General features: G+C 44.2%; 2 protein-coding genes and 1 pseudogene across 2 annotated transcripts; all 3 read left to right on the forward strand.

Annotated features, from left to right (window-relative positions):
* The first annotated feature begins 18857 nt into the window (after positions 1–18857).
* Positions 18858–42858, forward strand: LOC105466477 (class I histocompatibility antigen, Gogo-B*0103 alpha chain). The gene is given in 13 exon segments (XM_071097291.1): positions 18858–19319; positions 20223–20340; positions 21189–21402; positions 29582–29677; positions 37340–37478; positions 37481–37546; positions 37675–37944; positions 38190–38465; positions 39038–39313; positions 39418–39534; positions 39975–40007; positions 40114–40161; positions 41776–42858. Coding segments are annotated over 10 exon segments (1326 nt in total). The 5' UTR covers positions 18858–19319; positions 20223–20340; positions 21189–21393; the 3' UTR covers positions 40158–40161; positions 41776–42858.
* An 8043-nt stretch (positions 42859–50901) lies between these two features.
* Positions 50902–51463, forward strand: LOC139363185 (dihydrofolate reductase-like; annotated as a pseudogene).
* Positions 51464–56542: 5079 nt separating this feature from the next.
* Positions 56543–59854, forward strand: LOC105466239 (patr class I histocompatibility antigen, B-2 alpha chain). The gene is made up of 8 exons (XM_071097292.1): positions 56543–56666; positions 56796–57065; positions 57311–57586; positions 58163–58438; positions 58532–58648; positions 59084–59116; positions 59223–59270; positions 59436–59854. The coding sequence occupies exons 1-7, from the start codon at positions 56594–56596 to the stop codon at positions 59264–59266; spliced, it is 1089 nt and encodes a 362-aa protein (XP_070953393.1). The 5' UTR covers positions 56543–56593; the 3' UTR covers positions 59267–59270; positions 59436–59854.
* Positions 59855–72089: the final 12235 nt, after the last annotated feature.

Consider the following 72089-nt stretch of genomic DNA (forward strand, 5'->3'; position numbering starts at 1 on the left):
TGTTTTATAGGTAAACTTGTGTTGTGGGAGTTTGTTGCACAGATTATTTAATCACCCAGGTTTTAAGCGTAGTAACCATTAGTTATTTTTCCTGATCCTCTCCCTCCTTCCACCTTCAACCTTCTGTAAGGCGCTGGTGTGTGTTGTTCCCCTCTCTGTCTCTATGCGTTCTCATCATTTAGCTCCCACTTATAAGTAAGAACATGCAGTATTTGCTTCTCTGTCCCTGCATTAGTTTGCTAAGGATAATGACTTCCAGCTCCATCCATGTCCCTGCAAAGGACATGATCTTGTTACTTTTTCTGGCTGCATAGTAATCCATGGTGTATATGTACCACATTGTCTTTATCCAGTCTATCATTGATGGGCATTTAAGTTGAGTCCACGTCTTTGCTATTGTGAATGTTGCTGCAATGAGCATATGTGTGCCTATGTCTTTATAAGAGAATGATTTGTATTCCTTTGGGTATAATGGTATTCTGTCTTTAGGTCTTTCAGAAATCACCACACAGTCTTCCACAATGGCTGACCTAATTTGCACTCCAACCAACAATGTATAAATATTCCCTTTTTCTCCACAAACTCACGAGCATCTGTTATTTTTTGGCTTTTTAATAATCGCCGTTCTGCCTGGTGTGAGATAGTGTCTCATTGTGGTTTTGATTTGCATTTCTCTAATGATGAGTGATGTTGAGCTTTTTTTCATATGTTTGTTGGCTGCATGTATGTCTTCTTTTGAGAAGTGTCTGTTCATATGCTTTGCCCACTTTTTAAAGGGGTTGTTTTGTTTTTTCTTGTACATTTGTTTAAGTTCCTTATAGATGCTAGATATTAGACCTTTGTCTGATGCATAGTTCACAAAAAATTTTCCCCATTCTCTACGTTGTCTGTTCACTCTGTTGATAATTTCTTTTGCTGTGCAGTAGCTCTTTAGTTTAATTAGATCCCATTTGTCAATTTTTGATTCTGTTATGCTTGCTTTTGGCATCTTTGTCATAAAATCATTGCCCATGCCTGTGTCCTGAATGGTACTGCCTAGGTTATCTTCCAGGGTTTTTATAGTTTTGGGTTTTACATTTAAGTCTTTAATCCATCTCGAGGTGATTTTTGTATATGTTGTAAGGAAGGGGTTCAGTTTCAATCTTCTGTGTATGGTTAGCCAGTTATCCCAGCACCATTTATAAACAGGGAATCATTCCCCATTGCTTGTTTCTGTCAGATTTGTCAAAGATCGTAGTTGTAGGTGTGTGGTCTTTTTTCTGGGTTCTCTATGCCGTTCCATTTGTCTATGTGTCTGTTTTTGTACCAGTACCATGCCGTTTTGGTTACTGCAGCCCTGAAGTATAGTTGAAATCCGGTACCTTGATATCTTCAGCTTTGTTCCTTTTACCTAGGATTGCCTTGGCTATTTGGGCTCTTTTTTGGTCTCATGTGTATTATAAAATAATTTTTTCTAGTTCTGTGAAGAATGTCCATAGTAGTTTGATAGGAATAGCATTGAATCTGTACATTGCATGAGGAAGTATGGCCATTTTCACTATATTGATTTTTCCTATCCATAAGCATAGGAAATTTTTTCATTTGTTTGCATCATCTCTGATTTCTTTGAACAGTGGTTTGTAGTTCTCCTTGTAGAGATCTTTTACCTCCCAAGTTAGCTGTATTCCTAGGTATTTTATTCTTTTTGTGGCAGTTGTAAATGGGAGTTCATTCGTGATTTGGCTCTCAGCTTACCTGTTGTTGGTGTGTAGGAATGCTAGTAATTTTTGCACATTGATTTTGTATCCTGAGACTTTGCTGAAGTTGTTTATCAGCTTAAGAAGCTTTTGGGCTGAGCCTGTTCACCTGTCAATCATCTGGTCCTGGGCTTTTTTGTGGTTTGTAGGCTGTTTATTACTGCCTCAAGTTCAGAACTCGTTATTTGTTCAGGGATTGAATTTATTCCTGATTCAGTCTTGGGGGCGGTGTATGTGTCCAGGAATTTATCCATTTCTTCTAGATTTTCTAGTTTACATGCGTAGAGGTATTCATAATATTTTCTGGTAGTTTCTTGTATTTCTGTGGGGTCAGTGGTAATGTTCTTCTTGTTTCTAATTGTGTTTATTTGAATTTTCTTTCTTCTTTATTAGTCTAGCTAGTGGTCTATATATTTTTGTAATTTTTTTTTCAGAAACCTCCTGACTTCACTGATCTTTTGAATGCTTTTGTGTGTCTCTGTCTCCTTCAGGAGACAATACCTTTGTTAATTTTTTTTGTTGTTATTTCTTGTCCTCTGCTAGCTTAGGGATGTGATTACTCTTTGTTCTCAAGTTCTTTTAGTTGTGATTTTAGGTTGTTAACTTGAGATCTTTCTAACTTTTTTATGTGGGCATTTACAGCTATAAATTTCCCTCTTAACACTGCCTTAGCCCTTTCCCAGAGATTCTGGTACATTGTATCTTTGTTCTTATTTGTTTCAAAGAACTTCTTGATTTTTGCCCTAATTTCATTATTTACCCAAAACTCATTCAAGAACAGATTATTCAATTTCTCTTTAATTGTATGGTTTGAGTGAATTTCTTATTCTTGATTTTGAATTTGATTGCACTATGGTCCAAGAGACTGTTATTATTTCAGTTCTTTTGCATTTGCTGAGGAGTGTTTTACTTCCAATTGTGTGATTGATTTTAGAATAAGTGCCATGTGGCAATGAGAAAAATGTATATTCTGTTGTTTTGGGGTGGAGAGTTCTATAGATGTCTATCAGGTCCATTTGATCCAGGACTGAGTTCAGGTCCTGAATACCTCTGTTAATTTTCTGTATTGCTGATCTGTCTAATATTGTCAGTGGGGAATTAAAGTCTACCACTATTATTGTGTGAGATTCTAAGTCTCTTTGAAGGTCTCTAAGAACCTGCTTATGAATCTGGGTGTGCCTGTATTGGGTGCATATATATTTAGGATAGTTAGATCTCCTGTTGAATTAAACCCTTTACCCATACGTAATGCCCCTTTTTTTAAAAAAATCTTTTTTCATCTTTGTTGGTTTAAAGTCTGTTTTGTCAGAAACTAAGATTGCACCCCTGACTTTTTTCCTGCTTTCTATTTGCATGGTAAAGTTTCCTTCATCCCTTTATTTTGAGCCTATGTGTGTCACTGCATTGCATGAGATGAGTGTATTGAAGACAGCATACTGATGGGTCTTGGTTCTTTATCCAGCTTGCCCATCTGCATCTTTTAAATGGGGCATTTAGCTTATTTACATTAAAATTAGTCTTGATATGTATGGATTTGATCTTGTTATCATGATGTTAGTTGGCTACTTTGCAGACTTGCTTATGTGGTTGCTTTATTGTATATTTCACAATCTGTGTATTTCAGTGTGTTTTTGTAGTGGCTGGTAACTGTCTTTCCTTTCCACGTTTAGTGCTTGTTTTAGGAGTTCTTGTAATGCAAGTCTGGTGGTAATGAATTCCAGTGGCATTTGTTTGTCTGAAAATAATCTTATTTCTCCTTTGTTGATGAAGCTTAGTTTGACCGGATATGAAATTTTGGGTTGGACATTCTTTTCTTTAAGAATGTTGAATATTGGCCCTCAATCTCTTCAGGCTTGTAGGGTTTCCACTGAGAGGTCCACTGTTAGTCTAATCGGCTTCCCTTTGTAGATAACCTGGCCCTTCTCTCTTGCTGCCCTTAACATTTTTTCTTTCATATCAATCTTGGAGAATCTGATGATTATGTGTCTTGGGGATGATCTTCTCATGGAGTAACTTACTGGGGTCCTCTGCATTTCTGAATTGGAATATTGGCCTGTCTAGCTAGGTTGGGGAAGTTCTCATAGATGATATCCTGAAATGTTTTGCAAATTGATTCCATTCTCCCCATCTCTTTCAGGTACACCAATCATTCCTAGATTCAGTTTCTTTACATAATCCCATGTTTCTGGGAGGTTTTGTTCATTCCTTTTCATTCTTTTTATTCTATTCTTGTCTTCCTGTCTTATGTCAGAAAACCAGTCTTCAAGCACTGGGATTCTTTCCTCCACTTGTTGTATTCTGCTGTTAATACTTGTGACTACACTATGAAATTCCTGTAGTGTGCTTTTCAGCTCTATCTGATTGGTTATGTTCTCCTTTATACTGGCTATTTTGTCATTCACTCTGGCAATGTTTTATCAGGATTTTTAGCTTTCTTGCATTGGATTACACCATACTCCTTTAGCACAGTGAAATTTATTCCTATCCACATTCTGAATTCTACGTCTATTGTTTCAGCCATCTCAGCCTTAGCCTGGATCCAAACCGGAGCTGCCTTTTTGAGTTTTCAGCATTCTTGCACTGATTCTTTCTCATCTTTGTGGGCTTATCTACCTTCAGTGTTTGAAGTTGCTGACCTTTGAGTGGGTTTTGTTTTTCTCCTCCTTTATTTTCTCCTTTAACAGTCTGGTCACTTTTCTGTAGGGCTGCTGCAGTTTATTGGGGGTCTGCTGCAGTCCCCAGTTGCCTCTGATTTTCCAGTACCTGGAGGTATCACCAGTGAAGGCTATGTAGCAGTAAAGATGGGAGTCTGCCCCTTCCCCTGGGAACTCTCTCTCAGGGAGGTACAGACCTGTTGCAGGCCAAACCCACCTGTAGGAGGTGCTAGAGACCCTGATTGGGAGATCTTGCCCAGTCAGGAGGAACAGAATCAGGATCTAGAGGTTTACTAAAGGGAGGAATATTCCCTCAGGAGACACAGAAATGATTCCATTGAACTGGAAGCTAAGACAGCCACTTGGCCCCTTCAGCTCCTTATGCTTCTGAATCAACAGAAAAGGAAGGAGTGACTGCACCGTCTGGGGTGATTGGTCCTGGTCATCACGGGGAATTGGTCTGCTACTACACAATGGCAGCAAATAAGACTATGTCTGGAATACAGAAGATCTTTTAGAACATCTCTTAGTAATACTCTGCCCTATAATTAAAGTCAATAAAAACTGCAACAACCCGCATCAGGTAGGACTAGTAATGACACAAACCCTTCAAGAACGAAGGTTTGAGTCATCCAAGCAGGAAAAGAAACCTAATCACCTGAGGGACTTGTTGAAGGCAATGGGAATATGGGATGGTTAGTAAAAAAAGAAAAAAGTATTTAAACATTAGTTTTGGCTGGCACAGTGACTCATGCCTGTAATCCCAGCACTTCAGAGGCTGAGGCAGGTGGGTTGCTTAAGTCTGGGAGTGTGAGACCAACCTGGGCAACATTCTGAAACTCCATCTCTACTGAAAACAAATACAAAAAATTAGTCAGACTTGGTGGTGTGCTTGTAGTCCCAGCTACTTAGGAGATTGAGGTAGGAGGATCACTTGTGCCCAGGAGAGGTGAAAGTTGCAGTGAGCCGAGGCAATGCCACTCCAGCCTGGGCAACAGAACAAGATCCTGTACCAAATAAATCAGTAAATAAATAAATAAATAAATAACCAGCTGTAACCATGTGACCAGTTATAGAACTAAAGATGGCAAACGTTATGAGTATTACTTTCCTGTATTTTATAAAGATATTTATATCTGTGTGTATGTATCCATACACATATTAAGCAAATAGCTTTGTTTTCATCTTTTCCTAATCACCTTAAAACATAAGACATGCTACTAATAGTTCCGTTTTATTAATGATGGTTTAACTTTTTTTAAACATGGTATTTAGGTTACAGTACATCAAAGAGAAGAAGTCATATCATGCATTCCGTTTGAATCTTTTTCTGCAGAAAGGGTTAGTGTGTTTTTAGTGGATGCAAACTAGTTGTATCATCTTTGGCAAATGCATGACTTTATAGTTGTTTTTATGTGGAGACTAAGTATGACTTAAAAAAACATTAATGGGTGCCAAGTTCACAAGCATGGACTGGGATGATGGGTCTTATGTGTCAATTTTACTAATCCACAGCACCTACTTATATAATAAAACACTAATTTATATGTTGCTATGATGGTGTTTTGCAGTTGTGATTAAAATCTGATGTCAGTTGATTTTACGAGAAGGAAATTACCCTCAAAAATCTGGGTGGGACTTTTTGAGTCAGTTGAAGTCCTTTGGGCAAATATGAGATTTCCCAGAGGAGAAAAAATTCTGCCTGAAGATGACAGTAGCAACTACAGTTTAGGCTTCCAGTCTGCCAGCCTGGTCTACAAATTTCAGACTGAAGCCTGCAACATTGTGACTTTCCAGCCTGCCAGCCTGCCAGGGTGTAATTTGTGACATCAATAAGGTAAAATGAGGGGTGGAAAAAGATGTAAAGAAGCAGGCTAGGTGTGGTGGCTTATGCCTGAAATCCCAGCACTTTGGGAGGCCAAGGCAGGCAGATTGCCTGAGCTTGGGAGTTCAAACCCAGCCTGGCCAACTTGGCGTCTCTACTAAAAATACAAAAAATTAGCATGGCTTGATGGCAGGCACCTGTAATCCCAGCTACTCGGGAGGCTGAGGCAGGAGAAGTGCTTGAACCCAGGAGGTGGAGGTTGCAGTGAGCCAAGATCATGCCACTACACTCCAGCCTGGGTGACAGAGTGCGATTCTCTCTCAAAAAACAAAACAAAACAAAACAAAAAAAACAGAACTCTCATATACGATTGAAGTTGGTTTCAATTCAAGATTGTTATAACTGTATTGTTATATGTAATACCATAGTAATCACAAAGAAAACATACATAAAATATACATGAAAGAAAATGAGAAGGCGTTTAAAATATATTGCTTGAAAAAATTGACTAAACACAAAGGAAGGTTGGAATGAAGGACATGAGGGATGAAACAGCTTTAAGACATGCATAAAACCAACATTAAAATTACAGAAGTCCTTCCTTATCAGTAATGACTTTTAAAGGTAAATGGATTAAACTGCCCAATCAGAACTCAGAGATTATCACAATGGATAGAATAAAAAGAATCTAACCATATACTGGCTACAATATACTCACTTTGCACACAAGGACACACACTAGTTGAAACTGGAAGGATAGAAAGGGACATTCATGAAAATAGTAACAAAGAATTTTTTATGATCTCTCAAAGGGTTCTGTGTTGGCTGGGTTCAGATGATGGCCTGGGAATTTCACATGGTTCAGGGATTGAAGTGGAAGGAACCAGATGCAGGCAGGATGGTTAATGGCAGTGCCCAGAACGGACACAACCACACTTCTGCCATATTTTATTTGCTAATGCAGATATCAGATCTGCTCATGTTTAAGGGGATGGAGAGACCTTATCTCTTGATGAGGGAGTGGTGGGTCAAACTAAAGAAAAGCAGGTGTGATGGAAGATATTTTTTCAGCCTTCTTAGGAAAATACATGCAATCCAAAACATCCTGACTGCCAGAAAGGAAGAACACCATCACGCCTGACCCCTCCAGTGTAAGTCCTGTGATTCTACAGTCTCCTGGGGAAGGATCATGTCTTAGGAAGCAGGTGGGCAGTCGAAGCTCTAAATAAAGCCACAATTTCACTTTATTTTGATGAAATTTTGTGTCATTTTCAATAAAGCAGGGGCTCATGAACTCTCTTCAGGGATCTCTCCAGTGGCGGGGACGATATGCTTCCTCCTCCACCGTTCTACTTTACAGATAAGTGGATCTAGGTCTCAATTTCAGTTATTTAAAACACCAGAGACTTGGATGCATGCAAGTCACAAAGGGGTGAAAGAATACTCTCTGTCACTCTCCCTTCTCTCACTCACTGCACCCTGAACAAGAACCTGCTCTACCTTGACCTTTTGAATGGGGAGGAGATTCATTCCAGTTTCCAGAGACAAACCTGCTGCCCAAACAGCATGGTTCATTATAAAGACTAAACCCTACACCAAGAGCTCTCCCCTTATCCATCATGGCAGAAAGTGAATCCCATGGAAAGGCCCAGAAAATGCTGGCTCAAAAGGACCAGTGTCATGTTCCTTCCACCAAAATGAAGCCAGCATATTCATCACAATATGGAGTAGTGATAAGGATATCAAAAAGATTACCAAAAAAATTTGACAAATATGTTCTTTTTATTACATCAACTTTTTTTGTCCTCCACATATAATGAAAATAAGCCTGCCCAGCAGGAGAAGTTGTTCCCCTGGGAGATCATCTTCTTTCCAGTTGAAAATCTGAAACCGGAATCACTAGAATGGAGCAAGGCTTTCTGGTATGACACAGCACTGGGTCTTGGGGCAGCCAGAGTTATGGAGGGCTCACCTTCTGGGTGACATCAATCTTTGACTCTCCATTTTTTTGTTCTCATTGTAGAACAAAATTTCAGAGTATCAAGAGCCAAAGAGATTTACTCTATTTTATTGTTTAGAAAATGCAATCTCAAGGATAATCCAGACTGTTATGGGCTAAATTGTATCCCCCCAAAATTGGCATGTTGATGTCCTAACCCCCAGTACCTGAGAAAGTGACTGCACTTGGAGAGGTCCTTAAGGAGGTCATTAAGGTAAAATGAGGTCATATGAGTGTGCCCTGATTCAATGTGACTAGTGTCCTTATAAAAAGAGAAGATTAGACACAGACGGATACAGAGGAGTGACCATGTGAAGACATAGACAGAATACATCCACAAACCAAGGAAAGAAGCCTTAGAAGAAACCAGCACTGCCAACACCATGACCTTGAACGTCCAGCCTCCAGAACTGTGAGACAATGAATTTCTGTTGTTTAAGTCACCCAGCGTGTGGTACTTTGTTATGGCAGCCCCAGCAAATTAAAACAAACATATTATACTGCCCAATGGAGAGTTTTACCTGACTGCACTCTGACTCCATTCGATCAAGGTCCATATGCTCTGGGACTTCTCCAGCTCCTCATGAGAAATGACAAAGAATGGTATGTCCAGCTCCTGGGGTCCCTGATGGCAGTGAGAGGTAGCTCCTAATGGGGGGAGCTTTGGGGTGACTTAAGACCTCATAGACTTCATCACTGTTGGGCCAGTTGGCTGCAGTCCCCTGATCACAATGGATCCATGGGCCTGGATTCACCTCTGATATTTGTGTCTTTTTTTTCTTGGACTTCCACAAGTGGTCTCTGGTAGAGATGGAGGGAAAGGACATAGGGATTCAAAATCCTGACTACCCCATGGCCTCCCCTCACCTCCACTCAGAGACAACACGGCCATTTCTCTAAACTCCTTAGGACGTGGCCAAACTAAGTAATAGAGCACTGGGAGGTGCCTTGAATAGAGTTCCAAGGAAGGGCGGCTGGTGCCCTCTAGACCCTTTCACTATACGCGCTGGGCTTCTTTAGCATGAAGTGTCCCAGAGACAGCCACATTCTATGCTTGGATCCTCAAACCAAAGTGTGTGAGGGTCTTAGCCCTAACCAAATGAGCACTGAATTCAAGAGAGACCAGGAAACATTCTGAATATTGGGACACTTTACTCCTGAATCCTGAATCCTGGAAGTTGGCTTCTGGCCAGGGAGGCAGGTGTCATTATATCTGGGCTGCCTCTGTGAGGCCTCTTTTCCCTCTGCCTTTCACATCTTTCTGCCCCGTTAATCCCAGAACAGACAGAAACATTCTGCCTTCTTAGATGCCTCTTGCTATAAGTTTCAATGCCATTTGATTGAATTAATAAATGAAAGCAACTTTAATACAAGATGAGGTTTAAAGAATGGTATTTGACATGGGTTTAGAATGAATAAATGGATCAAGTAATGGATGTTGAGAAAATTCATGTAAAATTTATTTTTAACCATTTTCTTAATCTGACTCTGGAATTAATAAATGATTCAAAATTAATACAAAAAAGTGCAATCACAAATGTGTGAATGCACAGAAGTGTGAATGAGGGGCAATGCACACAAGATAAAAAGGTGTGCACAGGAAGAAATTCTTCATTCCAGGTTTTCACTGATCCCTCTGGGTCAAGATGGGCTAAAAGTCCAAAAATCTGCTTTCCTCACATGGTCAAAAGATTCAGCATAAACTACAACTGATTGAACACAATTATCTATGCTTTAAATACATTAGAAAAAACCAATAAGGAAAAATAATCCTACCATCACTAAGATTTTAAATTATAATAAAATAAAGCCTAAAAATATATCTTTTGTTCCCAATTCCAATGATTATAGGATTGCAGCGTTTGGCTTTCAAAAGACCATTTAAAATGACTCAGAGAAGTTTTTTTAACAAACTCTATAGCATGACCACAGCTAAACCTATGAGCAGTAGTAGAAGTAAACAATGACACCACTGCCTTTAAAATTTCATTTTGAAAAGCATGTTTGAAAGTGGCTGACTAGCTCCTAATTTAATCACTACCATTTGAAGTCATATGTTAGATTGGCAAAATCGTCATAATTTTATGTATTTTATTTCTGTAATGCAAGTGCTTCACTCTGCTATCTGATAAAAGAAAATGTCAAGCCAGGCATGGTGATGCGTGCCTTGTAGTCCCAGCTACTCAAGCATCTGAGGCAGGAGGAGTCATTAAGTTCAGGAGTTCAAGACTACAGCAAACTATGATGGTGCCACTGCACTCCAGCCTGTGCAACAGAGAGAGAATACAATGTTAATGTAAAATCTTAGTGTTAGGAGTTCAACCCTGAACTGATTCTGTGAGATTCTATTTGAGAGAAGCTGTTGTGTACAATGAGGTTTGGGGAATATCAACAAGAAGTAAATGCCAACATTGTTTCTAATTTACAAACTAAAAGGAAATTCCATGAACTTTTAATGCTAAGCTAAATCATTGTAGAATGAATGACAAAAAATTATCCTACGAAACACAACCAGTTGCTAGATATATCTGAATATTAATTAGAAAAAAAGATGAATGAAAGACATGTTTTAGGAATAAAAACTATAAAAGAACTGTAAAAGCCTATCACCCCCTTGGCTGGAGTTACATAAAGCTACTACTCATCTCTAAATTGGGATTCCCATAGTGACTACTTCTTAAAGTTGATACAATGATTAAATGTGTGTGTGTGTGTTTTTAATTATGATACTTTAAGTTCTAGGGTACATGTGCACAATGTGCAGGTTTGTTACATATGTATACACGTGCCATGTTGGTGTGCTGCACCCATTAACTCCTCATTTACATTAGGTGTATCTCCTAATGCTATCGCTCCCTCCTCCCCCAACCCCATGACAGGCCCCAGTGTGTGATGTTCCCCTTCCTGTGTCCAAGTGTTCTCATTGTTCAATGCCCACCTATGAGTGAGAACGTGCGGTGTTTGGTTTTTTGTCCTTGCGATACTTTGCTGAGAATGATGGTTTCCAGCTTCATCCATGTCCCTACAAAGGACATGAACTCATCCGTTTTTATGGCTGCATAGTATTCCATGGTGTACATGTGCCACATTTTCTTAGGGGATTAAATGTGTTTTGATGCATCAACAGCACCTAGAAAAGTGTCTGAGACATAGTGAGTGCTAAAGTCTCCCTAAGTAAATAAAAAATATATAAAAGCGATGCTAAATTCAAGGTCCTGATCCTCTGCACACACCCAATGTGTTTAAAATTCTGTTCATTCTCTCTTCCACATTCACAGTGAAACGTTTCTGATTAACTTAATGGGCTGTGTGAGGTGTTCGTCATCTTTTACATTAAACTTGGTACATTGTACAACACTCTTATATTGTAATAATTTACCAAGCTAACACAGGCTTACCTTGTTTTTAATCCTTTTCACACACAGCATAGAACTGTATTGCTATGTTTTTAAATTTCAGATTGTTTGAAAAATATTTACACTATAGTAGCCAAACAGTAATAATTATAAGCAACTTGTATAAAACATTTGAAATTAGAGAACTATATTTAGAATAAATTTCTCACCTTACAGAAAAATTTCTTATTGAAAACTCCTTTATTTCACATACAAATAAGAATTCAGCATATTTTTCTACACTCAGAGAGAACAGAGATAAACAGAGTCCTTTCGTGTGGTTTGGGTATTTTATTAGATGCTGAGTTCAAGAAAGTCTCACCCCGAAGAACCTGAAATTCCACTTTTCTTTGAAATGGAGTCTTTTCAAAGTTAGTAACAATGAAGCTGTCGTTCACATGATGGCTGGCTGAACAGAAAGACAGAGACAGCGGATGCTGCATTTTGTTTTTGTAATGTTGCCTTGTCCACAAGGCACTATTTACACTTAAATCAATTCAAATTACATTAATTTTAAAAGTCGGTTTTCCCAGGTTCTCTCTTGTACTAGCCACATTTCAAGTACTCAGAATTCATGGGTGGCCGGTGACTGACGTAATGAACAGCACAGATATAGTCATTCTATCACCACAGAAGGGAGCTGGACAGCAGTGTTCCCATGTTTTAAGGACAGAATTCTGAGTATAATTATAGGATGATGACGATTCCGAGTTCCCATTCCAATTCTCGGTCTCTTCTCTGATGAGTGGTGTAGGGGGAAACCCATCTCTTTTGTGAATAAAGGTTAATTTTTCCAACTACAGATAAGTAGTTAACATTACTTTTTTTAAAACCAGTTTTACACTGTTAAGTTACAACCAAAAGTGCGGGGTATGAATTATATTTACATTTTAACATATGGTTTTAAAGGGAAGATCCGTGTGAAAAAGAAACAAAACTCAGAAAAAAACCCCAGAAGTTTTCATACCAATTCCCATAGTAATAACAATCCCTTTTCTGTCATTAGAGTTCACCCTCATTCTGATTTCATAGTAATCCTGTTCATGTCTTTCTTTAAAGCTTTATCCCTTGCATACATTTCTAAAACAACATAGGCTACCTCAAACTTTATATAAATTTTGAATTTTTCATACAAATGGAATCATGCTGTGTATATTCTTACAATACCTCATTTTAGATCAAATGCATGTTTGCTAAGTTGTTATCGGTGTCTGCAGAGTGTTCATGTTTATTATTTGTAACATTTCTTTGAATAAATACATCATATATTAAATTAACCCTTCTCTCTTTTATGGTCACTTCGTTTGTTGTCAGATTTTTTAAATTGCAAGCAACGCTGTTACAAGCCTTCTGGCACTAGTATGTTGGCACAATGAGCACATATCTGTCAAAATTACACACCTAGGAGTGGGCTTACTGGTATACGTGTATGATAGCCCACCCAAAGAGATGACGCCATGCTGCTAGATAAAGTGGCTGTGGCAAGCGGTGTGTGGTAGATCTCGATGGTCTGTATTCTCACCAATATTTGGAACATTCATTGATTTTAATATAGAAATTCTAGTGGATTTTTCAAAATATCTCATTATGTTTTCTTCATTAAACTTTATTGAGATATAAATCACATACTATTCACCCATCTAAAGTATACAATTCAATGACTTTTCACATATTCAGTTTTAAATCTGCACATTTAATTTTAGAACATTTTCATCATCCTGAGATAATCCATGGCTTTATAATATGTCTCTCTATACATTGAAGTAAATCCATAAATTTTGAGTTTTCACTTCAAGAGTGATTTTTCTATCATTGGCAACTTTCCTAGCTTGACAAGCACCTTTCCAAGTACCTTTAAAAATTCTATTTTTAATAGAGATTTCATTCAGTAACCAGATTTGGAGAGTACTGACAAGTTTTGCCACATTGAGACTTATAATTCGTGAACATGGAATGTTTATTTATTAAATACTCTTAAATAAAGTATTGCTGTTTTTGCTTGTGTATCTTTTAGTAGATTTATTCCAAAGATCTTGAAATACTGTGCTAATTCACAGTATCTCTTTCTTTGTTGAATTTCAGTGTCGGTTGTGGTATGTATAAATATAAATAATTTTTTATAGTTTTAATTCAATGACTTTGCTTAAAGCTTTTATTAATTCATGTAGTTTATACATTCTCTTGCCTGATTGCACTAGCTAGGAAATCCATTGTATTTTGAGTTCAATGGAGAGGGCAGGTCTGCTGGCATCTTCTCTGTGCCCTCCTGATCCACGCTCCATATACTGTCCCTGCTCTGTGTCCTGGACACTGTGCTGCATGGCCTGCTGGACGACAAAAGGCAACCTTGCTGTCTGGCTTTTATTTGGGATCGGCTAAATGGGAGCATCATCATGGAGAGAGTGAAGAGGAGCACTGGTTGGAGGGATTTCTCCCCAGGGCTTTCAGTATTGACACAGGGAGAAATGAGACATGATTGACCTGGATTCATTAATATGGGATCTTCACCCAGTATCTTAGATTAAATGTGTTATTTTGAAAACCTCAGAGTGATGCTAATAGTCAGCCGGGTTAGCTAATTAAAACCCGAACTCAACTGTGGCCTAGCACAGTGTTTCTCAAATTTGACTACACTTTTAATCACATGGGAGATTTTAAATAGCCCCAGGTCTAGATCAGCACATAAAACCAATTGAATCTAATTCATCAAAAGTAGGATCCTGGAAACAGTATTGTTTCGAAAACTCTCCAGGTTTGACTCCAATCAGCAGACAAGTTAAAAACTAGTGGCTCAAAGCAGTGGTTCTCAATATTTCGTATGTATCTAAATCATCTGGGAATTATAGCAAAACGACACAGGCCCAGATATTATTCTAATATAACAGGCTAAAGCCTTGAGTTTATTAAAAGAAATCATCTCTCCAGATTTTGCTATATGCAACAATTGGTGAAAAAGACTAGCCTATGTCAACAGAATCCCTATCACAGGCATACTGCAGAGGAAAGTGTCTGAACACCACTCAGAGAGACGGAAAAGTGGGAATGTATCCATTATGTGCAACCTACTTAACATCTCCTAACCACATCTCCCTGAAGGGCTGAGAGGATGCCCCCTCACCAAGGCAGTAAGATGCCACATGACACATACAGGTATAAAAACTGCTAGGTCTCCTGAACAGTCACCAACCTCGAGTCCTGGATATTCAGAAATTCTTATCCAGTAGCTACACCAAAGCCAGTTGATATGTCAGAGCCCCTCAAATAAGCAGAAGGCTGGTGCCTTTGAGAAAAGACCCTATAATTCACTCCGAGATACATTCTTTTTACAGGCCTTTCCCAGGGGAACATTTAGTCATTTATCGCTGTCCCCTGGGGAATGGAAAACCCCAAATAATCTGGGAGCTCAACTTTAATGTCTTTAATCCTGTCAAAGTTTACCCTGGGGTTAAGACTTTGTTGTAACCTGTATAAAAATCTTTCCCTACACTAAATGTAGTGAAGATACTCTACTATATTAAAGAGATGAGTACAATAGCACTTTTTTTTTTTTATAAGAGATGAGTACAATTGCATTTTTCCATATAGATAACCCATTGTTCTTAAATTATTTTCTAAATTGTTTTCCTTTACCCACCGATCTGTAATGTTGCCTCTGCCGTACATACGTTCAGGGCTTTCTATTCTGTTCCAAAGTTGTAGTTTACTACCCCTGTCTCAACATCCCGATTCTCTCAACATCCCGACTCTCTCAATTAAAAACTCTAATATAAGTCTTAATATCTGCTAAGGAAATTCTCTCTGCATATTATTCTTATTTAGAGTGTCACAGTTACTTTTTGTCTTTCATATTTTGATATAAGGCTTAAAATTGGCAATGTGTCACAAAAATGCTTGATAAATATTTGATTAAGATGTATTTGAATTCTTAGAGCACCGTAGGAAACTAATGTCCTTTTTTTTTTTTTTTTTTTTTTTTTTGTGATAGAGTCTCGCTCTGTCGCCCAGGCTGGAGTGCAGTAGCATAATCTCATCTCACTGCAACCTCTGCCTCCTGGGTTCACGCCATTCTCCTACCTCAGCCTCCAGAGCGCTGGGACTACAGGCGCCCACCACAACGCCCGGCTAATTTTTTGTATTTTTAGTAGAGACGGGGTTTTACCATGTTAGCCAGGATGGTCTCGATCTCCTGACCTCGTGATCCACCTGCCTCAGCCTCCCAAAGTGCTGGGATTACAGGCGTGAGCTACAGCGCCCGGCCATTAATGTCATTATTATATTGAATCATCCAAACCAGGATCTTGGTAAATTGATTCAGTTAATTCATTGTCTTCTTTAATTACTGTCTTCTATTATTACTCAGTAGAGTTTTTTAAATATCCCAGTTGATATCTTGTATAGAATTTGTTAGGTTTAGTTTTAGAAGTTTATATGTATGCACTTTTGCTGTATCAATTTTTAAAAAATTTTCATTTTCTATCTGTGCAAAACAGCTCTATAATTTCTTCTACCTACCATGCAAAAATATCTTATTAGCTTCAAGCGTGTTCTAATCATTTGTATTTTCTGCATTCAGCATATTACCATTTGCAAATTATAAGAGTTCTGTGCCTTTTTTTCAAACCTTTTTATGTGTATTTCTTTTCTTCTTTACAACACTGGGAAGATCCTCAATTACAATTTTCAGTAACAGCAGTGAAAACTGCTGGCTCACCCAAACAAAAGTTGAGCTTCAACTCCTGAGAACTGACTGTGTTGCTCTTATGCGTCAGTCCTTTGGGACCCATCCTAAACCCAGGGATTTACAGTGCCACAAATACACCCTGCAGCCTTTAGATGTAGCCTTTATCCACCTAGCCCTCGAAAGTCTCAGACACTGCCCAGAGCAGCCAACATCACCCAAGACAAAAGCGGCCCCGCAGCTCAACTTGCTCTTCTAGATTTCTGCCTTCTGCTGGTTCCCAGCCTGGCACATCTTTACTGCTTGGTTAGCCCCTCCATACTTTCCATCAGATTTTTCAAATATGTACTCTTTTCCCACTTGCCCAGTAGTACTCAATGGGAGGGATGATCCAAACTACATAATTAATAATTGCTGAAAACTAAAGTAGAATGTACAATTTTTATGTCATTGTCACGTGCCAAGAGAGATAATGCATAGGTATCAGTAGTGACTACTTAAACATGTGTAACTTAGAGATAGTAAAAACAAAAATGATAGATAATATCTATCTATTCCAGATTAAAATATATATCAATAAACTCAAACTTCTAGGAAAAATATCTGCATATGTAATATATGACTGTGACTCTGATAGACAAACGTGGGAATATAGTATGAAGACACTTCTCATGATCTTCACTCTATGAGGCAGATAGTGTGAAATGAGACCCAGGGATTTGAAATGTGTTGCAAGACTCTGTGAAAGGCACTAGAGTAAGTTCTACACAAATAAATCAAAGCAATCTCCTCATAAATTACATTGGGCCTATCTGTGAGATGCATGTCCTTATCAAAATGGAGTTAATTCTAGGTAGGTGATCTTGATTAAATAAAATGGACTCTGACTCACTAGCTACTGGTCCACCATCAGTTTTTCCCTTTACTAAAAGGGAGGCCCTACCCTGAGCCAGCATTTCCCAAGAGGAGGTCTCTTGCTGACATCAGCTTCCAACAGGGTAAATTTTCATGGGAACCCAAAGAGAAGAGGAAGAGCTCAAGAAAAAGTGCCTAAAGAAATGACAAGAATGATAACATTTTACACTTTTATTGTGCTATGTGTCAAATAGTGGTCTTAGCACTTTAAAAAATGCCAATTCATTTTATTGTGACTACACATCTATGGCTTGTGCCTGTTATTTTTCCCTTTTATAGTTAATGCCACAGGAATGAAGATCACACACAAGTAGGGATGGAGCTGGGTTTGCACCCAGACAATCCTGCCCCAGGGCCCTGCTCACACCACTGCACTTTTCCAGAATGTGAGGGTGGGCGGAGAGTCCAGCTCAGGGAGAGAGACGGGAGTGAGAGAAGAAGGAGAGTGGGCCGACTGGATCACTGTGGTGGTCTGGACCCACGATTCCAGGAGAGAAAGACAAGGATTATGTCACTCAGGAAAAATATCCAAAGTCTCTGGTTTAAACTTAAGCATCTCCAGCTCTAGGACAGGTGGCTGGCGGGGAAGACAAACTAAGCCAAAGCCGCAGCTCTGAAGATTTCCCTCTCCTGAGAATTCTGCAGGAGTTTCCCTGACCCCATGGCCACCTCTCACCCTTTGCTCTTGATTTTCCCCCAGGACTGAGGACGGCGTCCTATCTGGTTTCCATTGGGTCCCGGGTTCTAGAGAAGCCATCAGAGTGAGTGGAGGATGAGCTTCATAAAGTGGGAGATCTCCAGGATCCTCCCTGGATCCAAGATACCCAGAGAAGCCGGGTCCTGTGTCCCGGAACTCCCTTCCTGCTCCTCTGCGGACCCTGACTTGGGGAGACCTGGGCTGGTGAGGAGAGGATCAGGATGAACTGGGCTGGGGAGGCAAGAGGGAAAAGGCGACTTGGAGGGCTCAGCAGCTCCTCTCGCGACGCCTCCGCCCCGGGCTGGGGTCTGCAGACTCCTCAGGTCGTTTGTCCCAGAGCCGCCGCCCCACGCCACCCTCCCCTGGTTCCCGTCCCTCTGTCCCCTTCCCACCTTCCCCGACACAGTAAGAAGCTCCCAAGTGAGCGGCTCCGGTGCCGGGCGGGGACGTGGGAGGGAGCTCGGAAGGCTGGGTCCCCGCGGGGAGGCGGAGCGAGGGCGTCCCAGAGACAGGGGGCGGGTGGGGACCCGAGGGGAGCGGGGCGGCGTCCCAGGCTCCCTGCGCCTCTCCCGCCCGCAACGTGTCGGTTCCCGGAGCCCAGGCCCGCACCCCGGGTACCTGAAGGCGGTCGGGCTGCGCCTTCACCATGTGGGCCCTGAGCTCCCAAGCGGTGCCTTCGTGAGCGACACGCGGTTCCTGAGCTTCTACTGTCGCGACGAGAATCAAAGCGTGAAGCCGCGGACGCCGCGGGTGGAGAAGATGGGACAGGGCTGTGGGCGCCCTGAGGAAAGTTCTCGAAGACCACAGGGAATGTGTTACTGAGGGGCCTGAGGTTCCTGGGCCGGCACCACCACCAGGGTCAGCGGGTGAGTGACCTCAGACTCCGGGCACAGGTGTTGGTCCCCGCACCCCCGACCCCAGAGGTACGAGCCCGGATCTCCCGGGGATGGGGGGCGGGACCTCAGCTGATCCCTCTAAGGTGGGGAAGCGTTGGGGACATTTTGCTCCAGGTTTCTCTTTCCTTGCGGATCATGACTGATTTGTGCTGTGACCAATCACAGAGGGAGGAAGGAGCTGGGGTGGGTGGGGAGACCTCTCTCCTCTCCCCGGCCCCGCCTCCGGCTCTCCCTGGGGCAGGTCCGGGGCACCGCACCTGCAGATGCTACTGCCTGGCTAGGTGGCGACTCCGGACAGGAGCTTCCTCGGGGGACACTTTCAGTCCACCTACGACAGGGAGATTTCATGTCCCTGAACGAGGACCTGCAGAACTCGACAGCGGCTCAAAGAGCGGCTTGGAGGATCCAGCACACTTGGGAGAGATTCTGGACCGCGGAGGCCACAAGGGAAGCCCTGATAGGTCACTGCATTAGGTGGTTGTTCAGACACCTGGAGCACGGCAAGGAGACGCTACTACCGGCAGGTACTGGGGTCCTCCGGGCCGCACGTCAGGACCTCTCGGAGCTGAAATTATGTTCCTTGGAGGCATCCATATTTGAGGAACGAGGGGACCGAACACAGTCTCCTCCTCCTCCTCTCCCTCCTCCTCCTCCTCAGCGTTTCTACTGCGGGGTTGGGGATTCTGGCCAAGGCTCCTGAGGCTGTCCCGAGGGTGGGTAGGGAGGGAGGACAGAGAGAAGGAGTGCAGGGAGGTAAACAGGAAAGCACAGTAGTTACTCCTGTCAACAGTGACGTACATGGGTCCAGCTTCACCGGGAATCTTTTTCTTTCCTGGTCCTCTGTGCCCAACAATTACATATAGTCTTTAACTCAACCGGAAGATAAAACACCAGGAAATGGAATCAGCAGAGACACAGTGGATGAAAGTACTACGCAGGACTGCTAGGTTGTAATAGAACGTAGCAGATGTATCAAAAGTTATAAACCTTTTTGCAAATCAGAAAAGAAACAGACATTTTAAGACTGAAAAGTGATATCACCAATGTTAGAACCAAAAAACTGGACCTGAGGGTGTCTCACCCGAGGGGCTTGAGTTAAACTCTGTTCTTGTTCCTTCTGGAGCCCCGTGGAGACTCCTGCTGTGCAGCAAAGCCTGGGAGGGGCCCCTGGCTGTGGAAGACAGGCTGAGACGTTGTCGGTGAGATAGGAGGAAGGGGACCTGCTGGACTCCCGGAGGCGCGGTACCCAGGGAAGGCCAGTTCCTGGGGCTGCCTTTGGGCTCCAGAACCTTGATCTAAAGTCAGGTTTTCCTGCTTCTCCATGAGCTTCCAGGAGCAGGGCCACATGGGTCTCAGAAAGTCCCACAGTGCCTGGGAAGTGGGTCTGTCTCTTGTGGGACAAATGTTCTCAGGTCTTTCTCTTTCAGATTCTTAAATTTCTTAAAAGAGATTGAATTGGAATTACCCAGGCCCCAAACTGAATTGATGAATTGGAAGTGTGTAATGTGCGTGTGTCTATCTGTGCACATGTGGATGTATAAACAGGTATGGGCGTCTGTGGGTATGTGTGTGTTTATAAGTGTGTATATGTATGTATCTGTACATATTTATGTATATAAGCAGGTATGGGTATGTATGTATGTGTGTGTGTGTTACTCTGTGACTTTCTCATACTTGGCACTACCCTGGCCTTTACCTGGTTGCTCCCTACACTGTAGGTTGTAAGGGACAGAACAGCTCTCCACCGGCAGGCACGGAAGGGGGATCAGGAGAAGTGTTGGGGAGAGCTGGTTTCATCACACTTGGAATAAGGAAACAGGACATAAATGGATGGGTCCCACTCTTTTACAGAATTGTGCCTTTAAAAAAGTGTCAGTCATGTTCCTAAGGGATTTACATGAATTAAATCATTTAAACCTCACAAGAGCTCTATGACCTAGAGACAGCTATCAGCCCCATTTTCAGACAAGGAAACTGAGGTCACTAGGAAGTTCAGTAACTGTCAACAGGGTGACTCATGACTCTAAGGAGACAGTCTGACTGCTGAGCCCAAGTGACCGCCCTTTCACACTCACCCTCATACCCATCTACTGGCTCCCTGTGGGTCACCGCCTGTGGGCTCTGACCAGCTTCCCTTTCTTCTCCAGGCACAGAGACTGGACCAGAGTCTATTGCATTTGTCACAGTCCCGAGGGGGGAGTCATGGGGTTGAAGTGACCCATAGGCTGATGGAATGTGCTTGCTGGATGCAGGGGAAAGGGAGATTTATATCTGCCCTGGAGGGAGTCCGTGGTGTTTGCATCATGGCATACGAGGTGCACTATCTAGAATGCTGAAGGGTAAAGACCAGCGGGGGCCATGTAGAATCTATTCATCACTGTTTTATTTCACAGCCTGCATGGGCCTGAGAGCGGTGGGGTGTTCACTCATCTCCTTCCAATCCCTGATGATTCCTGACCTCTCTTCTTCCAACTGGTAATACCTGCACTCAAGGTTGAACCATGAGGAGGAGTCTACCCACACCCCAGACCACGGCACTTCCTCCTCTCTGTCTGCCACTCCCTAGTGGGGCCTCCTGGATGGTGTGAGAGGACAGCAATGGAGATAGTAAGAGAACTTGACATTTACACTGGTAAAGAGAAAGCGGGATGTCAACCTAGGAGAAAGATAAGGGCTGTCACAGGGAAGGGGATGAGAGAAGTTCTAACTGGCCCCAAGGGTCACTTAACTCAATGAAAGCTGTGGGAAGTGTTTTCAGCTATCTATTTCTATGTAAGAAATTGCCACAAACTTAGCAGCTTACAACAACACATATGTATTATCCCACATTTCTATGGGTCAGGAATCCAGACACAGCTGTGCAGCTTTCTCATATGATTTTCATCAGAATGCCATGGCTGGGTCTTATCTGGAGGCTGAACTGGGGAAGGATCCACTTCCAAGCCCCAGCAATTGTTGGCAGGATTCATTCCTCCATGCCTGTTAGACTGACAGCCTCAGTTCCTTACTGGCTGGTGACCAGAGGCTGACTTCAGTTCCTTGCCACACAGGCCTTTCTGCTTCATCAAAACTTGCAAACAAAGAAGGCAGAAGACAGAGTCACCTAGTAATACAGGAGTGGGGCTGTTATGACCTCATCACAGAAGTGGCATCATTTTTGCCACATTCTGTTGCTTAGAAGCAAGTTTAGGTCCCACCGGTTCTCAGCTGAATGAGATGCCACGAGACAGGATCACTGGGCATCATCTTAGGATCTCTATGCACAGGCTGGACCATGACTGAACAAGATCATTACAAACCTGGGTCGCGGACTGGGCCAGATGATCTGTAGAGCTGAGCTGTGTTTATGAAATCAAAGCCCTGGAAACAAAAATCAAGAGATGCCCACTGGAAAGGCTGGTCTTGCATTCTGTGTGAAAGCTAAGATGGCGTTCTCTCCCAATATTTTTCTCTATTGGTTTTCAAACCTCCTGCATCTGTAAAGAAGCAACACCACTAAACCTATGTGTTTTTTTGTTTTCATTCGAGTGTCATACTGTTAGGCAAATCTTCTGCTTTCACTATTTCTTCAAGCTTGTTTTCATGCAGAATCCCGCAAACTTCTGGTAATTATACTTTGTTGATTTCTTTTCCTTCACTCAGTTTATTTTTTAGTGATTTTATTTCTCTTGTATGGATAAATTAGTCAATTTAATTAGGGAATTTGTGTCTTCTAAAGAAATCTTTCTACTATTTTTTGGACCATATGGGCTAAGATCCTCTTGCCAAGCCTCAGCTCCCTTCCCACATGGACACAAGACAAAATTAGTCGGGGCCCTGGGAAGTCAGGGATTGGCATAGTTCTTAAGCAGGACCAGACATGTAGGTCACAAAGATATAAGGCAGATACCTTTGATTTCCTTATGTCCCTGATGATAGCATACCTGGCACTCAATACCTGTCTGTAGAGGTGAACTCAACTAAACTCCTCCCTGATCACTCAATACCATGTGAGCCCAAGCACCTCTTATGTCATGGGCCAAATTCCCTTGTTTTATGTCATTTTTCCAGATGGGGTGCTGTTCACATGGGGACCTTTCTCCTTTTCCACCTCATTTTCCATGTGTGAAACAGTGGATCTTGATCACTCAGATCTCTCAGGGTCCTTTCTACCCTTTCCTCCATCCTAATATTCTCCCTACATTTCCCGCCAGGGTTTCCCCGAACCTCTTCTTCTCCATGTATCCAGTCTAGCATCTCTCAGTTCATTCTTCACACTTAACCCAGAGTGATTCTTCTGGAATGCAGATCTGATCAAAGTTCTTCCTGACTTCAGTGCTGCCAATGCTGCACATTTTCCTCGAATAAAAGCCAAGGTTCTCCCCAACCCCACAAGCCTTAGTCATTGAAACTGCTCACTGCTCCAAGCTTGCTTTTGGCCCCTGCGCTCCTTTCTCTCTAATCTCCACCCTGAACTGCTGGCAGTTCCCCCAGACTTCCTGTGTGCTCTGTCTTCCGAGCCTGTGTTTGTGATACTGATTCCCTAAAAGATTTCTCCTGCCATTCACCTGGATTAACTGTGTTCCTCATCCAGTTCTCTGTTTAGACATTGCATCCTCCTGGAAGCAGTTTTCCCACACTTATCATAGTAGCCTGCATTTACCTGTTTTTTGAGTCCCCTTCTGGAATCTTTGATGTTTCACTCACTGAGGCCTAGAAGGGCCTGACACATAGTAACTGCCTAATAAATGTTTGCTAAATAAATGTGGGGTTCACCACAAGATACCACCTTATACATGCAAGAATGGCATTAATTTGACTGAGTGGTGGCTCAAGCCTGTAATCCCAATATTTTAGGAGGCCAAGGCAGGCAGATCACAAGGTCAGGAGACTGAGACCATCCTGGCTAACACAGTGAAACCATGTCTCTACCAAAATACAAAAAATTATCCAGGTGTGGGGAATGTGCCTATAGTTCCACCTACTCAGTAGGCTGAGGCAGGAGAGTTGCTTGATCCTGGGAGGTGGAGGTTGCAGTAAGCTGAGATAGCACCACTGCACTCCAGCCTGGGAGACAGAGCAAAACTCTGTCTCAAGAAAAAAGAAAAAGAAAAGAAAAGAAAAAGAAAAAAATGGCATTAATTATAAAGTCAGAAAACAATAGATGTTGGCATGGATGTGGTGAAGAGAGAATGCTTTTACACTGCTGGTGGTGAGAATGTAAATTAGTACAACCACTATGGAAAGCAGTATGGTGATTCCTTGAAGAACTAAAACTAGATCTACCATGTGACCCAGCAATCCCACTACTAGGTATCTACCCAAAGGAAAATAAGTAATTATATGGAAAAGACACATGCACACACACGTTTATAGCAACACAATTCACAATTGCAAGGATATGGAACCAAGCTAAGTGCCCATTGACCAACCAGTGGCTAAAGAAAGTGTGATGTGGGAGGTTAAGATGGCCAAATAGGAACAGCTCCAGTCTGCAACTCCCAGTGTGAGTGATGCAGAAGATGGGTGATTTCTGCATTTGCAGCTGAGGTACTGGGTTCATCTCACTGGGGCTTGTCAGACAGTAGGTGCAGCCCATGGAGCAGGGTGGGGCATTGCCTCACCCAGGAAGTGTAAGGGGTTGGCGAATTCCCTTTCCTAGCCAAAGGAAGCCATGACAGACAGTATCTGGAAAATCGGGACACTCCCACCCTAATACTGTACTTTTCCAATGGCCCTAGCAAATGACACACCAGGAGATTATATCCTGTGCCTGGCTCAGAGGGTCCCACACCCACAGATCCTCACTCACTGCTAGCACAGCAGTCTGAGATCGAACCACAAGTCAACAGTGAGGCTGGGGGAGGGGAGTCCGCCATTGCTGAGGCTTGAGTAGGTAAACAAATCGGCTGGGAAGCTCCAACTGGGTGGAGCCCACTGCAGCTCAAGGAGGCCTGTGTGTGTCTGTAGACCCCACCTCTGGGGGCAGGGCATAGCTGAACAAAAGGCAACAGAAACTTCTGCAGACTTAAACGTCCCTGTCTGACAGCTTTGAAGAGAGTAGTGGTTCTCCCAGCATGGAGTCTGAGATCTGAGAACCGACAGACTGGCTCCTCAAGTAGTTCCCTGACCCCCAAGTAGCCTAACTGGGAGACACCTCCCAGTAGGGGGCAGATTGACACCTCACACAACCGGGTGCCCCTCTGAGATGAAGCTTCCAGAGGAAGGATCGGGCAGCAACATCTGCCATTCTGCAATATTTGCTGTTCTGCAGCTTCCGCTGGTGATACCCAGGCAAACAGGGTCTGGAGTGGACCTCGGGGAAACTCCAACAAAGCTGCAGCTGAAGGTCCTGACTGTTAGAAGGAAAACTAACAAACAGAAAGGACATCCACACCAAAACCCCATCTGTATGTCACCATCATCAAAGACCAAAGGTATATAAAACCACAAAGATGGGGAGAAACCAGAGCAGAAAAGCTGAAAATTCTAAAAATCAGAACCCTTCTTCTCCTCTAAAGGAATGCAGCTCCTCGCCAGCAATGTAACAAAGCTTATGGAGAATGACTTTGACGAGTTGAGAGAAGAAGGCTTCAGACGATCAGTAATAACAAACTTCTCTGAGCTAAAAGAAGATGTTCAAACCCACCGCAAAGAAGCTAAAAACCTTAAAAAAGATTAGATGAATGGCTAACTAGAATAAACAGTGTAGAGAAGTTCTTAAATGACCTGATGGAGCTGAAAACCATGGCACAAGAACTACGTGATGCATGCGCAAGCTTCATTAACTGATTTGATCAAGTAGAAGAAAGGGTGTCAGTGATTGAAAATCAAATGAATGAAAAGAAGTGAGAAGAGAAGTTTAGAGAAAGAAGAGTAAAAAGAAACAAACAAAGCCTCCAAGAAATATGGGACTATGTGAAAAGACCAAATCTACGTCTCATTGGTGTACCTGAAAGTGACGGGGAGAATGGAACCAAGTTGGAAAACACTCTTTGGAATATCATCCAGGAGAACTTCCCCAACCTAGCGAGGCATTCCAACATTCAAATTCAGGAAATACAGAGAATGCCACAAAGATACTCCTCGAGAAGAGCAACTCCAAGACACATAATTGTCAGATTCACCAAAGTTGAAATAAAGGAAAAAATGTTAAGGGCAGCCAGAGAAAAAGGTTGGGTTACCCACAAAGGGAAGCCCATCACACTAACAGCAGATCTCTCAGCAGAAACTCTGCAAGCCAGAAGAGAGTGGGGACCAATAGTCAACATTCTTTTTTTTTTTTTTTTTTTTTTTTTTTTTTTTTTTGAGACAGAGTCTCGCTCTGTCACCCAGGCTGGAGTGCAGTGGCCGGATCTCAGCTCACTGCAAGCTCTGCCTCCCGGGTTCACGCCATTCTCCTGCCTCAGCCTCCTGAGTAGCTGGGACTACAGGCGCCTGCCACCTCGCCCGGCTAAGTTTTTGTATTTTTAGTAGAGACGGGGTTTCACTGTGTTACCCAGGATGGTCTTGATCTGCTGACCTCGTGATCCGCCCGTCTCGGCCTCCCAAAGTGCTGGGATTACAGGCTTGAGCCACCGCGCCCGGCCCAACATTCTTAAAGAGAAGAATTTTCAACCCAGAATTTCATATCCAGCCAAAGTAAGTATCATAAGTGAAGGAGAAATAAAAGCCTTTACAGAAAAACAAATGCTGAGAGATTTTGTCACCACCAGGCCTGCTTTATAAGAGCTCCTGAAGGAAGCACTAAACATGAAAAGGAACAACTGGTACCAGCCACTGCAAAAACATGGCAAATTGTAAAGACCATCAATGCTAGGAAGAAACTTCATCAACGAATGAACAAAATAACCAGCTAATATCATAATGACAGGATCAGATTCACACATAACAATATTAACCTTAAATGTAAATGGGCTAAATGCTCCAATTAAAAGACACAGACTGGGAAATTGGATAAAGAGTCAAGACCCATCAGTGTGCTGTGTTCAGGAGACCCATCTCATGTGCAGAGACACAAATAAGCTCAAACTAAAGGGATGGAGGAAGATCTACCAAGCAAATGGAAAACATAAAAAAGCAGGGGTTGCAATCCTAGTCTCTGATAAAATAGGCTTTAAACCAACAAAGATCTAAAGAGACAAAGAAGGCCACTACATAATGGTAAAGGGATCAACTCAATAAGAAGAGCTAACTATCCTAAATATATATGCACACAATATAGGAGCACCCAGATTCATAAAGCAAGTCCTTAGAGACCTACAAAGAGACTTAGACTCCCAGATAATAATAATGGGAGACTTAAAAAAAATTTTTTTTTTTATTTTACTTTAAGTTCTAGGGTACATGTGCACAACATGCAGGTTTGTTACATATGTATACATGTGCCATGTTGGTGTGCTGCACCCATTAACTCGTCGTTTATGTTAGGTATATCTCCTAATGCTATCCCTCCCCCTTACCCCCACCCCATGGCAGGCTCCGGTGTGTGATGATGCCCACCCTGTGTCCAAGTGTTCTCGCTGTTCAATTCCCACCTGTGAGTGAGAACATGTGGTGTTTGGTCTTCTGTCCTTGCGATAGTTTGCTCAGAATGATGGTTTCTAGCTTCATCCATGTCCCTACAGAGGACATGAACTCATCCTTTTTTATGGTTGCATAGTATTCCATGGTGTGTATGTGCCACATTTTCTTAATCTAGTCTATCATTGATGGACATTTGGGTTGGTTCCAAGTCTTTGCTATTGTGAATAGTGCTGCGGTAAACATACATGTGCATATGTCTTTATAGCAGTATGATTTATAATCCTTTGGGTATATACCCAGTAATGGGATGGTTGGGTCAAGTGATATTTCTAGTTCTAGATCCTTGAGGAATTGCCACACTGTCTTCCACAATGGTTGAACTAGTTTACAGTCCCACCAACAGTGTAAACGTGTTCCTATTTCTCCACATCCTCTCCAGCACCTGTTGTTTCCTGACTTCTTAATGATCGCCATTCTAACTGGTGTGAAATTGTATCTCATGTGGTTTTATTTGCATTTCTCTGATGGCCAGTGATGATGAGCATTTTTTTGATGTGTCTGTTGGCTGCATAAATGTCTTCTTTTGAGAAGTGTCTGTTTATATCCTTTGCCCACTTTTTGATGGGGTTGTTTGATTTTTTTCTAGTAAATTTGTTTAAGTTCTTTGTAGATTCTGGATATTAGCTCTTTGTCAGATGGGTAGATTGTAAAAATTTTCTCCCATTCTGTAGGTTGCCTGTTCACTCTGATGATAGTTTCTTTTGCAGTGCAGAAGCTCTTTAGTTTAATTAGATCCCATTTGTCAATTTTGGCTTTTGTTGCTATTGCTTTCTGGTGTTGTAGTCATGAAGTCCTTGCCCATGCCTATGGCCTGAATGGTATTGCTTAGGTTTTCTTCTAGGGTTTTTTATGATTTTAGGTCTAACATTTAAGTCTTTAATCTACCTTGAATTAATTTTTGTATAGGTATAAGGAAGGGATCCAGTTTCAACTTTCTACATATGGCGAGCCAGTTTTCCCAGCACCATTTATTAAATAGGGAATCCTTTCCCCATTTCTTGTTTTTGTCAAGTTTGTCAGAGATCAGATGGTTGTAGATGTGTGGTATTATTTTAGAGGGCTCTATTCTGTTCCATTGGTCTATATGTCTGTTTTGGAACCAGTACCATGCTGTTTTGGTTATTGTATCCTTGTAGTATAGTTTGAAGTCAGGTAGCGTGATGCCTCCAGTTTTGTTCTTTTGGCTTAGGATTGTCTTGGCAGTGCAGGCTATTTATGGTTCCATATGAACTTTAAAGTAGTTTTTTCCAATTCTGTGAAGAAAGTCATTGGTAGCTTGATGGGGATGGCATTGAATCTATAAATTACCTTGGATAGTATGGTCATTTTCACAATATTGATTCTTCCTATCCATGAGCATGGAATGTTCTTCCATTTGTTTGTGTCCTCTTGTGTATCATTGAGCAGTGGTTTGTAGTTCTCCTTGAAAACGTCCTTCACATTCCTTGTAAGTTGGATTCCTAGGTATTTTATTCTATTTGAAGCAATTGTGAATGGGAGTTTACTCATGATTTGACTCTCTGTTTGTCTGCTACTGGTGTATAAGAATGCTTGTGAGTTTTGCACATTTAGAAAACCTGATCATCTCAGCTCAAAATCTCCTTAAGCTGATAAGCAACTTCAATAAGTCTCAGGATACAAAATCAATGTGCAAAAATCACAAAAACATACAAAATGACTTAATGGACTCTAGGGGCTTGTTGGTGAAGTTTGGGAATAGGGTGAGGTATAAAAGTCAACAGTGGGTACAGAGTACACTGCTCGGGTGATGGTGCACCAAAATCTCAGAATTCACTACTAAAGAACTCACACACATAACCAAAAACTACCTTTCCCCCAAACACTATTGATATAAAAACATTTTAAAATAAATGTGAGGTTGATTTGTAATTTAAAATTTATTTTGAATGGCTACTACAAGAAAAAGATTTAAAAGATTATAATAATAAAAATGTGTATAGAGTGAAAAGCAAGTTTCCTCCTCCACCTCATCCACATTTCTTCCAAATTCCTTGCCTGGACACAACCACTGTTACCAGTTTCAGCAAGAAATTAAGAAAGAAATTAAAGTTCTGTTCTTCATAATAATCAGGATCAATTATCCCTGCTTATACAGTAACCCCTCCTTTTCCCAACAGCCTCCTAGCCTGTGGAACCCAAATTGAACAGGTAAAAAACATACCCCTAAACGTAATGTAACTTGTGCTCTGTTCCATGGTAGGAACTTCCTTCTCTGGGATCCCAAACTCCTAGACAAGCTGAGTATGTCGAGGGGATGCGAAGCACCAACACCCCACGTGTGTTACCGGAAGTGCTGGTGAGTATAGTCATTCATTCTTCCACCACTGGTTGTTAGAGACTTACTCTACCTGTTGGAGACTTGGCACCATGTAACAGCTGCTGGCATAACCTTAGTGTATGCTTCATCCTGAAGGACATTACCCATCCTGATAGGATGTGATCTTGAAGATAAAACCCAGTTGCAACCTCAAGAGAACATTCCACTGCTCTATCAGCTGGCAGCATGTGTGGTGCAGTAAGGGGTAGAACCAGAAGGTCTCATGGTCATGTGTCCACTGCCAGATGGCCTTTGCTGTAAAGTAGGTCTCTTAGTCTGGGGCAATGTTATGTGGGTCCCCTATTAGAAGATCATACATATGTGAGCCCTTGAATAATGGTTCTGAGTGTGGCACTGTGGAAACAAAGAACAAACTCATACCCCTAATACAAGGTCACCTAAATCCGAAAGAACCCCTGACTTTTTCATTGTGAAAAAGTAAAAATATAATCAATTTGCCACCAAATTGCTCATTGACCTCCATAAGCGAAGGTAATCTGTTGGAGTTTGTTTATCGCTGGAAGGTAGGTTGTGACAATAACCATGTCAGCCATGCTGAAGGGAGCCCAAGCCTTGAGTGCATCTCTGCCACCATAGATACTACTTTCAAGAGCCTGTTTCATGAGCACTGGGATGGTTAAGGACAGAGGCTGGCTGATGTGTACTGAATGATTCATCCTGTACACGTGGTTGTTTAGACTATTTGTATAGAGGCTAATTTTTGCTGAGCATTAACATCTCATACAAAAGATCCTAACACTTTGTGTGTACTGTGTGCGTCTTTCCAGATATTCCTGTTCCTGATCTTCCAATCTTGCTCCTTCCAGGCCCCTGACCCGCTGTTTAAGCCATTTGCCGTTGCCTATGAGTCTGTGCATATTCTTACCTCAGGTCACTTCTGTCTACACAAAGTGGGCGAATCAGAGCCCCACCTGCCTATAGGCAGGACCCTCTTCAGCGCTGTCTCTGCTCATTGCCGAGTTGCCCACACTGCAGGCACACTCTACTGCTGCCTCATACCAATGCACTAAGCTGGCATGTTTATGAAGAAGCTCAGAATTTTCCTTTTAAGTCAGCTGGTCATAGAAACTACCCATAAGGTCATTGGTGAGAGTCGAGGTCAAGGCAAAAGTCCAGCAGTGTGAGGTGACATGAAGTCTGAGCAAGGTCTTTATGTAATTAACATCAGTACTCAGAACATGCATACTTTCACCCAAGGGTCAGCCATTGGTTTCAGTAAAGGCCCAAATGGTTTCCCTTCGCTGTATGTGTGTTCATTCCCCTCCCCGAAGCTATGTGTAACCCCATAGGGATCACAGAGGTTCCCATCAACCACAGCCAGTTACATCCACAAAAGCCTTGATCCTTGTTAGCAGATGGGAGAGGGTGGCTTTGAGGATTGAAATCCCTCCTTCATAGGACTCTGGATACTTACACAGTTGCTTCCTCCTGTGCTTCTCCATGAATCTCAGCACTGTGTTTGGGACACCATCTGCACTCTTACTCTTCACGCAATTCTGTTTGCTCCCCCGATGGCTGCTTTTCCTTTGAAGCACAACAGTGGCCATCACGTTCTTGGCTTGAGGGTTACTGGCTTACTCTGTGGGATTCTGGGGTCAGTTCCTTCCCTTTTTTAGCCATCCTTGTGCTTCACAAAACTTAGCTTCACAATTATACTCATCTCTCTCTGTATGCACCTCTAAGACATTACTGATAAAACAACTGAGTTTTTTTGAAATTACAAAAACATGCACAAGAAAATGTTTATGGGGCCAATTGATTAGCATGGAAAAGCATAAACCTTCCTGTTCTCTGCCTCTCATTAGAATTTAATCCCCCAAAATTGAACTCGTTTCAAACTTCTGGATTAACTAGGAGTTGCTGTAGCCAGCCCATTCTAGGCAGCATCCTGTAAGCCCCTGGGATTGGTGGACACAAGACCACTTTTTCCATTCATATATGTGGTTCTGTTCTGATCAGATCAGTGGACTTCCAGTGCCCTTCCTGAATATACTGAGGTAAATTACTCAGACCACGAACTGACATTTTTGTTTTCTTTTTTTTTTTTTTTAGACGGAGTCTCACTCTGTCGCCCAGGCTGGAGTGCAGTGGCGCGATCTTGGCTCACTGCAAGCTCCGCCTCCCGGATTCATGCCATTCTCCTGCCTCAGCCTCCTGAGTAGCTGGGACTACAGAGGCACCCGCCACCACGCCTGGCTAATTTCTTTGTATTTTTAGTAAAGACGGGGTTTCACTGTGTTAGCCAAGATGGTCTCAAACTCCTGACCTCGTGATTCGCCCGCCTCAGCCTCCCAAATTGCTGGGACTGCAGGCGTGAGCCACCGCGCCCAGCCCACGAACTCACATTTTTTAAATAAATAAAATAGCAGCATAGTTAAGAATTTATTTATCCTGTTACTGGGTATGTACCTGAAGGATTATAAATCATTCTACTATACTATAAAGACGCATGCACACATATGTTCATTGCAGCACTATTTACAATAGTAAAGACTTGGAACCAACCCAAATGCCCATCAGTGAAAGACTGGATGAAGAAAATGTGGCACATATACACCATGGAATATTATGCAGCCATAAAAAAGAATGAGTTTGTGTCCTTTGCAGAGACATGGATGAAGCTGGAAACAATCATTCTCAGCAGACTAACACAGAAACAGAAAACCAAACACTGCATGTTCTCACTCATAAGCGGGAGTTGAACAATGAGAACGTGTGGACCCAGGGAGGGAAACATCACATACCGGGGCCTGTCGGGGGATGGGGGCAAGAGGAGGGATAGCATTAGGAGAAATACCTAATGCATGTGGGGCTTAAAACCTAGATGATGGGTTGATGGATGCAGCAAACCACCATGGCACATGCATACCTATATAACGAAGTTGCACATTCTGCACATGTATCCCAGAACTTAAAGTACAATAAAAAATAATTTATTTCATTTGTACAGTCCATTAAATTTTTTGGACATTTTTTAAAACTGCACTTTTCATAATTTCTGATACATCCTAGCTCCAATAAATAACTTGCCCAAATGACTAAATCTCATAGATATATCAATGGTTTACATCATCTAACGGCACATTTGCATGTCAAACTGAGGTCAGCCAGTCCACCTTCATTCACTGTTAGTAACTCATGTGCTGCATTGTTAAAAACCCATTATCACCTCATATCCCCTCTAGCGTCTTCTCTGTAGAGGAGAATCCAGGCACTACATCTCCCACGATCCCCTTCCCTGTATAGTTCCAGTTTACATTTTCCAGTGAGAGAGACTTGCATGAGAAATGGGGCCCAGGAGAGATGGCGGGACAGGCCTGTAACCATCAGTGGTGGCTGCAGGTAGAGGAGCAGGCAGATGTCAGGTTCTCAGTGGCTTCCCTGCTAGGCTAGAGACCCACCTGCTTTGCCTGTGCAGACTAAGATGAGTGATAAGAGCTTTCTCATAGGTTCTGGAGAATATAACAGTCTTGCAGCAGGATTCTGAGAACTTCCCATTCATGCTTCAAGCTGAAGTCTTCAGTATATGCTTCCCTGACCTCCCAACTGCAGCTTTCAGGAGCTCCAATGGTGACTGGTATTATTATAGTATCCTGCTGCTGCTATAACAAATTACCACAACTAAGTGGCTTAAAACAACACAAGTGTATTCTCTTACAGTTCTGGAGGTAAGAAGTAAAAAATGGGTCACTATGGGCTAAAAGTAACATGTCATCAGAGCTGCATTTCTTTTGAGGCTCTAAAGGAAAATCTGTTTCCTCACCCTTTCCAGCTTCTTGGGGCTGCCTGCATTCTTTGGCTTGTGGTCTCTTCCTCCATCTTCCAAGTCAGCAGTCACATCACTTTGACCTCTGATTCTGTTGCCATAGCTCTAACTCTGATGCTGCTCTCTACTCCTTTCACTTATAAGGACTATTGTGATTACATTGAACCTACCCAGATAATCCAGGATAGTCTTCCCATCTCAAGAGCCTCAGCTTAATCACATCTGAAAAGTTCCTTTTGCCCTATTAGGAGACATTTTTACAAGTTCCAGGGATTAGGACACACACATATTTAGGAGACCACTACTCTGCCTGTCACATGACTTCACCAATATTTGTTACCCGTGGTTTCCAAACATTAGTGTATGCTCTTATTTCTATTTATTCCTGAAATACCAGAGTGAGTCTGTTTTTCTGAAAACGGCTCCCTAACGCCCAGAGGAGCTCAAAAATTTTCTGTCTGTTGTCTCAAAGTCTCCAAATTGTACTGATTCTTTTTTTTTTTTTTTTTTTCTTTTTTTTTTTTTTGAGACGGAGTCTCGCTGTGTCTCCCAGGCTGGAGTGCAGTGGCGTGATCTCGGCTCACTGCAAGCTCTGCCTCCCGGGTTCACGCCATTCTCCCGCCTCAGCCTCCCGAGTAGCTGAGACTACAGGCGCCCGCCACCACGCCCGGCTAGTTTTTTGTATTTTTAGTAGAGACGGGGTTTCACCGTGTTAGCCAGGATAGTCTCGATCTCCTGACCTCGTGATCCACCCGCCTCGGCCTCCCAAAGTGCTGGGATTACAGGCTTGAGCCACCGCGCCCGGCCTTGTACTGATTCTTCAGTGTGCAATGGCTGTAAATTAGGCAATAATCTTGCTGGGGTGTTGGAGGGGGAAGAAAGGGAATGACTAGACAGCCCTTCTGATTCTATCCCCTGTCCCTGATGGCTGGCCATCTTGAGCTGTAAGCCAGTTTCCCTCCCACATAGACCCAGTCATTTCTGACTCCCCAAGAGGTTTTAACAGTATTCATACCCACTTCCTTCATCAGTCATCTTCTTGTTTTATGTCTCCATGTTTGCATTTTTCTTCTCTTCTACCACTGTAGTTCTGCCTTGATTCTTCTGCCATTGCCTCCCTTTTACACGCATGTGCTTCAACCAGTTCTCTAGGAAGACATTCCAGACAGCTCTTTATCATTTGTTACTATGTTTATTTGACTGCAGAGCTTTCAAGATTTGTAACATTTTATTTTTAAATTTTTGGTGTAAAAATAATTCATGCTCACAATAGGAAATGAAACAATCAAAATATGCATAAATATACTTTTAAATCTCTCCTGTCGCTAAATCCAAACCCACTTTACTAAGGTGATTACTATTGCATCAGCCTTCTTTCTGCATGTCTACTTTCTTCACTTGCATGCAAACCATACTGAGTGTTTTTATCTGGTAGCTTTTGTTGAACTGCAATGACTGTAAATTTTATATGTAATTTAATCATTTTCCAGACAACTTGTGATATAACTTAAATAGTATAAAATCCACACATTCAAAATATACAATTCGGTGGTTTTTAGAATATTCACAGTTGTGCCTCCAGTACTACAATCAATTACAGATCCTTTTATCTCCTCCCAGTCCTGCAGAAAAATCCATATCCAAAGCCCAGGCCTAAGAAACTACCAACCTATGTTTTAGCTCTACAGATTTATCTATTCTGAACATTTTATGTAATGAAATTATACAACATGTGGCTGTTTGTGTCTGTCTTCTTTTACTTACCAGAACGTATTCAAAGTTTGAATGAATCGTAGCTTGTATCAGTACTTAACATCTTTTTCATTGCTTAATTATATTCCATTGTATGGATATATCACAATTTATTTATTAGTTGGCAACATTTTGGTCCTTCTCATTTGGATTATAATGAATAATGCTGCTACAAACATGGTATATAAGTTTTAATGTGAACTTACGTTTTTATTTATCTTGGGTATGCTGTATACATAGGAGGGGATTGCTGGTTCATGTAATAACTTAATGTTCAACAATTTGAGCTACTGATAGCCTGCTTTCTAAAAGGGCTATGTCTCTTAAGTCCCCACCAGCAAAGTGTGAGTGTTCTAGTATCTCCACATTCTCATCAACACTAATTATTACCTTTTTAATTATGGCCATTCTAGTGGGTGGGAAATAGTATCTCATTTTTGGGTTGATGTGCATTTCCCTGATGGTTAATGATGTTGAACATGTTTCTATGTGCTTATGAGCCTTTTGTATATTATTTGTCTTATTATTTTATTTATTGTGTATTATTATCTTATTATTACTAATATTATTATATTGAGTTACAACCATTCTTCATATATTCTAAATACAAGTCCTTTCCTTGCCAGATGTAAGATTTGCAAAAATTTTCTCCCATTCGATGAGTTTCTTTTCACTTTCTTGGTGGTGTCCTTAGACTCACACATTTTTAATTTTGATGATGTTCGATTTATCTTTTATTTCCTCTTTTTGCTTGTGCCTTTGGTATCATTTAAGATCAGTTATTTTTACCTAATCCAAAGTCATGAAGATTTATACCTATGTTTTCTTCTAAGAGTTTTCTAGTGTTAAGTCTCACATTTAGGTCTTTGGTACACTTTGAGGTAATTTTTATATGTAGTGTGAAGTAGGGATCCAGCTTTATTCTTTTGCATATGGATAGCCTGTTGTCTCAGCACCACTTGACGAAAAGATAATTTCTTCCCCCACTGAATTATATTAGCACTGTTTTCAAAAACCAATTAACCATAGAAGTGAAGAGTATTGCTGGGCCCTCAATTTTGTTCTGACTTCATTCTTTTTAATGCTGTTGTAAGTTGGATTTTTAAATAACATTTGTATTAATGCATTGATACTCTATAGAAGCACATTCAATATTTGTGTTTTGATCTTGTAGCCTACCAATGTGCCAAACTCATTTAGTATTAGTAGTTTAGTAGTTGCTAAACTCATTTAGTGTCCAGATAAAATATGCACACTGCTTGGATGTGCATAGTTCAGGAAAACAGGCAGTGCTTGAGCGTCCGTGAAGAGCATTGGGACTGCATGGAGCACTTCCAAATTTGAGGTGATGACTACAGGCTCCCGGTTGCAATAGACAGTAACAAACTCTGCTTCTTTGTATTCAAGAGATGTTCTGGACTCACGCAGGGAAACTCGGGCTAGGGAATGAAGATAATTTTAAATGCAACAACTCAGATTAACAGATCCATAGTCTGGGAAAGTAAAACTTAGGAGCTTTGAGAGTTTAATTGTAATGCTGTTTTGACACAGGTCTTTTACAGATTGGAATTCTAATCATTCAGGGATTACCAATATTGTGCTACCTACTGTATTAATAAACAAAAAGGAAACTGGTCTCTATGAGAATCTCTACGTGGTGCCTTCAGACAAAACTTCACCAGGTTTAGAGAGAAAGCCCCTGTCTCTACACCTCCATTCCCAGGGCGAGCTCACTCTCTGGCATCAAGTTCCCCGTGGTCAGTTTCCCTGCACAAAAGTCCAAGGGGAGAGGTATGGAGTGGGAGGCAGGGAGTCCAGTTCAGGGTCGGGGATTCCAGGACGAGTAGGGAAGGGGAAGGGGCTGGGTGCAGCCTGGGGGTCTCTCCCTGGTTTCCACAGACAGATACTTACTTGTCCAGGACTCAGGCAGACAGGGTGTCAAAGAGGCTTGGTGTAGGAAAAGAGGGATCAGGACGAAGTCCCAGGTCCTGGGCGTGGCTCTCAGGGTCTCCGGCCTTATCTGCATTGGGGAGGCGCAGAGTTGGGGATTCCCCACTCCCCTAGTTTCACTTCTCCCAACAGGTGTCGGGTCCTTCTTCCAGGATACTCGTCACGCGTCCCCAGTTCCCACTCTCATTGGGTGTCGGATGTCTAGAGAAGCCAATCAGCGTCGCCGCGGTCTCAGTTCTAAAGTCCCCACGCGCCCACCCGGACTCAGAGTCTCCTCAGACGCCGAGATGCGGTCATGGCGCCCCGAATCTTCCTCCTGCTGCTCTCGGGGGCCCTGGCCCTGACCCAGACCTGGGCCGGTGAGTGCGGGGAGGGAGGGAAATGGTCTCTGCGGGGAGGAGCGAGGGGACCGCAGGCGGGGGCGCAGGACCCGGGGAGCCGCGCGGGGAGGAGGGTCGGGCGGGTCTCAGCCTCTCCTCGCCCCCAGGCTCCCACTCCTTGAGGTATTTCAGCGCCGGCACGTCCCGGCCCGGCCGCGGGGAGCCCCGCTTCATCTCCGTGTGCTACGTGGACGACACGCAGTTCCTGCGGTTCGATAGCGACGCCGAGAGTCCGAGGATGGAGCCGCGGGCGCGGTGGTTGGAGCAGGAGGGGCCGGAGTATTGGGAAGAGCAGACAGGGCTCGCCAAGGACGTCGCACAGACTTTCCGAGTGGGCCTGCGGAACCTGCGCGGCTACTACAACCAGAGCGAGGCGGGTGAGTGACCCCGGCCCGGGGCGCAGGTCACGACCTCTCCCCACCCCCGAGGGACGGTCCGGGTCTCCCCGAGTCTCCGGGTCCGAGATCCGCCCCGAGGCCGCGGGACCCGCCCAGACCCTCGATCGGGGAGAGCCCCAGGCGCCTTTACCCGGTTTCATTTTCAGTTGAGGCCAAAATCCCCGCGGGTTGGTCGGGGCGGGGCGGGGCTCGGTGGGCGGGGCTGACCGCGGGGGCGGGGCCAGGGTCTCACACCCTCCAGTGGATGTCTGGCTGCGACCTGGGGCCCGAGGGGCGCCTCCTCCGCGGGTATCACCAGTTCGCCTACGACGGCAAGGATTACATCGCCCTGAACGGGGACCTGCGCTCCTGGACCGCGGCAGACACGGCGGCTCAGATAACCCAGCGCAAGTGGGAGGCGGCCCGCGAGGCAGAGCAGTGGAGAGCCCACCTGGAGGGGACGTGCGTGGAGTGGCTCCGCAGACACCTGGAGAACGGGAAGGAGATGCTGCAGCGCGCGGGTACCAGGGGCAGTGGGGAGCCTTCCCCATCACCTCTAGATCTCCCGGGATGGCCTCCCACGAGGAGGAGAGGAAAATGGGATCAGCGCTAGAATGTCGCCCTCCCTTGAATGGAGAATGGCATGAGTTTCACTGATTTCCTCTGAGGGCCCCCTCTGCTCTCTAGGACAATTAAGGGATGACGTCTCTGAGGAAATAGAGGGGAAGACAGTCCCTAGAATACTGATCAGAGGTCCCCTTTGACCCCTGCAGCAACTTTGGGCACCGTGAATTTTTCTCTCAGGCCTTGTTCTCTGACTCACACTCAATGCGTTTGAAGGTCTGATTCCAGCTTTTCTGAGTCCCTCGGCCTCCACTCAGGTCAGGACCAGAAGTCCCTGTTCCTCCCTCAGAGACTAGAACTCTCCAAGCAATAGATTATCCCAGATGCCTGTGTCCAGGCTGGTGTCTGGCTTCTGTGCTCCCTCCCCCACACCAGGTGTCCTGTTCATCCCCAGGGTGGTCACATGCATGCTGCTGGGGTGTCCCATGAGAGATGCAAAGCGCCTGAATTTTCTGACTCTTCCCATCAGATCCCCCAAAGACACACATGACCCACCACCCCATCTCTGACCATGAGGCCACCCTGAGGTGCTGGGCCCTGGGCTTCTACCCTGCGGAGATCACACTGACCTGGCAGCGGGATGGGGAGGAGCAAACTCAGGACACCGAGCTTGTGGAGACCAGGCCAGCAGGAGATGGAACCTACCAGAAGTGGGGAGCTGTGGTGGTACCTTCTGGAGAAGAGCAGAGATACACGTGCCATGTGCAGCATGAGGGGCTGCCGGAACCCCTCACCCTGAGATGGGGTAAGAAGGGGGATGAGGGGTCATGTCTCTTCTCAGGGGAAACAGGAGCCCTTCTGGAGCCCTTCAGCAGAGTCAGGGCCCCTCATCTTCCCCTCCTTTCCCAGAGCCATCTTCCCAGTCCACCATCCCCATCGTGGGCATCGTTGTTGGCCTGGCTGTCCTAGCAGTTGTGGTCACTGGAGCTGTGGTGGCTGCTGTGATGTGGAGGAGGAAGAGCTCAGGTAGGGAAGGGGTGTGGGGTGGGGTCTGGGTTTTCTTGTCCCGCTGGGGGTTTCAAACCTCAGGTAGAAGTGTTCCCTGCCTCATTCCTGGGAAGCAGCATCCACACAGGAGCTAACCCAGCCTGGGACCCTGTGTGCCAGCACTTACTCTTTTGTGCAGCACATGTGACAATGAAGGACGGATGTATCACCTTGATGATTATGGTATTGGGTCCTGATTCCAGCATTCACGAGTCAGGGGAAGTTCCCTGCTAAGGACAGACCTTAGGAGGGCAGTTGGTCTGGGACACACGCCTGCGTCCCTCCTGTTTTCTGATCCTGCCCTGGGTCTGTAGTCATAGTTTTGGAAATTTCTTTTGGGTCCAAGACTAGGAGGTTCCCCTAAGATCTCATGACCCTGCTTCCTCCCAGTCCCCTCACAGGACATTTTCTTGCTACAGGTGGAAAAGGAGGGAGCTACTCTCAGGCTGTGTGTAAGTGGTGGGGGTGGGAGTGTGGAGGAGCTCACCCATCCCGTAATTCCTCCTGTCCCACGTCTCCTGCGGGCTCTGACCACCTCCTGTTTTTGTTCTACCCCAGCCAGCGACAGTGCCCAGGGCTCTGATGTGTCTCTCAAGGCTTGAAAAGGTGAGATTCTTGGGATCTAGAGTTGGGGGTGGGGGAACAGAGGGGAAAGGCCTGCATAATGGAGATTGTTTGATTGTGACGTTTCAAGTGTGTGGTGGCTGTTCAGAGTGTCATGACTTACCACTTACCATGACTGACTTGAATTTGTTCATGACTGTTGTTTTCTGTAGCCTGAGATAACTGTCTTGTGTGGGACTGAGATGCAGGATTTCTTCACATCTCCTTTTTGTAACTTCAAGAGACTCTGGCATCTCTTTCTGCAAAGGCATCTGAATGTGTCTGCGTCTCTGTTAGCAGAATGTGAGGAGGTGGAGAGACAGCCCACCCCCGTGTCCACCGTGACCCGTGTTCCCACGCTGACTTGTGTTTCCTCCCCAGTCATCTTTCCTGTTCCAGAGAGGTGGGGCTGGATGTCTCCATCTCAGTCTCAACTTTATGTGCACTGAGCTGCAACTTCTTACTTCCCTACTGAAAATAAGAATCTGAATATAAATTTGTTTTCTCAAATATCTGCTATGAGAGGTTGATGGATTAACTAAATAAGTAAACCCTAGAATTTGAGAGAGCAAATAAAGACCTGAGAACCTTCCAGAATCCACATGTTCGCTGTGCTGAGTCTGTTGCAGGTAAGGGTGGAGGAGGCTGTGAGGAGCCCAGTGTGGACTGGGCCTGTGCCTAGTTGCTGTTCAGTTCTTCATGGACTTTATGTGGTCAGTCCTCAGCTGGGTCACCTCACTGCTCCGTTGTCCTTGTCCCTTCAGTGGAAACTTGTCCAGCAGGAGCTGTGACCATAGAGGCTCAGACATCACCGAGGGTGGCCCCTGCACACGGGGTCTCTGTGCATTCTGAGACAAGTTTTCAGAGTCATTCACCTCCTGCCCTGCTTCTAGAGCTTCTGTTCTGCTCTGCTCTCCTGCCCTCTCTCCCTGCCCTGGTTCTTGTGATCTTGGTGCTGAATCCAATCCCAACTCATGAATTTATAAAGCAGAGTGTAATTTAGACTTATGTTTGTCTGTGAAATTGGACCCATCATCAAGGACTGTTCTTTCTTGAAGAGAGAACCTGGTTGTGAGCTGCAGTGTGCTGTGGGGGGTGGGCACCAAGGGAGTGATTGACTGTGGAAAAGAATGAGGGCAAGGACTGAACCCTGGACCTCCAGTTGTAAGGGATATGATCAGACCACACCCAGAGCAGACTGCACAGTTCTGACCCCATGTCTAGAGGACACTTAGACAAGGAAATTCCGTGTGTACAGGGATCACCCGGACGTGGTGCTGAGATCCAGGAAGTCTGGAGTCGAGCTACAGATTCTGTATTTATGACAAGGCTGGAGTTCATGTTGCTGTTCTCCAGATTACACTTGGAGTATCAAGAATAGCAGGATCCCACATGTCTGAGCATCAGCCTCACCTCTAGGGCTTGTTATATAAACGATTCCTTGGTCTTGTGCATAATACTCTGAGACAGGGGTTCTGGGTAGCCTGAGTATTTTCTAAGCTCCCACCAGCAATCCTGTTGCTCAGCCAGATTGGGAACCACTGAGATCAGAGAGTGCCCAGGGTGGGTGGATGGGGTGGGTTTTCAAACCTGTTTAAAAGAGGATTTTTCTCACAGAAAGAAAAGGGAGGCTGTGTATCATCAGTTATGAGATGTGACATTCCCTGTTGTTCTCTCCACTATGGAGTAGAGGCCAGGTAGACAATTCAGGATGTGACTCTTGCACAAGGAACACCTGTGAATGCCGCTCTCTGACACCCGCCCACAGACTCATTTCCCACTCACTTCTTGGAGCAAACTATGGAAAACAAATTTCTGTAATGTACACATTAAGTCATATATCTGGTATTGGGGGCTAGTTTTATTGTGGGGAAGGCCACAGAAGCACGCTGGAACTTACACATCCAGGAACAGAATCCACAGCCCACCCTGGATCAGGTCCCTCCTAGGAAGAACTGCCCCTGCTGCTGAGCACAGACGCCACTGCTCACACCTCTGACACCTGGTGCTGGACACTGGACCCTGAGGCCAGGACAGATGTCACTGCTGCACCTGGAAATGGACATCACTACTGTCACTCAGTCATCTTTACTAAAATGTGTTCTGCACAGTCCCAGCCTCTCTGTCACCTCAGTCTGGCTCAGAGGCTGGCAGTGATATAGGAGTTAAGAAGAAATTATTTAGACAGGCAGTGAGTGTATGGAAGGCTTTTAATGAAAAGCAGGCTCCGAATTATTTTCTTTTCTAACAAGGAGCAGCCTGTAATATCAAGCTTCAGACATAGACAAGTAAGCTGGAAGCTTGCACGGGTGAATGCCGGCAGCTGTGCGAATAGAAATCGGACACCTGGGACTAGGCATGTTCACAATGGTGACTCCATCTTCCCTTCTGTTTGCCAGGCTCCTTCCTTACCGTAAGGAGCAGACAACATGGCGTCGGCCAAGTGGCAAGCCCATTTGCATAATAGGATGAGGGTGGGGTGAACAGCCTTCCACTTGCACTATGTAAATATCACACCTGGTCCAACCAACCTGTGGGCCCTACATAAATCAGACACCATCTCCTCAAGCCTGCCTGTAAAATCCGATGCATTCCCATTCCAGGCCAGAATTCCCTTTTGGGTGCCCCTCTCTCTCCCAAGAAGAGAGCTGTTCCCCTTTGTCTTTCTTTTGCCTATTAAATGCTTTGCTCCTAAACTCACTCCTCGTGTGTCAGTGTCCTTAATCTTCTTGGTGTGAGATGACACACCCTTAGTATTTACCTAGGACAATGACACCTCTTCAGCAGGTGGTCATCGGACTGGTGGAGCTTAAGACGCATGTCCATGATCAACGGCAAGGGTGACTGGAGTGTTGTCCTCTTCCAAGGAGGGAGGTGGTGTCTGTCTCCTCTCAACATTTTGCATGTTGTAAACCAAAAATAAACATCAAAGCCGCCCCCTCCTTACAGTCTCAATTGACACCCTCAGCCAGGGTGCTCAAAAGTTAACCTGAAAGACTGGCTGAGGCCACCATGGGAAGCAGGTGTTGAACATGTCTCATTATGCCCTCTTCCCTTTTGGAATTCAGGAAAAGCTGACCAGCATTTGCCACCAACACAGACCTTCAATCTGATCAGAAACATTTACAATCTATTCTCTCTGAAGCCTGGCACCTGGAGGCGTCATCTGCATGAGAAAATTTGGGACTCCACAATCTCTTATCATAACCCAGACATTCCTTTCTATTGATAGTAACTCAACCAATTGCCAATCAGAAAAATTAAAAATCTACTTATAACCCAGAAGCACTACCCCGCAACCCTTGCTTGCTTCAAATTGTCCCAACTTTCTGGATCGAAACAATGTATAGCTTAAATGTATTTGATTGATGTCTCATATGTTCCTAAAATGTATAAAACCAACCTTTGCCCCAACCACCTTGAGGACATGTTCTCAGGGTCTCCTGAGGGCTGTGTCATGGGCTGTGGTTGCTCACTTTTGGCTCACAATAAATCTCTCCAAATATGTTACCGAGTTTGACTCTGTTCATTGACAGTGTGGAATTCTGGTGTAGTAAGAGGGTTCAAGTGCTGGAGTGTGAGGGGTGGGAAAAAGTGAAAATTTTAATTATTGGAGCAGTGATCCAGGAAGAGAACTTTATCTGGTACCTAGTAGGCACGCAGAGTGGCTGAATGACCCAAGACTAATAAATAACATATTTCCACTCATTCTTTTGAGGATAGATTATTACATCAAGTTTTTGTCTATCCCAGTTTATAGTCTAGATTATTGGAGTGGCATTGTGTGATGAAGAAATGATTATTCAAACATCTTCCCTCAGCATTGTCTCTTACTAGGATTAAAACACACAGGTTTGTAAGACCTCAGAGGTTCTGGGTCCACACCGATGTTTTATATTAATATCTATATTTTCTTGTGTGTGGAAATATTTCTGGGGAGAACCTCTAACATTTATTAGTTTTTATGTGACACCCTCAAAGGCCTAAAAAATCCTAACTTCTAGGTTAGAGGTAGGACCACTCCACCTGTGGACAATGAACACCTGGTAGTAACCTGTGTTTAACAGATTAGGGACGTGAAGTAAATACTTACATTTTGTTTATCTTTTCCTCTGGGACCAAAAACATAGCGGTGTACTTGCTTACTCTTACTCTAAGTTTCTCTCTGTGGGATGGTGATGGGGTTTTCCTCCACCCAAATTTCTGATTCTCCAACAGCAGCTGGGAGTCCTAGAGTTTGACTCCATTCTGATACTAACTACCTGGAGTTCACCTCGGGCTCCACAGGTTTAAGGGCTCAGTCCCACAAGTCTGTCCTCACTTCAAATGCAAGTCACAAGTATCGGGTCCCAGGTTACCTACACTTCTGTCTATCATGGCTGCAAAGTCGGGGGTCTCTCACCTCCCAAGGACTGATAATTCTTAAATTAACTCAAAGAATTCAGGACGTTGCTATAGTCATGTAAACCAAAAAGCGTCTGAGACAGGTCTCGGTCAGTTTAGAAGTTGATTTTGCCGAGCTGAAGATGCACCTTGGAAACAGAGACACAAATCGTTGTAGCATCTGTGGCCCGTGCTTTTTCCTAACAGGGTTTTGAGGACTTCAATATTTACAGGGGAAAGAGCAGCCAGGAGAGGAAAAAAACAGTCAACTATGCATTCATCTCGTGCTCAGTAAATCTGCATTTTACATAAGATAAAGTAAACGTTGGGTAGAAAAGTCACCGGGTGGGTGAAGGAATGATGTCTAGTCTTGTCTTTGTCTTGTACCTGTGAAGATAAGCTGTTAATTTACATTGTTGGGGGAAAGTCAACAAAACTCCATTTTAGAGTAAAGATGTTGGGGCCCACAAGGAATTATCTTGTGAGCAGTTTGTGAGGGAGGCCACCTGGGGAGATATGGGGTCTTCTATCTTCGCAGTTATTTGTTTAGGAACAAAAGAAAGGCAGTTTTGCCATCACTCAGTCTCCAAACTTAACTTTTCCCTTTGGTATAATGAATTTAGAGTCCTGAAATTTTACTTTCCTTTCACACTCAGTATTTCAGTTTTTTAATTTTTATAGCTTAAATCCCCATCATTTTGGCACCCGAACAGGTTTCACGGAAGACAGTTTTTCCATGGACCAGTGGAGGTGGCGGAAGGCAGAGGGAAATGGTTTTGGATGAAACTGTTGCACCTCAGATGATCAGGCATTAGTCTTTCATAAGGAGCATGCAACCTAGATCTCTTACATGCAGAGCTCACAATAGGGTTCGTGCTTCTATGAGAATCTAATTCCGCCACTGATCTGACAGGAGACGGAACTCCGGTGGTCATGCTCATGCTCTCTCCCCCACCGATCACCTCCTGCTGTGCGGTCTGATTCCTACCAGGCCAGAAATTTGTACCAGTCCGCAGCCCGGGAGTTAGGGACCCCTGGTTTAAATTATGCCACTATAGCAGAACACCTGAGACTGGATAACTTATAACAAACAGAAATTTGTTTCATTCATGGTGTGGAGGATGGGAATTCCCAGATCAAGAGACTGTATCTGGTAGAAAACAAAAGGGCAAGAGAGGGTGAGAGGTAGGGGGAAAAGGAGGTCAAACTGACAGCCTCAGGTCCTTTCATGATGAGCCTTAATCCATTAATGAAGGCAGAGCTCTGATGGTTCAATCACCTCTCAAAGGTCCTATTTCTTAAAAATGTTGCATTTGGGATGAAATATCCAACAGATGCTTTTTTGGGGAAACATTCAAACCATAGCAAATATAAAGGATACAAATGAGCAGCCAGATGAAGAGGTGCACAGGGTAAGGTCTGGAAGGGTTCTGAGCACAGGAGCCTCTGTTCTCATGGAGATGGAGTTCACCACCCTCCCAGCAGGTGGACACATGGATGTGCTCACCAACTGGGAAGCTCTCCGAAACCCTATCTCTAGAGGTTTCTATGTAAATTTCATTGTTTGGCAAGATTAATTATATCACCGGCCATTGTGTGACCGAATACAACCTCGAGCCTCTCTTTCCTTCCCAGACTTTAGGGATGGGGCTAAAAGTTCCAATCCTTTAATTGCTGCTTCGTGTTTCTGGCAACCGGCCCCCATTCTGAAGCTACCTAGGAGCCCCTCGCCCCACAGTCATCTCATTGCCATACTGAAGTCATGTTTATCACTGAGGAGATTGCAAATGTTTTAGAACCTGGTTGTCAGGAAACAGGGACAAAGACCAAATATGTTTATTGGACCACAGATCACACCCTGGTTTTGACCACATTATCTCTTCTTATAATATTTATTATTTTATTTTAGAGTTAATCTCTTGCTCTGTTGCTCAGGGTAGAATGCAGTGGCACAATCATAGCTCACTGTAACCTGAAATTCCTGGACTCAAATGATCCTTCTGCCTCGGCCTCCTGAGTACATAGCATTACAGGTGCACACCACCATGCCCAACTAATTTTTAAATATTTTGTAGGAATGGGTCTCACTATTCTGCAGAGGCTGGTCTCAAATCCTGACCTTAAACGATGTTCCTACCATTGCCTCCCAAACTGACGGAATTACAAGCATGAGCCACTGTGCCTGGCCAATCACAGATCTCCTATGCCAGAAGAATGATAACAGTGAAAAGATCCTGGCACATTACCAGAATCCTCTTTGGTCATTAACAATTATCCCAGTACAGTCCAAAAATAGGAATAGTCTCAGCAACATGTGGCTGCACCCTTTCAGGCATCTGGAGAAATCGAGCTAAGAGACAATACTCTTTCTTACTTATACCTCTTTCGAGTAGTTCATGTAACATTGGATTTTCCTCATTACATAACCCATTTATTCATTCATTTACCCTCAGCTACTATTTCTCCTTCTCTTCATTTATACTAGACATTTACAATTTTGGAAGGAACACTAGGCTCTGCTGCTGTGCTGGCTTGGACTGCAGGGACCAATACTGTTCTAGCAATTGTCTCGCTTCATCCATTCCAGTTCATAGAGGGGAGGGTTATGCAGGTAGAGAACTGGGTGACTCTCTGACCCCAGGCAATACAGCTGTATTCAGTGTTAGCCCCAACTTTGCCAGGTGCAGTGAAGGCACAACCTACTTCTCCAGGCCCTTAGGAATTATTACATAAAGGACATAAAATATATTTACAGTTTCTTGCTTAGGAATAATTCCTGCTTCTGGACTCTATTTGCATCCCTAGTCCTGGGACCACTGCATCAGGGATGAGAAAAGCAAGTTGAGGTGAATTACAGTCATCATTCCAGTGTCCTCCCACCATGAGAAGGAATATATGTAGATCACACCAGCACCTTCCCCTGATCCACCAGGAAAAGAGAGGATACTCTCATGTCAAGTGTGAGCACACTCATGAAGGTGTATAAGCCCACCCTTCGTGCTTGTTTCCCCACTCTTGCTTTATACACCCAATGTTTCAACTGTCTATTTTAATTCTCTATGGAACTCTTCCTTTGAGGAGGATGTCTCTCTGACCATTGTTGGACATTTTGAGCTGGTGCATTTTCTGGTGTAAAGAAATGTGACTCAGTGGTCCACATGGTTGCAGTATCTCCCATTCAAGTTCTTTGTAGCACTCCGAGCATTTGCATCTGAGATAAAGGAGGAACCTCTCTCAGAAGCCTGCCAGGGCCTCCCAACCTGGAAATAAAGAAAAACCTTCAGTTCCTTCAAGAGAAATTCCAGGCACCTAACCAGCCCTAAAAAGCAAGTGAGTGACGTTATAAACAAGAAGGTAATGATAGCTTAAAACAATAGCCAAGGAAGTTAGAGTCACAGGATATTTGATGCTTTACAGAAACTAAAAACATCTTAACGTATGTCCCTGAGTTGTTTTTCAGAAACACGGGATCCCACCTAATAGATCCACTGACAGGGAGACCTTATAAAGAGGAAACTGAGGACTGAACTCTGACCGCCATTCTTTGTTCTAAATTTCTTCCTGAGGGGACAGGAGAGAGTCAAGGCCACAGGCCAGACCTGAATATTCCTCTCTACTCCCCTAGCTGTGTAAGGAAGCTTTGCTTCCTTATCTATCACAAATCAGAGAATCTTTAAATCTACCTAAGACCTGTAAGCTCCCTCGTCAGGAATTTCCACCTTTTAAGGCCGAAGCAGTGTATAACTTCTATGCATTGATTTATGATGTTACCTGTAACTCTGCTTTCCTGAAATTTGCCCCTGCCTTTGAAAATCCTTGCTTGTGAGCCATCAAAAAGGTTGGGACTTAAGCATGAGTTGCCCGATTCTCCTTGTTTGGCACCCTGCACATAAATGCCCTCCTTTCTCCCACTACAGTCTCAGTGTGGATGTTTGCTTTTACTGCAACATCCCAGGTGAGTGGACCCCAGTTCAGTTTGGTAACACACCTACCACCAGCTGAACAAAGCCCACTCCAGGGTGAGGATCTATTCCTGTCAAGACCCATTTGCTGCTTCCGGGGGCTAATGGTATCAGTCTAACTTGCCAGCTATGTATCTTCAAGGTCTTCTCATAACAGAATCTGCCACATAGCCATATGCTATCTCTCTTCTTTTTGTTGTTAAAGAAAACCCTTCTTATGTGTATTTTGTGCCTGTGATGTGTGGAATGCAAGAGGAATATATCTTGATTCCACCTATCTCTGCATTGCTAAGGCCCCAATGTCTACTTATCTCATGGACTCAGGCGATCACCACAAGCAAACGTGGATTTTTTGTTGTTGTTGCTTTTGAGATGTGGCCTTGACATGTTTCCCACTTTATAAATAGCTCATATTTCCTGTCCCTTCACTATTGATAGACAATTGTGTTTGTATCCAGATTTTACAAGTCGTGCTGCTATGAATAATATTTTCATATATTTTGGCACACACATACAAGTATTTCTACTGGTTGATAACTAAGAGTGCTATTGCTGGGTCATAGGTGAGTAGATGCTTGGCTTAGTCTCTGGTTAACAAATTTCTAGTAGTAAACAAACAGTAGAGGAGCGTGAATCTCTTACTTAGAATTTATTCGGATAATAAATAAGGAAGGAATGAGAGACCGAGACTCTAATAACTTTCTGCAAACCATCATGAGTTAACGAATTTAACCATTGAACAGCAATGGCAATTAACAACACAATAAAACAAAAAACTAATGTCAGGTTCTTCCTCTTGATGGAAGAACACAATACAGCACCATCAAACAAGTACAAGCGACAAAGAAACCAAGCCTGAATATAAGCTAGCCTCCATAGCCAATTACCAATTTAGAGGCAATACAGATAATAAAAACACATATTAAACAATGGCTTGGGGAGCAATCAGCAAACAAAATCCCACACTATGGGAAGTTCTACCGTACAATATAAATTTCAAGAAAGAATCTATAGAATAAAAGAGAACAAAAGCATATTTCTAAAGGTAAAACTAAATTATAATTTTGGATGATAAAAATATAAAATAGAACAAAGAAGTGATGATCATGAAAGTCAGGATGTATTTTCATTTGGGGGAGGAAAGCGTTTACTGCTGAGCTGGGGCAAATGATGGGGCTTCTGGTTTGCTCCACAAACGTCTATCCCTGGTGGTTAATGGGTGTTCACATTTTATTCAAGGACACAAATTTTAGACCGTTTCTTTTTCCTTCTGGAGTCCTACATTTTATTTTATGACACAAAGATTAAGGAAAAAATAATTTATAGAGCATGGTTACTGTTTTGCACATAGCCCCCTCCCCATCTTCCCCCTGAGCACCCAGAACAACCAGCAGACCCAGGACCCCCAGCAGGGGTGACCTCACTTCTAGGTGTGCGTGCAGCTCACATCAGCAGAGGCAATATGCAGTTCTACTCCTTGACTCTTGGAAAAACCTGATAGGACACAGCTGAGGCGAAGCTTTCCCCGCCATCTGCAGGCTCTTGGCCATCAGTGTAGAGGGAGCGGGTCCTCACCTCTCCCACAGGCGCCTTCACAGCCACAGCCTCCTCTCTGCATGGGGAGTTCATGGCCCTTCCCCTGAACATGGTGACACAGATCTCGCCAAAGGTGGAGATGACACCATTCCTCCCCCCACCGTCTTTTGCTATAGAGCAACTGGAGTACGTTCCACCCACACATGGGACAGGGAGCTGACAACCAAGGAGGGGAGGATCAATACTCCAGCTTTCTCTACTTGTAATAACTTCTCTCCATTGGCATAATCTTGTTCATAGTCTCAAAATTATTTAAACTGCTACTATATCTTTAGTGGCATATTTATCTATCATAATGTTATTTTATTCTTAATTACCATTCCCTGTTTTATTTCTCCATCCAAAATAAAACAGCTGCTTTTGGTTGGCTGGGCCCTCAGCAGTGGCAGCTGCCAGGTCAGCCTTGGTGAGTGGCGCCTCAATTGCTGTACCCATGCAGTGTCCATCGCAGCCACTACGGCCACTTTGTGCAGGGACTCCATGAGCAAGCCCTGTGCGCTTCTCTTGCTTTACAGGAAACTTGACTCAGGCTGGTGTCCAGTGAAGAAATCCCAGGTGCATGGAAAGGAGAGGAGGGTCTCAGGGCTGTGAGTGATCTGCAAAAGGAAGCTCATGGACCACCAGGTGGCGCTGCTGCGCTGCTCCTGCTCCCAGGAGGTGAATGCTCAGGACGAGCTTTGAGGTGGAGAGAGGGATGTCATTCATTGCTCATCCTCCAGGTTCACAGTAAAAACCTTCCAGCCAATCTTGGCCACGCATTTTGGTGTAGCGAGCGGGCTCGGAGGTGCTCACCGCTGCTGTCATGGTTTGTTTGCTAAACTGCATCGTCGCTGTGTCCCAGAACATGGGCATTGGCAAGAACGGGCACCTGCCCTGGCCGCCGCTCAGGAATGAATTTAGGTATTTCCAGAGAATGACACAAACTCTTCAGGAGAAGGTAAACAGAATCTGGTGTTACGTGTAGGAAGATCTGGTTCTCCATTCCTGAGAAGAATCGATCTTTAAAGGATAGAATTAGTTTAATTCTCAGCAGAGAACTCAAGGAACCTCCACAAGGAGCTCATTCTCTTGCCAGATGTCTGGATGATATCTTAAAACTTACTGAACACCCAGAATTAGCAAATAAAGTAGCGATGATTTGGATAGTTGGTGGCAGTTCTGTTTATAAGGAAGCCACGAATAACCCAGGCCATCTTAAACTATTTGTGACAAGGATCATGCGGGACTTTGAAAGTGACACAGTTTTTCCAGAAATTGATTTGGAAAAATATAAACTTCTGCCAGAATACCCAGGTGTTCTCTCTGATGTCCAGGAGGAGAAAGACATGAAGTTCAAATTTGAAGTATATGAGAAGAATGATTAATATGAAGGTGTTTTCTGGTTTAAGTTGTTTCCCCTCCCTCTGGAAAAAATTATGTATTTTTACATGAGAAGAAAAAGACTTTTGTTGACTTTGGATCTATGAATAATGATTTCTAAGCAACATGTTTTTTATCCCACACTAGTCTTGAATGTATTAGATACCATTTATGAAACATTCTTGCTATAACTAAGTGCCTCTCCAAGACCCCAACTGAGTCCCCGCACCTGCTACAGTGAGCTGCCATTCCACACCCATCGCACATGGGACTCTGGCCAGTCCTTGACATTGTCGGGCTTTTCAAATTCGGTTGTATTTATTAAAGATGAAGATGCACATACCTTCCAAGTGAGCAGTTTCACTAGTGGAAAATGCCGAAATCTTCCTACGTGTATATCTAGAGGTTTGTAGGCAAATGTTGCAGCCCTGTTTGTAACAGTGAAAAATTGAAAGCAACCTGGAAGTCCAGTGATGGGAAAATGAATGTATTTCAGTCTTTTGGAGAACCCAAAGCAGGTTCCAAGACTGAAATTTCAGTGAAAACAGTTTATTTGCTAGGTCTTACCAGAAATCATCAACTGAGGTATGGAGAAATGAAACTGAGAAGGTAAGAAAAGCAGTTTAAAGTCAGTGAGCAGGTTCTCATTGGTATCAAGCTCCATACTGCTGAGATACAGGGAAACGGAGGGGAGAAAGCTGGAGTATTGATCCTCCACTCCTTGGTTGTCAGCTCCCTGTCCTGTGTGTGGGTGGAACGTACTCCAGCTGCCCTATAGCAAGTCTCAGGTGTTTGCAGTAAGAAGCTGCTGGCATGCATGGGAACCGTGAATGGCAAACACTTAAAGCAATTCCATGTTTAAGTATATAACCTCTTCATATATATATATATATATATATATTTTTGGCAGAGTTTCACTCTTGTTACCCAGAGGAAGTGCCATGGCACGACCTCAGATCACTGCAACCTCCGACTTCCCAGGTTCAAGCAATTCTCCTGCCTCAGGCTCCCAAGTAGCTGGGACTACAGGCGCGCACCACGACACCCAGCGAATTTTGTGGTTTTGGTGGAGACGAAATTTCACCATGTTGGTCAGGCTGGTCTCGAACTCCTGACCTCAAGTGATACGCCCGCCTCGGCCTCCCAAAGTGCTGGGATTACAGGCGTGAGCCACCGCACCTGGCAGATCTTTATTCTTTTTATGTAATAAAAAGTATAAAGCGACACTTGGTTTATTTGAAATACTTTATGATTTAAAAAAATACAGAAGCAGGAAAACCAATTCTAAGTTCAAGTGAGGGATGATGGTAGTTTGAACCAGAAGGTTGCATGTAGTAAGAAACTGTGATTTAAGATATATTTTAAGGTTGGAAGTAGCAGGATATTCTGATGGAGTTTGACTTTGGTTTTGGGCCTATTGAGTTGAGATGCCTTTGAGAAATGAAGGAAGAAGAGAGAGAATAAAAGAAAAACTGGCCAGGCACAGTGGCTCACGCCTGTAACACACTGGCTCCGCATTTTGGGAGGCAGAGATAGGCAGATCCCTTGAGACCAGCTTGGGTAACATGGTGAAGCCCCATCTCTACAAAAAATACAAAAGTTAGCTGGGCGTTGTGGCGCCCACCTGTAGTCCCATCTGCTCAGGGGCTGAGGTGGATGAATTGAGCCCGTGCGGTCACGGCTGCAGTGAGTTGTGATTACGCCACTGCACTCCAGCCTGGGTGACAGAAGAGATCCTGTCTGGAAAAAGAAGCTGAAAACAATGGAAGCATGCCTTCAGAATTCTAGAAAGAAAGTTATTTTCAACAGATAAATCTATATTCAGCCAAATAATCAAGGGTGAAGGTAAAATAATACATTTTTAGGCAAGCAAAGACTCAGGGGTTACCTCCATGGACACTTTCTTGGGAAGCTATTGGAGAAAATACTCCAGCAAAATGAAGGAGGAGACAAACCAGAGAATGACACGGATCCAGCAAATAGGATCCAATACAGGAAATATTCCAGCTATGGAGATGGCTTAAAAAAAAAAACAAAAAACAGTAAAAATATTAATAGGTTAGCTGGGTGGAATGGCTCATGTCTGCAGTCCCAGCTACTCAGGAGGCTAAAAGCAAGACGTTGGCTTGAGTCCAACATTTCCAGACCAGCCTGGCCACCATAGTGAGGTCCCTTCTCTTAAAAATAATAATACATTATTGCCAGATTTGGGGCATTTGGAAAGAAGTTCTTTGAAGATAAAGCAAAAGTGAAAAAAACAAAGGGGGAAGGGTGGTTAGGCAATCATTAATTCTAGGGCAGAAGGAAGTACAGGATAGGAAGTAAGAGCATATTGCGCTGTTTTTCTCAACAATGAGCAATATGTACATAGTCATAATGATGTGGTGACTGCTTAGCCCCTAACTCTGGTAACTACTTTGGAACAATATAGGAGGAAAAGTAAAGATAGTGATGGTGTAAGAGCTAAATCCTCATCTGTCATTCAAAAAATCACTATAAAATGTATAAAATAATCAAGAAATGACTAAGTAGTTATGTGAGGAGAAAGAAGACATTGCTAAAAGAGTTAAAAGTCATTGCTTTGAAAGATTAGGAGGGACAAGGCAGGGGACGGTTAGGATGCATTATAAACAGAAAAGGCTTTTAAAAATTACATGTATTAATATATGCACCCACTTGAAAAACTGAAAAAATAATAATTTGGAAAAACCCATGAAGGCAGCTACCAGAAGGAAAAACTGAGAGAATGAAAAGTGCTTGTCTCTGGAGAGAACAAATGGCAAGACTGTTGCTTTCATTGTAAAACTTTTAGAGTCATTTGATTTTACTTAACCATTTTCATCTATTTCTTTAATAAAACAACTCTATCATAATAAAAAGTTACATTCATTCATAGAAAACAAACAAACAAACAAACAAAAACCCTTCCTCCCTAACCCATCTCATTCTCGGAGGGTGTGAGGGATGAGGGCAGAGGGAAGGGCTGGGGAAGCAGGAGGTGAGGACAAGGAGCAGGAGAAAGGACTCCAAAGCAGTGGAGGAGCCTAGCAGGGGGTTCTCTGCATTCGGTGTTTCTGTACTGGGCAGTGTGGTAGTTACATGACTCTAAATAATTACCAAAATTCACCAAAAAGCACAGCTAAAACTGGTGAATTTTATTACATGTAAATGCCCTAAAAGCAAAAAAAAAAAAAAAAAAAAAAAAAAGGGGGGAGTCAAAAATAAAGACATTTTTAGATCATCAAAACCATAAAATTCATTTCTTAGGGATCCTGTACTATATTTAATTTTAAAGGAAGTTCTTCAGGCTGAAGGGAAATGATACTAGATGGTGACCCAGATACACAGAAAGGAACAATTAACAACAGGAATGATGCACATACACATGTCACATTCACACTCATTTTCTTAATTTCCTGAAGACATGTGGCTGCTTGTCTAAAACAAAAAGTATTACACTGTATCATTGAGTTTATAATATAGATTGACGTAATATATAAAACAGTAATAGCATAATGGTAGGTTAAATGAAACTACACTGTTACAAGTATCCTTTATTTTGCCGGATGTAGTTTAATAGAACCTGAACTTCACTGTGAGAAGTCAAGAAATTGGGTTTCCATTCTTACAACAATAAAAAACTAGTGTAAAGAAATATAGCTAAAAGCCACTAGGACAATTAAAACCATAAACTAAAAACTGTTTATTTGACACATAAGAAAGTAGCAAAGGAGGAACAGAAACAAAAAGATATGAGACAAATTGAAAACATTTAGCAAAATTGTAGACCAAAATCCAACCATTGTAAGTGAAGAAATGACACGACCTTACTCACATTAGCAGGACCGCTGAGCACAGTGGGGAGAACACACATGGGCAGGAGGTGAGGGACAGTGTTAGTGCCACAATTCAGGAGTGACAGGGTAGCGGGGATTTAGGGGAAGGGGGAGTGTGAGGGATGAGAGGGGCAGAGAGAAAGGCTGGAGAAGCAGGAGGTGAGGAAAAGGAGACAGGAAAGAATTCTAAAGCAGTGGAAGAGCCTAGCAGGGGGTTCTTTGCATTCGGTATTCAATATATTTTGTTGGACTTCCTAAAAACTAATTGGCTCCTTATGATTAAAAAAAAAAAAGAGTTACAAAAATGCCAAGTGTCCAGATAAAATATGCACGCTGCTTAGATGTGCAGAGTTCAGGAAAACAGGTAGCGCTTGAGCGTCGGTGAAGAGCATTGGGACTGCATGGAGCACTCACAACTTTGAGGTGATGACTACAGGCTCCCGGTTGCAATAGACAGTAACAAATCCTGCTTCTTTGTATTCAGGAGATGTTCTGGATTCACACAGAGAAACTCGGGCTAGGGAATGAAGGTAATTTTAAAGGCAACAACCCAGAGGCACAGATCTATAGTCTGCGAAAGTAAAACTTAGGAGCTTTGTAATGCTGTTTTGACACAGGTCTGTTACAGATTGGAATTCTAATCATTCAGGGATTACCAACATTGTGCTACCTACTGTATTAATAAACAAAAAGGAAACTGGTCTCTATGAGAATCTCTGTGTGGTGCCTTCAGACAAAACTTCACCAGGTTTAGAGAGAAAACCCCTGTCTCTACACCTCCATTCCCAGGGCGAGCTCACTCCGGCATCAAGTTCCCCGTGGTGAGTTTTCCTGTACAAAGGTCCAAGGGGAGAGGTAGGAGTGGGAGGCAGGGAGTCCAGTTCAGGGTCGGGGATTCCAGGACGAGTAGGGAAGGGGAAGGGGCTGGGCGCAGCCTGGGGGTCTCTCCCTGGTTTCCACGACAGATCCTCGTCCAGGAGTCAGGCAGACAGTGTGACAAAGAGACTTGGTGTAGGAGAAGAAGGGATCAGGACGAAGTCCCAGGTCTCGGGCGTGGCCCTCAGGGTCTCGGGCCTTATCTGCATTGGGGAGGCGCAGAGTTGGGGATTCCCCACTCCCCTAGTTTCACTTCTTCTCCCAACCTGTGTCGGGTCCTTCTTCCAGGATACTCGTGATGCGTCCCCAGTTCCCACTCTCATTGGGTGTCGGATGTCTAGAGAAGCCAATCAGCGTCGCCGCGGTCTCAGTTCTAAAGTCCCCACGCAATCACCAGGGCTCAGAGTCTCCTCAGACGCCGAGATGCGGGTCCTGGCGCCCCGAACCCTCCTCCTGCTGCTCTCGGAGGCCCTGGCCCTGACCGAGACCTGGGCCGGTGAGTGCGGGGTCGGGAGGGAAATGGCCTCTGCGGGGAGGAGCGAGGGGACCGCAGGCGGGGGCGCAGGACCCGGGGAGCCGCGCGGGGAGGAGGGTCGGGCGGGTCTCAGCCTCTCCTCGCCCCCAGGCTCGCACTCCATGAGGTATTTCAGCACCGCCGTGTCCCGGCCCGGCCGCCGGGAGCCCTGGTATCTCGAAGTTGGCTACGTGGACGACACGCAGTTCGTGCGGTTCGACAGCGACGCCGAGAGTCCGAGGATGGAGCCGCGGGCGCCGTGGGTGGAGCAGGAGGGGCCGGAGTATTGGGACCGGAACACACGGAACTCCAAGGTCACCGCACAGACTCACCGAGTGAGCCTGGGGAACCTGCGCGGCTACTACAACCAGAGCAAGGCCGGTGAGTGGCACCGGCCCAGGGCGCAGGTCACGACCCCTCCCCATCCCTCACGTACGGCCCGGGTCTCCCCCAGTCTCCGGGTCCGAGATCCGCCCCGAAGCCGCGGGACCCGCCCAGACCCGCGACCGGGGAGAGCCCCAGGCGCCTTTACCCGGTTTCATTTTCAGTTGAGGCCAAAATCCCCGCGGGGTGGTCGGGGCGGGGCGGGGCTCGAGGGACTGTACTGACCGCGGGGGCGGGGCCAGGGTCTCACACCTACCAGAGGATGTACGGCTGCGACCTGGGGCCCGACGGGCGCCTCCTCCGCGGGTATTACCAGTACGCCTACGACGGCAAGGATTACATCGCCCTGAACGAGGACCTGCGCTCCTGGACCGCGGCAGACACGGCGGCTCAGAACACCCAGCACAAGTGGGAGGCGGCCGGTGTGGCGGAGCAGAAGAGAGCCTACCTGGAGGGGACGTGCGTGGAGTGGCTCCGCAGACACCTGGAGAACGGGAAGGAGACGCTGCAGCGCGCGGGTACCAGGGGCACTGGGGAGCCTTCCCCATCACCTCTAGATCGCCCGGGATGGCCTCCCATGAGGAGGGGAGGAAAATGGGATCAGCGCTAGAATGTCGCCCTCCCTTGAATGGAGAATGGCATGAGTTTTCCTGATTTCCTCTGAGGGCCCCCTCTGCTCTCTAGGACAATTAAGGGATGACGTGTCTGAGGACAGGGAGGGGAAGACAGTCCCTGGAATACTGATCAGGGGTCCCCTTTGACCCCTGCAGCAGCCTTGGGCACCGTGAACTTTTCTCTCAGGCCTTGTTCTCTGCCTCACACTCAATGTGTTTGAAGGTCTGATTCCAGCTTTTGTGAGTCCCTCGGCCTCCACTCAGGTCAGGACCAGAAGTGCCTGTTCCTCCCTCAGAGTCTAGAGCTCTCCAAGGAATAGGAGATTATCCCAGGTGGCCTGTGTCCAAACTGGTGTCTGGCTTCTGTGCTCCCTTACCCACCCCAAGTGTCCTGTTCATTCTCAGGATGATCACATGGGTGCTGCTGGAGTGTCCCATGAGAGATGCAAAGTGCCTGAATTTTCTGACTCTTCCCATCAGATCCCCCAAAGACACACGTGACCCACCATCCTGTCTCTGACCATGAGGCCACCCTGAGATGCTGGGTCCTGGGCTTCTACCCTGCGGAGATCACACTGACCTGGCAGCGGGATGGGGAGGACCAAACTCAGGACACGGAGCTTGTGGAGACCAGGCCAGTAGGAGATGGAACCTTCCAGAAGTGGGGAGCTGTGGTGGTGCCTTCTGGAGAAGAGCAGAGATACACGTGCCATGTGCAGCACCAGGGGCTGCCGGAGCCCCTCACCCTGAGATGGGGTAAGGAGGGGGATGAGGGGTCATGTCTCTTCTCAGGGAAAGCTGGAGCCCTTCAGCAGGGTCAGGGCCCCTCACCTTCCCCTCCTTTCCCAGAGCCATCTTCCCAGTCCACCATCCCCATCGTGGGCATTGTTGCTGGCCTGGCTGTCCTAGCAGTTGTGGTCACCGGAGCTGTGGTCGCTGCTGTGATGTGGAGGAGGAAGAGCTCAGGTAGGGAAGGGGTGAGACGTGGGGTCTGGGTTTTCTTGTCCCGCTGGGGGTTTCAAGCACCAGGTAGAAGTGTTCACTGCCTCATTCCTGGGAAGCAGCATCCACACAGGGGCTAACCCAGCCTGGGGCCCTGGGTGCCGGCACTTAATCTTTTGTGCAGCACATGTGACAATGAAGGACGGATGTATCACCTTGATGGTTGTGCTGTTGGGGTCCTGATTCCAGCATTCACGAGTCAGGGGAAGGTCCCTGCTAAGGACAGACCTTAGGAGGGGAGTTGGTCCAGAACACACACCTGCTCTCCTCCTGTTTCCTGATCTGGGTCTGTAGTCATCATTCTGGAAATTTCTCTTGGGTCCAAGACTAGGAGGTTCCTCTAAGATCTTATGGCCCTGCTTCCTCCCAGTCCCCTCACAGGATATTTTCTTCCCACAGGTGGAAAAGGAGGGAGCTACTCTCAGGCTGCGTGTAAGTGGTGGGGGTGGGAGTGTGGAGGAGCTCACCCACCCCATAATTCCTCCTGTCCCATGTCTCCTGAGGGCTCTGACCAGCTCCTGTTTTTGTTCTACCCCAGCCAGCGACAGTGCCCAGGGCTCTGATGTGTCTCTCACGGCTTGAAAAGGTGAGATTCTTGGGGTCTAGAGTAGGGGGGCGGGGGGACAGAAGGGAAAGGCCTGGGTAATAGAGATTCTTTGATTGGGATGTTTCGAGTGTGTGGTGGGCTGTTCAGAGTGTCATCACTTACCATGACTGACTTGAATTTGTTCATGACTGTTGTTTTCTGTAGCCTGAGATAACTGTCTTGTGTGGGACTGAGATGCAGGATTTCTTCACACCTCCCTTTTGTGACTTCAAGAGACTCTGGCATCTCTTTCTGCAAAGGCATCTGAATGTGTCTGCGTCCCTGTTAGCATAATGTGAGGAGGTGGAGAGACAGCCCATCCCCGTGTCCACCGTGACCCCTGTTCCCACGCTGACCAGTGTTTCCTCCCCAGTCATCTTTCCTGTTCCAGAGAGGTGGGGCTGGATGTCTCCATCTCAGTCTCAACTTTATGTGCACTGAGCTGCAACTTCTTACTTCCCTACTGAAAATAAGAATCTGAATATAAATTTGTTTTCTCAAATATTTGCTATGTGAGGTTGATGGATTAATTAAATAAGTCAAATCCTAGAATTTGAGAGAGCAAATAAAGACCTGAGAACCTTCCAGAATCTGCATGTTCCCTGTGTTGAGTCTGTTGCAGGTGGGGGTGGAGAAGGCTGTGAGGAGCCCAGTGTGGACTGGGCCTGTGCCTAGTTGCTGTTCAGTTCTTCGTGGGCTTTATGTGGTCAGTCCTCAGCTGGGTCACCTTCACTGCTCCGTCATCCTTGTCCCTTCAGTGGAAACTTGTCCAGCGAGAGCTGTGACCACAGAGGCTCAGACATCGCCCAGGGCGGCCCCTGCACACGGGGTCTCTGTGCATTCTGAGACAAATTTTCAAAGCCATTCACCTCCTGCCCTGCTTCAAGAGCTTCTGTTCTGCTCTGCTCTCCTGCCCTCTCTCCCTGCCCTGGTTCTAGCGATCTTGGTGCTGAATCCAATCCCAACTCATGAATCTATAATGCAGAGTCTAATTTAGACTTATATTTGTCTCTGGAATTGGACCCATCATCAAGGACTGTTTCCTGAAGAGAGAACCTGATTGTGAGCTGCAGTGTGCTGGGTTGGGGGGTGTGGGGGGCGTTGCTGTAGAAAGAGGGATGGGGGAAGGAGAACACACAAGCAGCACTGCTGAGAAAAACATAGGTGGCCTCTGTCTCAGTGTGAGGGGACCTTGTGCTGTAGCTGCCACAAAACAGCATTTGGCCTGAGGCTATGTTAATAAAGATGCTGCCTTTAGAATAGGGAGGTGCTCTACAGTGATCATTCATTCAACTGACCTTTGTCATTGGCCAGACATAGGACAGAATGGTTCTGCATCTGGGGAACACCATTGAAGTAAAATCAGAAAAATCTCTGGCCTTTTGTAGCACATGTTCCAGTGGAAAGAGGCAGATGATAGATACACTATAACTATTACCAGAGTAAGGAAGGAAAGTGCTAGAAGGTGTTAAGTGCTGTGAGGCAGGTGATCCAGGATGTGGGCAGTGGGTACAGGGAGGGTGGCTATTGTGCTGGGTGGCCAGTGTGTGCCTTGTTGCAAAGGTGACTTAAGGAAGGATTTGAGGGACATGAGGATGTCTGGGGAAGTTCTTTCCAGGCAGAGGATCCTCCAGTCCAAATGCACTATAGCAGGAAGGTGTTTGTGTTCCCAGAAGAACAAGGAGGCCAGGAGGGCTGGACAGAGAGAAACTGAGGTGAGGTCAGAGGTGTGGCCAGAGCAGGTGGGCTTGAGTGGAATGGGGTTGGATCTGACCTTTGCTCTGAGTGGGATGAAGAGTCAGAGGACAGTTTTGAGCAGAAGAGGGCCATGATATAACTTGTCTTTTAAAAGGATCTCTGACTGTTGTGCTGAGAAGAGAATTGAGAGCTGAGGGACGAGGGAGGCAGAAGGGAAAACAGTAGGAAGCGAGTACAGTATTCCAGGCTGGAGATGTCGGTTACCTCAACTAGGGCATGAGAAGGGGAAAAAGTGGGACATGAGGGGATTCTGGATGCATTTGAAGATGAACTCACAGCATTTGCCAGTGGATTGTATCTGTGGTGTGAGAAAGACGAATCAAGGACACCCATAGTTGTAAAATGAGTGAGTAGAAGGAAGGGTGGAGCTGCTGTCAGTGGAGATGGGGAGACTCTGGCAGGAGCATACTGAGGAGGGGGCATCACAGGCACTCAGTGGAGATGTCTACTAGGAATGCAGGTGGGGGAGCTGGGGTGGAATTTGGACAGACAACTCCAGAGTTTAGAGGAAAGGAGAAATAGATTGGGCAGGAGAAATCTATTTAGGAGGTCACACCATATAAACGATACTTAAAACCTCAAGCATGGATGAGGGCCCCAAGGGAGTGATTGACTGTGGAAAAGAATGAGGGCAAGGACTGAACCCTGGACCTCCAGTTGTAAGGGATGTGATCACACCACACCCAGAGCAGACTGCACAGTTCTGACCCCATGTCTAGAGGACACTTAGACAAGGAACTCCCGTGTGCACAGGGATCACCCGGACATGGTGCTGAGATCCAGGAAGTCTGGAGTGAAGCAAGAGATTCTGTATTTATGACAAGGCTGGAGTTCATGTTGCTGGTCTCCAGATTACACTTGGAGTATCAAGAACATGAGGATCCCACATGTCTGAGCATCAGCCTCATCTCTAGGGCTTGTTATATAAACGATTCCTTGGTCTTGGGTGTAATACTCTGAGACGGGTTCTGGGGAGTGGCCTGAGTATTTTCTAAGCCCCCACCAGCAATCCTGTTGCTCAGCCAGATCAGGAACCACTGAGATCAGAGATCAGAGAGTGGCCAGGGTGGGTGGGTGGGGTGGGTTTTCAAACCCTATTTAAAAGAGGATTTTCCTCACAGAAAGAAAAGGGAGGATGTGTATTATCAGTTATGAGATGTGACATTCCCTGTTGTTCTCTCCACCATGGGGTAGACACCAGGTAGTCAATTCAGGATGTGGCTCTCCCACAAGGAACACCTCTGAATGGGGCTCTCTGACACCCGCCCACAGACTCATTTCTCATTCACTTCTTGGAGCAAACTATGGAAAACAAATTTCTGTAATATACACATAAAGTCGTATATCTGGTATTGGGGGCTAGTTTTATTGTGGGGAAGGCCACAGAAGCAGGCTGGAACCTACACATCCAGGAACAGAATCCATAGCCCACCCTGGATCAGGTACCTCCTAGGAAGAACTGCCCCTGCTGCTGAGCACAGACGCCACTGCCCACACCTCTGACACCTGGTGCTGGACACTGGACCCCGAGGCCAGGACAGATGTCACTTCTGCACCTGGCAATTGGACATCACTACTGTCACTCAGCCATCTTTACTAAAATGTGTTCTGCACAGTCCCAGCCTCTCTGTCACCTCATTCTGGCTCAGAGGCTGGCAGTGATATAGGAGATAAGAAGAAATTATTTAGACAGGTAGTGAGGGTATGGAAGGCTTTTAATGAAAAGCAGGCTCCAAATTATTTTCTTTTCTAACAAGGTACAGCCTGTAATATCAAGCTTCAGACACAGACAAGTAAGCTGGAAGCTTGCACGGGTGAATGCCGGCAGCTGTGCCAATAGGAATAGGACACCTGAGACTGGGCATGTTCATAATGGCAACTCCATCTTCCCTTCTCTTTGCCAGGCACATTTACAGTAAGCAGACAGCATGGTGCCAGCCAAGTGGCAAGCCCATTTGCATAATAGGATGAGGGTGGGGTGAACAGCCTTCCACACGCACTGTGTAAATATTACACCTGGTCCAACCAACCTGTGGGCCCTACATAAATCAGACACCATCTCCTCAAGCCTGCCTGTAAAATCCGATGCACTCCCATTCCAGGCCAGAATTCCCTTTTGGGTGCCCCTCTCTCTCACAAGAAGAGAGCTGTTCCCCTTTGTCTTTCTTTTGCCTATTAAACCCTTTGCTCCTAAACTCACTTCTCGTGTGTCAGTGTCCTTCATCTTCTTGGCTTGAGATGACAAACCCTTAGTATTTACCTGAGACAATGACACCTCTAGAGCAGGTGGTCATCGGACTGGTGGAGCTTAAGACTCATGTCCATGATCAACTGCAGGGGTGACTGGAATGCTGTCCTCATCCAGGGACGGAGGTGGTGTCTGTCTCCTCTCAATATTTTACATGCTGTAAACCAAAAATAAAAATCAAAGCCACTCCCTCCCAATCATTTTAATGGACACCCTCAGCCAGCGTGCTCAAAAGTTAACCTGAAAGACTGACTCAAGCCATCATGGAAAGCAGGTGTTGAACATGCCTCATTATGCTCTCTTCCCTTTTGGAATTCAGGAAAAGCTGACCAGGATTTACCATCAACAGAGACCTTAAGTCTGATGAGAAACATTTACAGTCTATTCTCTCTGAAGCCTGGCACCTGGAGGCTTGATCTGCATGAGAAAATTTTGGACTCCACCACCTCTTATCATAACCCAGACATTCGTTTCTATTGGTAATAACTCAACCAATTACCAATCAGAAAAATTAAAAATCTACTTACAACCCAGAAGCACTACCCCGCAACCTTTGCTTGCTTCAAATTGTTCCAGTGTTTTGGACCGAACCAATGTATAGCTTAAATGTATTTGATTGATGTCACATATGTTCCTAAAATGTATAAAACCAACCTGTGCCACAACCACGTTGAGCACATGTTCTCCTGAGGACTGTGTCATGGGCTGTGGTCACTCATTTTTGGCTCAGAATAAATCTCTTCAAATATGTTACCGAGTTTGACTCTTTTCACCGACAGTGTGGAATTCTGGTGTAGTAAGAGGGTTCAAGTGCTGGAGTGTAAGGGGTGGGGAAAAGTGACAAATTTTAATTCTTGGAGCAGTGATCCAGGACGAGAACTTTATCTGCTACCTGGTAGGCACGTAGAGTGTCTGAATGAACCAGTGACTAATAAATAACATATTTCCACCCATTTCCTTGAGGATAGATTATTACATCTAGTTTTTGTCTATCCCAGTTCATACTCTAGATTATTGGAGTGGCATTGTGTGATAGTGAAATGATTATTCAAACAGCTTCCCTTGGCTTTGTCTCTTACTAGGAGTAAAACACCAGGTTTGTAAGAGCTCCGAGAATCTGCGTCCACACCGATGTTTTATATTAATATCTACATTTTCTTGTGTGTGGAAATATTTCTGGGAGAGAATTTCTAACATTTATTAGTTTTTATGTGACACCCTCAAAGGCCTAAAAAATCCTAACTTCTAGGTTAGAGGTAGGACCACTCCACGTCTGGACAATGAACAGCTGGTAGTAACCTGTGTTTAGTAGATTAGGGACATGAAATAAATGCTTACATTTTGTTTATCTTCTCCTGTGGGACCAAAAAGATAGAGGTGTACTTGCTTACTCTTACTCTGAGTTTCTCTCTGTGGGACGGTGATGGGGTTTTCCTCCAACCAAATAACTTTCTGATTCTCTAACAGTAGCTGGGAGTCCTAGAGTTCGACTCAATTCTGACACTAACTACCTGGAGTTCACCAGGTAGACACTAACTACCAGGGCTCCACAGGATTAAGGGCTCAGTCCCACAAGACTGTCCTCACTTCAGATGCAAGTCACAAGTATCAGGTCCCAGGTCACCTGCACTTCTGTCTATCATGGCTGCAAAGTCAGGGGTCTCTCACCTCCCAGGGACTGATAATTCTTAAACTAACTCAAAGGACTCAGGAAGTTGCTTTAGCCATGTAAAGCCAAAAAAAAAAAAAAAAAAAAAGCCAAAAAGCGTCGGAGACAGGTCTCAGTCAGTTTAGAAGTTTATTTTGCTGAGCTAGGAAACAGAGACACAAATCATTGTAGCATCTGTGGCCCATGCTTTTTCCTAATAGGGTTTTGAGGACTTCAATATTTATAGGGGAAAGAGCAGCCAGGAGAGGAAAAACACAGTCAACTCTGCATTCATCTCGTGCTCAGGACATCTGCATTTTACATAAGATAAAGTAAACTTTGGGTAGAAAAGTCACGGGGATGGGGATGGGGTGAAGGGATGATGTCTTTGTCTTTGTCTTGAGCCTGTGAAGATAAGCTGTTAATTTACATTGTCGGGGGAAAGTCAACAAAACTCTGTTTTAGAGTAAAGATGTTGGGGCCCACAAGGAATTGTCTTGTGAGCAGTTTGTGAGGGAGGCCACCTGGGGAGATATGGGGTCTTCTATCTTTGCAGTTATTTGTTTAGGAACAAAAGAAAGGCAGTTTTGCCATCACTCAGTCTCCAAACTTAACTTTTCCCTTTGGTATAGTGAATTTGGAGTCCTGAAATTTTATTTTCCGTTCACACTCAGTATTGTAGTTTTTTTAATTGTTGTAGCTTAAATCCCCACTTTTTTGGCACCCGGGATCAGTTTCATGGAAGACAGTTTTTCAATGGACCAGTGGAGGTGGCGGAAGGCAGAGGGAAATGGTTTTGGATGACACTGTTGCACCTCAGATGATCAGGCATTAGTCTTTCATAAGGAGCATGCAACCTAGATCTCTCGCATGCCGAGCTCACAATAGGGTTTGTGCTTCTATGAGAATCTAATTTGGCCACTGATCTGACAGGAGGCGGAACTCTGGTGGTCATGCTCATGCTCTCTGGCCCACCGATCACCTCCTGCTGTGCGATCTGGTTCCTACCAGGCCAGAAACTTGTACCAGTCCGCAGCCCGGGGGTTAGGGATCCCTGGTTTAAATTATCCCACTATAGCAGAACACCTGAGACTGGATAACTTATAACAAACAGAAATTTGTTTCATTCATGGTGTCAAGGATTGGAATTCCCAGATCAAGGGACTGTATCTGGTAGAAAACAAAAGGGCAAGAGAGGATGAGAGGTAGGGGGAAAAGGAGGTCAAAGTGACAGCCTCAGGTCCTTTTATGATGAGCCTTAATCTATTAATGAAAGCAGAACTCTGATGGTCCAATCACCTCTCAAAGGTCCCATTTCTTAAAAATGTTGCATTCGGGAAGAAATATCCAACAGATGCTTTTTTGGGGAAACATTCAAACCATAGCACGTATAAAGGATACAAATGAGCAGCCAGATGAAGAGGTGCACCGGGTAAGGTCTGGAAGGGTTCTGAGCACAGGAGCCTCTGTTCCCATGGAGATGGAGTTCACCACCCTCCCAGCAAGTGGACACACGGATGTGCTCACCAACTGGGAAGCTCTCCGAAACCCAATCTCTAGAGGTTTCTATGTAAATTTCATTGTTTGGCAAGATTAATTAAATCACCGGCCATTGTGTGACTGAACTCAACCTCGAGCCTCTCTTTCCTTCCCAGACTTTAGGGATGGGGCTAAAATTTCCAATCCTTTAATCATAACTTCGTGTTTCTGGCAACCGGCCCCCATTCTGAAGCTATCTAGGAGCCCCTCACCCCACAGTCATCTCATTGCCATAGTGAAGTCATGTTTATCACTGAGGAGATTGCAAATGTTTTAGAACGTGGTTGTCAGGAAACAGGGACAAAGAACAAATATGTTTATTGGAACACAGATCACACCCTGGTTTTGACCACATTATCTCTTCTTATAATATTTATTATTTTACTTTACAGTTAATCTCTTGCTCTGTTGCCCATGCAGAATGCAGAGGCACAATCACAGCTCACTGTAACCTCGAATTCCTGGACTCAAGTGATCCTTCTGCCTCGGCCTCCTAAGTAGATAGCATTACAGGTGCACACCACCATGCCCAACTAATTTTTAATATTTTATAGGAATGGGTCTCACTATTTTGCAGAGGCTGGTCTCAAATCCTGACCTTAAATGATGTTCTTACCATTGCCTCCCAAACTGACGGAATTACAAGCATGAGCCACTGTGCCTGGCCAATCACAGATCTCCTATACCAGAAGAATCATAACAGTGAAAAGATCCTGGTACATTACCAGAATCCTCTTTGGTCATTAATAGTTATCCCAGTGCAGTCCAAAAATAGGAATAGTCTCAGCAACACGTGGCTGCACCCTTTCAGGCATCTGGAGAAATCGAGCTACGAGACAATACTCTCTCTTACTTATACCTCTTTCGAGTAGTTCATGTAACATTGGATTTTCCTCATTACATAACCCATTTATTCATTCATTTACTCTCAGCTACTATTTCTCCTTCTCTTCATTTATACTAAACATTTATAATTTTGGAAGGAACACTAGGTTCTGCTGCTGTGCTGGCTTGGACTGTAGGGACCAATACTGTTCTAGCAATTGTCTCGCATCATCCATTCCAGTTCATAGAGGGGAGGGTTATGCAGGTAGAGAACTGGGTGGCTATCTGACCCCAGGCAATACAGCTGCATTCAGTGTTAACCCCAACTTCACCAGATGCAGTGAAGGCACAACCTACTTCTACAGCCCTTAGGAATTATTACATAAAGGACATAAAATATATTTACAGTTTCCTGCTTAGGAATAATTCGTGTTTCTGGACTCCATTTGCATCCCTAGTCCTGGGACCACTGCGTTAGGGATGAGAAAAGCAAGTTGAGGTGAATTACAGTCATTATTCCAGTGTCCTCCCACCATGGGAAGGAATATATATAGATCACACCAGCACCTTCCCCTGATCCACCAGGAAAAGAGAGGATACTCTCATGTCAAGTGTGAGCACACTCATGAAGGTGTATAAGCCCACCCTTCGTGCTTGTTTCCCCACTCTTGCTTTATACACCCAATGTTTCAACTGGCTATTTTAATTCTCTATGGAACTCTTCCTTTGAGGCGGATATCTCTCTGACCATTGTTGGACATTTTGAGCAGGTGCATTTTCCGGTGTAAAGAAATGTGACTCAGTAGTCCACATGGTTGCAGTACCTCCCATTCAAGTTCTTTGTAGCACTCCGAGCATTTGCATCTGAGATAAAGGAAGAATCTCTCTTAGAAGCCTGCCAGGGCCTCCCAACCTGGAAATAAAGAAAAGCCTTCAGTTCCTTCAAGAGAAACTGCAGGCACCTAGCCAGCCCTAAAAAGGAAGTGAGTGACGTTATAAACAAGAAGGTAATGATAGCTTAAAACAATAGCCAAGGAAGTTAGGTCACAAGATGTTAGATTCTCAACAGAAACTAAAAATAACATCTTAACATATGTCCCTGAGTTGTTTTTCAGAAACATGGAATCTCACCTAATAGATCCACTGACAGGGAGACCTTATAAAGGGGAAACTGAGGACTGAACTCTGACCGCCGTTCTTTGTTCTAAATTTCTTCCTGAGGGGACGGGAGACAGTCAAGGCTATAGGCCAGGCCTGAACATTGCTCTCTACTGCCCCCAGCTGTGTAAGGAAGCTTTGCTTCCTTATCTATCACAAATCAGAGAATCTTTAAATCTACCTAAGACCTGTAAGCTCCCTCATCAGGATTTTCCACCTTTTAAGGCCGAAGCAGTGTATCACTTCTAGGCATTGATTTTTGATGTTGCCTGTAACGCTGCTTTCCTGAAATTTGCCCCTGCCTTTAAAAATCCTTGCTTGTGAGCCATCAAAAAGGTTGGGACTTAAGCATGAGCTGCCCGATTCTCCTTGTTTGGCGCCCTGCACATAAATGCCCTCCTTTCTCCCACTACAGTCTCAGTGTGGATGTTTGCTTTTACTGCCCGAGGTAAGTGGACCCCAGTTTAGTTTGGTAACACACCTACAGCCAGCTGAACAAAGCCCTCTCCAGGGTGAGGATCTATTCCTGCCAAGACCCATTTGCTGCTTCCTGGGGATAATGGTATCAGTCTAACTTACCAGCTATGTAGTTTCAAGGCCTTCCCATAAAAGAATCTGCCACATAGCCATATGCTATCTCTCTTTTTTTTGTTAAAGAAAGCCCTTCTTATATGTATTTTGTGCCTGTGATGTGTGGAATGCAAGAGGAATATGTCTTGATTCCACATATCTCTGCATTGCTAAGGCCCCAGTGTCTACTTATTTCATGGACTCAGGTGATCACCACAAGCAAACATGGATTTTTTGTTGTTGTTGTTTTTGAGATGTGGTATTGATATGTTTCCCTGACTGGCCTCAAATGTTGCTCAGGCTAAAATCTAACTCCTGGACTCAAGATATCCTTCTGCCTCTGCCACTCTCATAGCTGGAATTTCAGGTGCACCTGGCAAACACTTGAAGACAAATTCTTGTTGATTTAAATCACCTTCCAAACCTGGAAGGGAGGTATTCTGAGGGGCCCTGAACAGCACTGAGGGGACGGTGCTAAATGATTCATGAGAAACTGACCTCATGATCCAACCACCTCCCTCCCTCCAGGCCCCACTTATAATGCTGGGATCACATCTCGACATGAGATCTGCACAAGAGCAACATCCAATCTATATCAGAAATCAACAGATCTTACATTAATGAACCCCTGAAATTACCATAGTGATTTCCACCGGACTTGCCTCATATGGGCATTCTTTTCATAGGCAACTTTCCCATTGGTCTCCTGATTAATTATATGGCCACGCCATTAGTCACTCCCTGTAAGTCAGTAAAAATTAAAACATAGGAGCTTTATCATTGTTCAATTCTTCCACTACTGCTAAGAAAACACTATGCAATTAAGTCCACAAGAGCTCTTCTGTTTTTACCTTCTTTGATCAAACAGGTGGACTTCCAAACAGGATGTTGTCCATTCATCTTGCAAATGCTGTACACAAACCAACCAGCTGTTTGTGGGTCAGTTGACTGATACTGCAGTTCAAATCCCAGTGCTATCTGCTGCAGAGTTCCATCTTCCTCGAGGAAGGTCAGTGTTTTGTTTAATTTACACCTTCAATGAATTGAATGAAGCCCACCCACATGATAGACATCAATCTACTTTATTCAAAGTCTAGCTATTTATATGTTAATCTCATCCAACAAACATCCTCACAAACCATCCAGAATAACGCTTGACCACCTATCTAGGCACCACGCTTTAGTCAAGATGACCAATTTTTTTTTTCATTATTATACTTCAAGTTCTAGGGTACATGTGCACAATGTGCAGATTTGTTACATATGTATACATGTGTCATGTTGGTGTGCTGCACCCATTAACTCATCATTTACATTAGGTATATCTCCTAATGCTATCCCTCCCCACTGCCCCCACCTCATAACAGGCCCCAGTGTGTGATGTTCCCCATCCTGTGTCCAAGAGTTCTCATTGTTCAATTCCTACCTATGAGTGAGAACATGCAGTGTTTGTTTTTTTGTGCTTGCGATAGTTTGCTCAGAATGATGGTTTCCAGCTTCATCCATGTCCCTACAAAGGACATTTGGGTTGCTTCCAAGTCGTTGCTATTGTGAATAGTGCCACAATAAACATACATGTGCATGTGTCTTTATAGCAACATGATTTATAATCCTTTGGGTATATACCCAGTAATGGGATCACTGTGTCAAATGGTATTTCTAGTTCTAGATCCTTGAGGAGTCGCCACACTGTCTTCCACAATGGTTGAACTAGTTTACAGTCCCACCAACAGTGTGAAAGTGTTCCTATTTCTCCACATCCTCTCCAGCACCTGCTGTTTCCTGACTTTTTAATGATTGCCATTCTAACTGGTGTGAGATGCTATCTCATTGTGGTTTTGATTTGCATTTCTCTGATGGCCAGTGATGATGAGCATTTTTTCATGTGTCTGTTTGCTACATAAATGTTTTCTTTTGAGAAGTTTCTGTTCATAGCCTTTGCCCACTTTTTGTCTGATTTTTTCTTGTAAATTTGTTTCTTTGTAGATTCTGGATATTAGTCCTTTGTCAGAGGAGTAGATTGTAAACATTTTCTCCTATTCTGCAGGTTGCCTGTTCACTCTGATGGTAGTTTCTTTTGCAGTGCAGAAGCTCTTTAGTTTAATTAGATCCCATTTGTCTATTTTGGCTTTTGTTGCCATTGCTTTTGGTGTTTTAGCCACGAAGTCCTTGCTCATGCCTATGGCCTGAATGGTATTGCCAACGTTTGCTTTTAGGGTTTTTATGGTTTTAGGGATGACCAATAAAATGAATTATGACATTCTTCAATATAAGAATACTCTGAGGAAATTAGCCTGTGACCTAATAAAACAAGAAGCGAACAACTGTTTCTAAAAATTTACAACCAATAGTCAAAAAGCCCTCCCTACAGATTGTTTCTCAAGTTCACTCTATAATTCTGGGTAAAAAACAAACAAACATGTATTTATTGAAAAGCACAGAAAAAGAGAAAATTGAAAAAGCAGAAAGTGAAAAAACTAATAATAATAATACAGATGACAGCAGGTATTTCATTGGAAACAATGCATATAAGGAGACAGATGAGCAACATCTTTAGAGTCCTAAAAGGAAAATGCTGTGAAACTAGATTCTATTCCCGGAAAACAATACCTTTTTCAAATATATATGTATAATTTTAATTGACAAAGTATAATACATTTGTGAGATATTGTTTGATGTATTGATATAAGTATACGGTGTGTGATGATTAAATTAAGCTAACACACCTTGAATATATCTATCAAAAAATAAAGGGATTTTAGGCCAGGTGCGGTGGCTCATTCCTGTCATCCCAACACTTTGGGAGACTGAGGTGGGCAGATCACAAACTCAGGAGTTCAAGACCAGCCTGACCAACATGGTGAAACCTCGTCTCTACTAAAAATACAAAAATTAGCTAGGCATGGTGGCACGCACCTGTAATTCCAGCTACTCAGGAGTCTGAGGAAGGAGAATCACTTGAACACGGGAGGCGGAGGTTGCAGTGAGCCCAGATCACACCATTGTACTCCAGCCTGGGCAATAGAGTAAGACTGTGTCTCAGAAACAAACAAACAAATAAACAAACAAACAA

Source organism: Macaca nemestrina, chromosome 5 (genome assembly GCF_043159975.1).
Source record: "Macaca nemestrina isolate mMacNem1 chromosome 5, mMacNem.hap1, whole genome shotgun sequence".
NCBI classification, from domain to species: domain Eukaryota; kingdom Metazoa; phylum Chordata; class Mammalia; order Primates; family Cercopithecidae; genus Macaca; species Macaca nemestrina.

What these genes read in the sequence shown, in the direction of transcription:
- LOC105466239 (XM_071097292.1), top strand. Translation starts at nt 56,594, where the DNA reads ATGCGGGTCCTGGCGCCCCGAACCCTCCTCCTGCTGCTCTCGGAGGCC. An exon ending in CCTGACCGAGACCTGGGCCG is followed by an intron (nt 56,667 to 56,795) that starts GTGAGTGCGGGG and finishes CCTCGCCCCCAG; the next exon opens with GCTCGCACTCCATGAGGTAT. An exon ending in GCCCCTCACCCTGAGATGGG is followed by an intron (nt 58,439 to 58,531) that starts GTAAGGAGGGGG and finishes CTCCTTTCCCAG; the next exon opens with AGCCATCTTCCCAGTCCACC.